The sequence below is a fragment of the Perna viridis genome, chromosome 15 (genome assembly GCF_037379345.1).
Source record: "Perna viridis isolate PV_CMFRI_1.1 ecotype Kerala chromosome 15, ASM3737934v1, whole genome shotgun sequence".
Lineage (NCBI taxonomy): Eukaryota > Metazoa > Mollusca > Bivalvia > Mytilida > Mytilidae > Perna > Perna viridis.
This window is the reverse complement of record NC_142459.1, coordinates 7,474,259-7,546,347: the sequence shown is the minus strand read 5'-3', so window position 1 is coordinate 7,546,347 and position 72,089 is coordinate 7,474,259. Positions and strand designations below refer to the sequence as shown.

Genomic DNA, 72,089 nt, shown 5'->3' with positions numbered 1-72,089 from the left:
AAACACTGAAGTAAAGAATATATTCGTCTCTAATAACAATTGTGCATTTTACAGTATACAGTTCATCTTATCTATTGTTTTTCAATGCATTTGATTTTGAACAAAGGGCAACACATGTGATAAATACATTGTAAAAACACTAGTAATATTTATCTTGTTTCTTAAGTTGTAAAATGATATCGTGCACAATTAGCGAAATCATAGATCTTCTTACAGTTCTGAAAATTAATTAATAAGTAGCTATTGAAAACGTGAATTATCATAGACCCTACTTATAACATTACAAAACAACAGAAATTGTCAATGCTTCAAAGATCAAAGGAAACTGCCTATTAATGAAATAATTTATGGTCCTCACTTGATGTACTTTAAGACAAAACAAAATGCAATCCTTTTAAATGATACATACTCGGCTAACAAAAACGGGGTTAGTCTTAGGTGCAACTCTTGCACTGGCTGCTTTGTCTACGTCCTGTTCATGAATTCTGGGTTTGGCCCTGGTTTCCATAATCTCGCCATCTTAAACATGTGTCTGTGAATATTTTAATTAGAGGATCTGAAGGACATTACCACTCTTGGATTATGCGTTCGAACGTACGCGTCGCATATTTTGCAAAATATATGTGTACCAAAATAAACACAAGGCTTAGGCAAACATTATCGTTGATGTGAACGAATATATGTTTTAAAATTTCTTTTTGTGACAGCATGGACAATTTATTTTTACTTTCTATATTTGTAATGTTTGAAGGCTAACAGAAAAAGGATTTTCGTATAAAGTATAAAGTAGATATTTTAATATTGACTAATTAATTATTTCATTGCATGTATATACCTTGTCTCCTTTCTTAGTCAGGAAATGGAATTAAGATCAAAGGAGAAATGGATTTCTAGAACGACATTAGGAAATTATTATATAGAGGACAGCAATTTCTCAAAGGTGGAGTAAAAGTTCCCATTCTGAGGTGTTGATGAACGATAAATACGCACTATTATCTCTATTACACACAACATATGTCCGTCTCATAAAAGATTAAATTAAATACGTTTTCAAGAGTAGCCTCCACAATGCAATGGATTTTTGTGATAGTCATTGAACTGATAGTACTCATGTGTTGTTCTGAATGTGATGCCAGATTTTGTCACCAGAAAGAGGTAATTATTTTTCTGTTGAGATTAGTAATTATGTTTTAATACTTTTTATTTGAGTTGGTTGGTTGCTTATAAATTTTCAAATAGTTTTTCTATCAAAGTAAAATGTAAGCAGATAGCAGATATTCAGATATTCTATCAGTCAGAACAAAGTATCTGTCAATAGAGACATTAAGTAGCTGTCTTTGTAAGAACCATGCAAAATCAATCTGAAAAATGTGATACACCCCAAAAAAATGCTACATATTTTTATTTTCGTTATAAGTTGTTTTATGGGTCTATACCATGAAATGAGTAATTATTCATTCAAATCTGCCTGCTCTTAGGAGATAATCAACATTGAAAATCCAGTAGATTCTATGGTATTTGAGCGTCATTTACAGAGTTAACTCCCATAATTTTGAAATCTACAGTGCATTCTATATAATTTTTATCTCCTAAGAGCACGGGTAATATGAAAAACCACATGTTATTTTCTGTTTACTATGACATTTCAAACACAATATCAAAAATTAAAATATGTAGGCCTTTTACCCATGAATCATATTTTGCATGATCCTTACCTGGAGTGCTACTTAAATTGCAAATGTCAACAACCTAAACACATAATGGATTTTACGAAAAAAAATCCAGTGAAAATACTATAGTTATTTTCCAATGCGCGATATTTAATTCATTCAATACCATATCATAAGAGTAATCATGGGAACCAAGGTTATAGTGGAAATCAAAAGAATGCAATCCAGGGACAAAGACCAGATATGGAAAACAGACATACACAACAAAGTACATAAAGTAACTAAAATCATACATACAAAGTAACAAAAAGCAAATGAGCAACTCGGACTTCACTAAAAACTGGGAGCATGGACCAGGTGCACCGCTAGGGTAAGCGTGCTCTGTTTTTCTAGAAACACCCGTTGAGTTGCTCATAAAATGTCAAGTGCGAGGTAGACAAACGAGGAAAGGAAAACTATGGCCCGTTGAAAAAATCAGTTTTCAGGATGCAGATAGATTCACCATAACGATCCACTAAAGAGTCTTTTCTAATACCCTTTTGATAAAGTGCTTTACATCGGCAAATTTAAATTGATTGAGATGACTACTAAACTCTTTAAAATAGATTGCTGATGTACATAGCTCGATACAGTATGAACTACAGATGATAGAAGTAGAAAGATTGAAATGTTTGCAAAGCAGCAATATATCACAAACATTAAACAGTAAGTAAATGCTGATTGCCTGTTTATGTTCATTCTAAATATTTATGTTCTGGATATAAGGCACCATATCTGTATCGATGAATCATTTGGGTTTATGAACTTCATAGAAATATATCATATACAGTACTTGATTGGGGAAAACTTCCCATTCTATGGTATACGGGGATGGGGAACGGAGAATGGAGAATGGGAGGGGGCCGGAAATGTGAATTGGGTATAGGGATATTGTATAAGGGATGGGGATTTTGAATAGGGTGGATGGGGAAATAACTGTTTAAGTATTCATTGATACAGAAAATGTATTAAATTGAATAATTAAAAAAGTTTAAATGTTGAAGAATTTAAAACTATAAAATTCAATTAGTTACAACGAGGAAGGGGTATCTTCAAATGTTAGTCTTTGTAAGAATCTGACGGAGGGTGCAACATGGAAGGAAAAAATACACCATTTTGAAAGTATAATTTGACTACTTGCACCAAGGAAAACGGCAAGATTTTCCATACTACGTTGGTTCATTGAGTTATAATTTCATTGAAATGCACTGATAATGAACATTTCAAGGGCAGATAACTTAATTGGAAGCCTCATTTTTAAAACATTGTATTATTCAATTTTAAGGAATTCTCGTGATGCAAAAATTAAATAATGATCTTTTCAAATAGAGAAAACACCTTTGACTGAAATTATATAGTCTCAAATAGATTCGTGGGTTTTTGTCATGCATGTTTCTGACTTCTCCCATATTGTCCAACTCCCGAAAATATACACTAGCCATGCCAACAACTATACCAGGAAAACAAACTTTTAACACTATAAAGAATATAAATGAACTATATAAATCCCACCCCCGAAAATAAAGATTAAAAAAGCAATCCAAATTCCACTAATAAATTGAATTGTAGACCAAGTGCCCCAGTAGAGTAAGAATCACCCGCAGATTTGAACATAAGGTGTAAAACTCTGGGGTAAAATTAAAGGACAAATATCATTATTGTCTTTTTCTTTGACGTTTTTGTGTTGCCAGTAATAAATTGTCTCACGGTACACTTCAACATTATATACCTTTGAAAATTACAATATGCTTTATTTATCCGTGCATTAACTATGGTTTTTGGTTCAGAGAATATTTTTGAAGTCATTCGAAAATAAGGTTGCAATATGAGATACTGACTTATCAAAATTATATAACCTATTGTCATCGTAGATGTCCACCATTTTCCTTTTTTTTTTGTTGAATTTGATTTGTATTTTTATGTCGAGATATACAAACAAGCAAACCAACAAAAAAGCTGGAATATCCCTAAGTACTGAACCCTTTAGTTTATTTTAATGAGTACAGCACATTTTGTAAGCCCGATGAGCAAAATGTCCATACTCACAAGTAACTCCAGGTTATAAGAGAGTAATATGAAATAAATCTTGATATTTACAGTATTCCATCAAGATGGAAAGAAACCCATTTCTATATAAGAATTAAACAGACTTAATATTTCATCCAGTAACTACGTGTATGATTATCAACAAGTAATAATTCCATTCAGGAACTACATGTGAGATTAACACCAGGTAATATTATTTTTAGATTCCTCATGTAGACAGGTGTTTGATGGAATAATGTGTTGGCCACCAGTAAAGTCTGGGACAATCAGTGTCCAGAAATGTCCGAACTACATGACAAATCTTCTTCCGAATGGTGAGTAAAAAAATGTAGTCATTTTCAGATAATACATGCATGTTTTACCGTTGTCCGTCGGTCCGCACGTCATGTAATAAACCTACAAGTCTGTAGAGATTGAAGCATGTCTTATTTTCTGGAATCAAGAAGCTCTCAGTAGCTTTGTGTATATAAATACCATAGAAACATCAATTACCCAAGTGTTCAATGAGGTAGAGTTCATAATCAATATAATAAATTACTGATAAGGATAAACTAGACCCGCAAGAATTTTTTGTTGTGGCGTTTTGATATTGCAAAGTTAAAGGACACTATAAATCTTGGGCAGTTAGTAGCTTTATTTGATAAGACTATTTTTGTGCACTGTTTTTGACGGGACATCTTTGTGTCTCGTGTCGGTGAGAGACATTATTGTTTCTACTTAATAAGTGGGTCCGTGCAGGTCCGGGTTTCAAAAGAATAGGCCTGCAGCAGCGCTAAACTTGTCGTAAAAGGCGACTAAATAGTGCCCAGAAACCTAGCCGGGGGCTAGGCGCTCTACCCATAGAGCAACTGGGATGTTTGCCAGAGGTGATGGAATGGGATACTCCTGGCGTGTTATATGCTGGGGTTGTCAGGCTATAATACGGCAAACCTGACCGCAAACTATAGTGGTGCACCGTGTTGGGAAGGATGCCACGTTCCTCGCACGTTAAATAACCCTGCTGTGGTATTCGATAGGAGTAGGAACCTTTTCGCCCCGCCACAGGAGCCAGGCTGAATTGCCCGACCCTACCCATCCCTCTCTTTTCTCTTGTGGCAATCAAAATTTATCGACCCTATTATCCTTGTGTCCCATCTCATTTTTCATTTCATCATCATTTCATGTTCATGTTCATCGCCTGAAATATTGCTGCTCGGGCGTTAAACCCCAGCAATCAATCAATCTTTGCAGGAAAGGCTTCCAAAATGTGCATGTCTAACGGAAAATGGTTTGTTCATCCGCTTTTCAATACCACGTGGACAAATCTATCTGGCTGTTATGATCCTAACACAAAGTATAGCCCATCAGTGCCACCGATTATACAGGTATATCATTATTTCAGCTATTGAATTGTATTTTTAACCTTTATTGTATACCATATCCTAACTTTTTATTATCCTATTTTTATTGTTCTTGTCAAAATTCCATGTACAACGTATTTTGCATTTCCCATTTAATATCCTTTACATTTTCAATTATTAAACTATGGCGTAATGCGATATAATAATCATTTTTTAATTTTTCAATATTACAACAATTATTTTGATAATTTGATACAGTAAAATATTCTAAACCGAACCCCCTTCGAATATTTAAGTGTAAGTCTTTGAAAGAATCAGGCAAAATGTGAAAAAATCAGAAACATGCATGTCAAAACCCCACCGACCTGACAGTGCAATATCACTCAAGAATACTTTTCCTATTTGAAAAGACCATTATTCGATTTCTGCATAACAGACTTTGAGCAGAAATTTTCCAATAAAATCTTTTAAAAAATGAGGTTTTTGACAGTTATCTACCCTTGTAATGTTCAGGTTCAATTGTCAAGCATGATATTGAAAATCATATCCTGTTTTCCTTGACTGTGATGGTGCAAATAGTTAAATTGAACTATCAAAATGATGTTTTTTTTTTCATAACATGTTTCACTCACTGCTTGATTCTAACAGATACTGACACTTACAATTGGCGGTTTAAACAGATGATCATTTCAATCAAGTTCAATATACATTAAAACCAAGCTGGAATAAAAAAAATAACATTTCTAGTTTAGAAAAGTATGTGGATTATTTAGATTTTACTGTAAAGTTGATAAAAAATAAACCTTGAAAACAATATCCACATTTTCAATCCCATTTGCCGAAACAATACGAACACACTAGACAAGGAATGTAATTTTTTAAACTGAAATATAAAAAAAAACTATACTGTATGCATTTGTTTGCTGTTTTGAAATAGATTCTGTTGCAGTTATACATACATTCAGAAGAACAAAGAAAGCAGCGTCAGTTAAACGTATTTCTAAGGAAACACGGTGAATCCGTGCCAAACTAGTATTATCACCAAAAAAAAAAAAAATAATTTTTAGATAAATATTGTTAAAGGTAAAAAACTTTTTTTTAAATTTTGTATCTTATTCCTAAATATGCTATAACTTACTTATATGTAATTGACATATTACAATTTTAGGAGCATGTCAACAAAATAAAGACTTTATATGATATTGGCTATAGTTTATCATTAGTCTCACTAGTCGTTGCTGTTTCTATAATGGTTTATTTTAGGTGAGTTTCTTTATCTCAGTTAAAGCCTTGGAATGCAATTGACACCTGTAACGGCGAAGCATAGAAAATACGATCATTAAAATAATTTAATTTGGGGTTATTAATCCAAACAAACAATACATGGTTTGACCGATTTATTGTAAAAAATCTGCCTTCATCCCAAAGTTAATCAACTCAATACGACATGACATTGACACTAATAATTAATATAGATTACAATGAGACGAGAGAACATTGTGACAATGCGTGTCATAAAGATTACATACGACAAAAAGTAACATAGGCTATAACATTTGTTTAAAACAAAGTTTAATGACATAGTTTCGAACTCGTTAGTAATCTTATCATAATTTTGAAATGTGATTTCAATTTTAGAAACCTTCGATGCCAGAGAAATACTATACATGTCAACATGTTTGTCTCCTTTATATTCCGATCTGTGATTTGTTTTATGAAAGATGTTTATCTGATACCGGAAGTAGATGATAAATTTAGCAAGACCGGAACTAACAGCAGTGTCTCCTTTGGGCAGGTATCACACAACTTTTTCATTGTGGCAACATGGTTTAGTGTTATTTTACGCTAAGATACATTCACCACTTCAATTTGTGTGTTTTAGAACATTATATGGCAATACATTTCTAACACTAAATTGCTTCTTGAAAAGCGATACTTTGAATCCATTTTCAAATTATAAGTATCGACAATTTAGCTCATTTGCAATAATTGTATTTAAATTCTTTCGACTTCACTTATATGTTTGGTTATATCTGTGTTCGTTTTCTTCAAATCAGAATATAGACGTGTCTTGTCGCGTGAGTTTATTTAGCACTTTAAAGTAACAAGCGACAATTAATTCCTGAAACAAATTTACTACACAAAGATGAAAAAAATTAATTTAAAACTAAGTTAATTATGTATCTTCATTGACGTACATATAAGTTTTATCGAGGCGGCCATCACTAGGTCTCAGTTTTGTAAAGATAACGATGTATATATCATTCCAATATTTTAACACTATTACATCAGCCCTATATTCTTTTTTATGTTTCAGTCCACTGGATGTAGGATTGTATACACTCTATTTTACTACATACTATCATCGAACTGTATGTGGATATTTGTGGAAGGAATTTACATGCATTCTTTTGTGCAATCCACAAAATATAATGTTTCCGTTAAGCTCTATAGAACTCTTCTTGTATTTGGATGGGGTAAGTTTTTGCAACTCATATTTACAAGTTGATATTTTGAAAGTTTTACTAATAGTATCTCATGTATACAATTACCTTTTGGATTAAGATCTTCCCATATAATTGATTATAAAGCTGTGGATAAAATGTATAAATTGCAATGTTTTTACATCTCAACTTCGAAACTACACATAAACTTGGCTGAGTGGCTTATACGCCTCACCCATACTCAAAAACTACACGTGAACTTGGCTGAGTGGCCTTTACACCTCACTCATATTCTGAAACTAGACGTAACCCTGGCCGAGTGACTTTTACACCTCATCCATACACTGACACTACACATAACCATTACCGAGTGACACGTAATTATAGAGAAGGTGCTATTATATCCCCCAACTCTTAGGTCTGCGAAATTTAATGAACTGTTGCAAATATATTTAAAGTCTACTAATAATTTTCCTACTCCATTTTCAACTGACAAATCTTAAAATCATTCCGAAAAGTCTTAAAAGTGTACGCTAAAATCATTCCAAAAAGTCTTACGACAAGTCTTAACAGTATACGCTAAAATCATTCCGAAAAATCTTAACACGGCGGGGAATATGATATATTCAAATCTATTAAAATTAATTGAGGATTTTATGTAGATTCCTTTTTGTTTTGCAGGTTTTCCATGTTTGTTTGTTGTTCCATGGGTACTAGTCAGAATATATTTTGAAAATACTCTGTAAGTAATAGTATTGACTATTGTTAATTTCACCAAGAAGAGAATGTAAAAGGAAAGCGATTTTATCATTTCAAAAGAGTACATAAGGAAACTGCAAAATCTAGCGGAAATAAAAAAAATGTAATCTAGGAACTAAAAGACTAAGCCACAGCACCATAAAATTTGAAAAATTACTTGTCTGAGAAAATTCTATACTCTTTGTGACGTCATTAATTTGAAAGTTTATCTTTACTGGAAGACACAATTTGATAACTGTCGTATGTGTTTATTTTTAAGATGTTGGAATACTCATGATGTAGAAAACAGTTACATATGGATCATTAAAGGGCCTATCACTGCGACAGTTGTAGTAAGTATACAATAAATCGTAGCCCTTCCGTGAATGACATACAAGTCTAATACCAAGACTTATGATAAAAATGTATGTTGCATTTAAATATTTAAAGTTGTGTATGTTTATATTGGCTGGTGCTTCTAGAAAAAGCATAATAGGCTTACTCTACCGGTGCACCTGTTCTGTACTCCTAGCTTTAAAAAAAAATCTAACATTATATTTTGTGGATTGATATTAACATCGTTATCTTTACAAAACTGAGACCTAGTGATGGCAGAAATGTATTGCCATATAATGTTCTAAAACACAAATTGAAGTGGTGAATGTATCTTAGCGTAAAATAGCACTAAACCATGTTGCCAAATGAAAAAGTTGTGTGATACTTGCCCGGTCTTTGTTTGGTCTTGAACGATCAAATGTTCAAACAAAAGAAATATGCATTTAAAAAGTGAGTACGATATTTGATTTAGCCTAAACTTATATTTACATCCATTAGTTATGTAAAAGGGGAGAATTACATACTTCAATGTCTATTATAACAACACATATCAACCTTTTAACATTAATATTTTATTTCTTTTCAGATAAATTTCGTCTTCTTCGTAAATATCATACGGGTACTTTACACAAAGCTTTCAGCGGTCAACAGGAAAAATCCCAGAAGATACAGGTAAATTGAACACATGAACTCTCATGTAGTTAAACAATTGCTTCAATTTTCACATATCCTTTCATACTCTTTCAAGGACCAGTTGCCTTTCAGAGTTACCTTATGTATATGTTCGAATATTTCCAATTGTTTATGTAACGTTTAATTTCATTGATCAACGCCACGAAAATCAAAATATTCACTTTTGTATAAACGCATATAGAGTATTAATTCAGTTAACACTGACGCCAAAGAAGGTGACTACGTAGTTGTCGTTGCATAAAAAAAATGGAATTATAGGTAATAAAAGAGAATTTATTGATCAGCAAACATTACATATGTCCATCGGACTTTATTTAGCTGGTGAGTGATTCGGTCGCGTTTATACATCAGTAAACTCTCAAAATACTTTTATTATTATTATAAATTCAGTTTTATCACTATATTTACTTTATCTAACTTAAATATTTTCATTAATACAAGTACATAGTAACCTGTCTAAACCGAACCTCTTTTGGAATGAAATATTTGTTCGCTCAAGGCACACGTTCAGATTACACAGGTTATGAAAAAGTTGAAACTAATACGTGGGACTAATGATGTTTGGTTAAAACGATTAACCAGTTAATCCAGGGGTTTGTTTAGACAGATTTTACTATTATAAATGTTTTAACAAATACATTATTAGCACATTATAAATAAATGATAGGACCATTAAGCTGTGACATGATTTATTTTCAGAAAGTTAGCTAAGTCAACATTGATATTAATTCCACTGTTTGGTGTTTATCACATGGCATTTATAGCTGTACCGTCGTGTATGGATCCAGTCTTAGAAGTAGTGTGGATGTACACTGAAATGTTCTTTAATTCTTTCCAGGTAAAACTATTTACCTTCCCTTTGAACGGCTTGTTTAAAATTGTGCCATTGATGATCACGGAATTGTTTTCCCTGTATTGGTTTGTCCAAGGATTCCACTCAGTTGTTTCCTGTCATTGTTTTTTTATTGTATTAAACATTACTTGATTTGACAGGAAATACATATGTTCATAATTTTAATATATATCCCATTTCTTACACTCTAAGCCGGTGATTTAAAATGCATGTGACTTCCTGGAGTGGAGAAATCTTGTAATCGTCTTGAGACTGAAGAAAAAATATATTTATCACAATTTACTCTTACATGATTTCACGAATTTTACAATGTACCCAAATCAATTGAGCGAATAAATATTGTGATAATTATTTTAATTTCACATCGTAAATCGTGCTTTCGTGTGAATTCTACATATAAATTATGTGCTAACCACACTATACTTTTTAAAGTTGTTTATTTCCTGCTCTATGCAGTGTTCATGTATTTTTCTTTTCTGTTCTAGTCATCATTATAATTGTTTTTATATTCTTTTGATTACCGTTCAAATCCTGGTTCCCATGATTGTCCATTCATGCATATTTCAAATAAAGCTTGAAATAAAATCCACATGAAGTTTTTTCGGTCGTCTATTACATAACTATGATTGACATGGACAGCTTTGTTTTTAATAAATAATAATAATAAATAAATATCATGTAATTGTTTTTTTTTAATAAATATTATCGTTTGAATATTTTCAGGGCTCTGCTGTCAGTATTTTATTTTGTTATATGAATGAAGAGGTATGTCAAAACAGCTTTAAGGGTATGAAGGAAATCGTATTGGTGAATTTTAAGATTTCTTAAGATTTCTTAAGAAAACAGCTGAATAAAAAGTCAATTTTAAACAATGGAGACAAAACAGATTCAACATTTCAAATACAGAGGTTACTTATTTCAAGTACTTTTTTCCATTTACATTTTTTTCCACGACATCGACAACACGTTTCCCTTTGCTACCATTTTCTTAAAAATCTGATTGGTCGGATGCAATGTTGTGACGTTTATAACATTGTTCTCTCGATAACTTTGGTGTCAAAAACTCAAGTTTTTTTTTTTTATAATTTCAACATCATGACAAAATAGCCTCGGGTTCATTATAAAGTTGAAATTAAATAATTTGAGTTGTTATTTTGCTATATTCAACTTTCATTCATATGAATTCTATAAATATCGCACAGATAACACAGAGAGTATTGATTTCTGTCTTTAGGTAAAGAGAGAATTCAGAAAAATACACAGGAGACGATCACTTCGCCGGAACAGTTATATGTCTAACAAATCAGTCAGTAGATCAGTCTGTCACAGTGAGCACGAAATACGTATACACGAATCTCCATCTGGACACTTTAAAGTAGAACAATCAGAACCGGAATGTAACGGACACAGGGACACAGAACACATGAATGGCACACATAGTAATGGGCATTCATACAAAGACAAGTACTCGAACGGTTGTGTCAGCTTTGAAGAAAATATTAAAATGTTGAATTCTTAAATGAATTGATTATTTATTTATAATGATATGTGCTATTAGAAATTTCGCTTTCATGTTCATAGTGTCTTATATATGTTCAACATTGCAAATTTTGTAGTTTTTATTTCAATTACTTGATCTGGGAATATCATGTTACTTGCGTGGAACAGCTTTTCTGTAATATTTAAACATATTCGCTGAAAGGACTCAATTTTGAACTAAGTGAGAAAAAAAAACTAAAAACAATTCCTTGTCTCAAGAGGTATATAAAGTAATCAATGTAACATGAAATGTAAAACCAACTGTTCTATCTTTTCTGCATATATATTCGAATTTTTATCAAGTTGTTCATCGTCTGAATATAGCTGAAATATTGCTGTTCGGACGTTAAACCCCAACAATCAATCAATCAACTAACTTATCAAGTTGTTATGTGCACACCTAACATCCTGTATACTACGTATATAGATATTTTGATAGTAATTGTAAACTGATTGTCGTCGTTCACTACTACGTGCAGAGTAGATTGTTTAAATTATCATGAATTGTTTTAAGTATCAGTCTTTCTAAAAGTCAGACAGTACGTGAATCATGCATATCAAAAACCCAGTTTTATTTCTTGTCTTGTTCAGAAACAGTTACTGATCACATAACCAGTCGTAGTTTTTCATTTGGTTGCTGCGTTTTTGAGATACAAATTATATAGATTGTACATGAAATTGGTACTTTGCAAGAGTTATCGTTTTTGATTTGGTTTCATTTGGTTGATTTGTATGTATGATTTTCTAAAAAGTGCAGATCTGAATGAAAAAATGATTATCATCATGTGAAAGTATAGCATATGTAGACTGAAAAAGCATCGTTTGTTTAGTGAGTTTTCTCTACCATTAATCACTTTACCATTGGCAGTGTCTGAATTTTATATGGACTGGTACTAAATGTCGTAATAAGGTTATTAAATATCAATACATTGTTAATTAACATTCTTGCGTTTCAGATTTCGACTACACCATAAACATACACACTCAGTTTATTTAAGGCACTGAAGAAGGTCATCTGTTGACCGAAAATGTTGCCCATTATATACTTTATTATAGTGTGTTAACATCGTTATCGGTATCGTTGTACAATCCTTTAGACTTATATAATTATTTTTGTTTGTGCTGCATCGTCATGACTGGACGATCCGATACCCATTAAGTTTGCTGGTTGGCAGATTCCTTTAGACTTTATATATTTACACCTAGCCCAGCGCCCCAGACCACTTGCGAGGAGGAGTGACTCGGCCAGCGAAGGCTATATTTTTATATCGTTGGGACTTTTTCAGACCTTTCTATACGTTTATGTATCTTCCCTGTATCAATTTGATCCGATGGAGCAGTGTAGCGAATAGAGTCGTCACATTCTGAGACGTTTGTATAATATTGATTTGTTGTGACATGCATCATTAATTTGATCCTCTGTCCTACATGGTGACATCTAAAATGAGCTGTCCCGTGCAGCCATGCATCGTGTGCTGAGTTGCAGCCCTGGATTAATCTTGCGAGGTAGAATGACCCGGGCAGCGAAAGCTATATATATCTATAGCCTAGCTGGCCGGGTGGTCTAGGGCGCTGGACTTTGTGCAGGCGGTATTGCCATAGATGTCACAGCGGTACGAGTTCGAGTCCCGCGGATGGAACGACCAAAAATTTGCATCGCCAATTTGAAAGTTTTAACATCGTTGGGAATTTTCAGACCTTTCTATACGTTTACATATCTTCCCTATATCAATTTGATCCGATGGAGCAGTGTAGCGAATAGAGTCGTCACATTCTGAGATGTTTGTATAATATTGATTTGTTGTGACATGCATCATCAATTTGATCCTCTGTCCTACATAATAACATCTAAATGAACTGTCCCGTACTACCATACATCGTGTACTAAGTTACAGCCTTAGGTTAATCCTACGAGGATGAATGACTCGGCCAGCGAAAGCTATATTTATATATAGCCTAGCTGGCCGAGTGGTTTAGGGCAGGCGGTGTTTACATTTCACAGTATCTCCATTGCCAAATCTAAATTGATAAACAAAGCATCAAATCAGAATGAATGTTAATAGACTTCAGAATCTAAAGATATGGTCCAAACTAGAAAAAGGATAACAGAGACGATCCACTTATACAATATAAACAGAATAAAATGTGAATATATGGAAACACTGCAGATCAGGAAAAAACGAAACAACACATTTCTCTATGTGATAGATTTTTCATATCGGTTAGACATGGATTATAAATCATAATTAGGAATGAATATAATCTAAATTAATCGGTAATTTGAGAATATTTCCTTTGATATATACTTTATGATAATGCTTGAACCGGCAAGCTGACTTAATTCAAGAAATTATCAGGTCATTTTGCAATAAGCATGCGCCAATTACCCACATAGGGACCACTTTTTGGGGAAGCCAATAGAATAACGTTTTACTATGACGTTGCTACGGCAAATGTGTACTTGAAACCATTACTGTAAACAATATGTTTTAAATAATTTAAAACAAAAGAGGTACGGTACATGTACAACAATAGCAAACACAAACATTTATCCTGAAAAATCAATACGGTATACTTTTCTAAAGCCACAATTAAGATTTTCTGCACTTTATATGTACAAATGTACATGTACATCGTCTGCCCTCGTGCTAAAGCAAAATTATTTGGAAAAAAAACAATGATGCCCTTACGAGTTTCGGGGCTGATGTTTATCTTGTCCCGTAAACTAGTTACTACAATGTGCTTCTTTAAAATAAAACAAAGCACATGGATAGTAACCAGATAACTGACAATGTTTTTGGACGAGCAATTCTTACAACATTCACGGGAGTGTTCTTTTTTTCAGGAGAACTAGTAAATTTGTAACTCACCATTGTAGAATTTACATAATTCTGATAATAATTCTGATAACAATCCACAACAGATGTTACCAAATTAAGTTTGTGATATGCCAACTTTCCTCTGTTTCATAGCTTCATCAACTGACGCACGTGCTAAATGTTGACTGCACCGTAAAACAAATCATGACGATTAGTGGTCATCCAATAAAAAAGTCACCATTTAAGTAATGCTTTTGGGTAATATATTGAACATATTTTCCGTGACGCATGCTTAATGACTTTCCGTTTCAGCTGAACCTGGGTGACGACAAAATTGATATTACAACAGCGAAGACACATTTAGGGGTAACTCTGACGTCACAGCTGAAGCCTAATGAAGCTATTGGTGTAGCGTGTGAGAAAGAACGTCAAGCTTTTCACGGACTCTTCGGAATACGTGGTTTACAAATGGACACTAACCCATTACCGAGCCTCCATCTTTTCAAAGCCGTAGTGTTAACGTCAGTATTTTATGGATGTGAACAATGGACCTCTTTAACAGTCCGTGATGAGCAGAAGTTGCAAGATATGCAACACTACTGTCTGAAAAGCATACAGCATTTCCGCAAAAGCACCAGATCGGAAATGATGGAAACACTACTGGTAATCATTGATATATTTCACGAAATTAAATATAAAGAAACTGATGTTTTTCACTTGCTTCTCTTCAAAAAGTGCATAGACTACATACTTTCCTCAGTAACATTAAGACTACGAATGGTTATATACCGGATATTCATGTGATTTTCGTGAAATATGAACTAGATGAATACTTTGTTAACTCTGTTAGTCTCAAAGTTTTCCCCTATAAACATGAATGGAAGAGAATAGTGCGGAACAGTGTTTGGAACTATGCCACCGATGAACGAACAATACGAATGAAAAACAGTCATGGCTTTAAACGTTTTGTCGAGGTGTGTTAACCAGAACATGCTTCCGAGGCTGGAAGATGGCAAAAAGTGTCCCAGAGCTACATAACGGTTTCTTCTTAGCCAAAATTGTAACATGCATACCACAAACAGACTCTAAAGTTTGTGAAAAATGCAACTCTGAATACAAGAACACAATAGAACACTTCACGCTTTTCTGTGAATGAAATTAAGAATTACAGGATCACTTTTGGACGACAATACTTGACAATTTCAGAATTCAGACCTTCCTCTTTCCTGATGGACTGTACAACGGAACTCCTGATGAACTTCTCCATTTTATGATGGGACTACTGGTATACTTGAAAATTGTCAAAGTAATTGAACAATCCTCAAAAGAGTTCTCTAACCTGTGTTCCAATTTTATCAGTAATGTTTAAAAAACTTTTTTGAGCCGATTTAATTAACAAGTAATGCTTCAAACGTTTTCATGTTTATTTTTCTTCTCTATTTCCCATAGCTGTTTAATTTTGTCATGTAGTGTATTTTGCTTTTCTATTGTTGAATGTATATCTCTGTAAAAGAGGAATTAAAGTATGATGATGATGAAATGTTTTAGATGGTGACTTCATCACGTGACTCGTCCTAACATGAACCGTGATAAAGTCACTATGAAAAAAATTGCCATTTTTCCTTACCCCGGACTTGACTTTTTATGATCAACTCGGCGGGTGTTTCTAGAAAAGCTGAGGACGCTTACCCTACCGGTGCACTTGGTCCATGCTGCCAGTTTTTAGTGGAGTCCGAGTTGCTCATTTGCTTTTGTTACTTTGTATGTATTGTTTTAGTTACTTTATGTTCTTTGTTGTGTATGTCTGTTTCCCATATCTGGTCTTTGTCCTTGGATCATATTCGTTTGATTACCGCGCCCCGTACAAGTCCGGGTGTTAAAAGAATAGGCCTGCAGCAGCACTAAGCTTGTAAAAGGCGACTAAATAGTGCTCAGAACCCTAGCCAGGGGCTTTGCCTACAGAGCAACTGGGATGTGTGCCCCAGGTGGTGGAATATGGTACCCATGGCGTGTTACATGCTGGGGTTGTCAGGCTATAATACGGAAAACCTTACCGCAAACCATAGTGATGCACCGTGTTGGGAAAGATGCCACGTTCCTCGCATGTTAAAGAACCCTACTGTGGTATTCGATAGGAGTAGGAACCATAGGGCTCCGCCACAGGAGGCTAAATTGCCCGACCCTATCCACCTCTCCCTATTTCCAGTGGCAATCAAAATTTGTCGACCCCATTGTCCTTGTGTCTCATCCCTTTTTCATTTCATCATTATTTCATGTTCATTTTATCATCAATTTCATGTTCATCGTCTGAATATAGCTGAAATATTGCTGCTCGGACGTTAAACCCCAACAAACAAACATTTTTATTACCGCTATAACCTTGGTTCCCTTGATTACTCTTTCCTATAATACAATATTGAATGAAGTGCATTATTTCACTTGTAGTTAAAGACTGCAAACCTTTCTTTTAAACAGTTCTTTCCGTCTAACTTAAAGGTGTATTAACATTTGATGATACATTATGTTGACCTCTAAAAGATATTGCTGTTTTGGATTTCTGTTATACGATTATGCATCTTTTTTTGCAGTTCACCATTTCTATTCATTGTTTCCATTGTAAACATTTAAAGAGATTGGCAACCCACTAGTTTACTGTGACACATGCAAATACGGCATACAACAATCTTGGTTTTTACACACCTTTTATAAAACGACAATATAAAGCAAAATATGTCAAACCAGAACCCTGAATAATCCGATAACCTGAATAAACTGGACACTTCCGGTCCATTTAAATCAATTGAAATTTATTCTAATTTACAAAGGAAATTGTGCCACATATGATGGTCATATTTTAATGTTAATTTTGGCTTGAAAACATATGACTATCATGTTTGCGAAAAACATGATTATCATATGATAATCATGCGATTATCAAATGTAAACCGAAACATATGATTTTCATATGATGCAAACGATATGGTTCTCATATGTGGCACATTTGCCTGTGTAGACTACCTGTCTAAATCAACATTTGGTTTGGTTGAGACAGATTTCACTGTGGACACGTAAGAAGGTAAGGAAAATAAATCTTGAAATCAGTGATATGTGTGTATCATATTTAATTTTACCGAAGCCTTTGAAGCCTTCACTTGAAACAGAATGAAATCAGTCCAAGTTACTTTGATGCTTACATAAGACTGATGTACGAATTGTGTCCGTACCATAGGTTAACCTCCTTAATATGTACACATGCATTCATTTATTCATTGAGACAAACAATCTGATACTGTGAGGTAAGACCAGAAAATGTTTGAAAATAAATGAAAGCAAACTAGCACCTTCTATTTTGCGAAAAACATATGTATTACAGTAATAAGCTTTTTTTCGATAACAACAGTAAAACTTCATAGAATATGCAATCTTAATGAAGATGATAAGGATCTTTTATTGGGCGTATCTGACGTAGCTATTGCAGATGTAAAATATCATCGTATGTTTATAAGCTTAGTGTTGATGTTAATTGAAACCAATCATATTTAATGCATTAAAAAGATAATGCTTAAACACCTGAAGTTTTATCATCTTTGTCTTCTCAATCTACTCATACATTTTTTCACGCCATATAAAAACTAATAGCTAATAGCTGAAATTTACACTTTAACCCACGCGTCATACATTAGTTGATATAAGTTACGTTTATTACATTCTGCAAAAGTTTGGAGTACTTTGATCGTTAGTAAAAACAAAAATTGGTAAGAAAAATCAAAACAAATTTTGACTTTCAATTACCAATTGAGACTTTTTGGCTACAAAATGACTAAAAATGACAAAATTTAGTCAAACATTTCCTTGGTAATATAGTCAATTTTAAGCTAAAAAAATGGCGAAAAAAAACAGATTTTGGCTAAAAAAACGACCAATTTTGCCTGAAAAATGACTAACAATGACAAAGATTAGGATTTTTTTGATAATTTGCCAGTTTAATTTCTTGTTTAATTGTAAAATTTGTAAGTCTCGTTCTAGTTTCAGTTTTTCTTCCGGAATGTTAGATGTAGAACGTATCCAAAGACCGGTCTGCAATTTATTGTTCACTTCCTGGAAATTAAAACGCTGTATCACTATGCAAAATCTTCTATTTCTACGCTTTTCTTAACATTTTTATGCCGGAAAATTAAATATTTGTCATTTTTTATCGGTATATTTCACCAAACGATATTTTGCATTTAACATCGAACTCAATGCTATGTTAAAGACGAATCTCTATGCATTTGAATTGGAGATGAGGAACCATCCTCATGAATTCACGGAATCACGTGACGAGACTTACTTACCCTATTGGTATAAAATATACAATTTTCAATTTTAAGTTTTCTTGTTTCTTCCCACTGTATGCAAACAAAAAGAAAGTTTACTTCATACAATTATGTCATATTATTGCCCAAAAATGTTTGATATAAGACAGGATTCAGTGTAATAATTTAATCCAAATTTTAATCAAATGATTTAACATCAAGTTACAAAGAGATCAATATATTATCTTTTTCATTGCAAAATAGTTCAGATAGTTCATGCATTGTTAACATTTAATAGAGTGTTAGGGTTAATAATGGGAACGTACTAAGTTTTAGAAATCGACACGGGACTACAGATATTTGTAAATATTGCTAAATAATCCAGGTCATTAAGACCATAGCGCTTCGCTTATGAACTTGATGACATTATGATATTGATATTACTGTAAATTAGTATTTTTCTAAACTTTATAATTCTTGCATTTTTATGAGGTCACATGCATACTAGATTTCGAGTATAACTTAGTTTACAATTTGTTTAAAGTAAGCAACTTAAAAAATTCACATGCTAATCTACGTTTTGTAACTTTTAGTATTCCTTTGTCATGTTTGGATCATTTAGGCACCATTTGGAAATCTACGAGTGAATCAGCAACATATGTGCTTCAAACACGAACCAAATACAGTTTCTTTGTTGGATGAACAAATCAAATAGTAATATCAAAATAGCGGAAATTAAACAAAATATGTAATCCATGGACCAGACACGGAAAAGAGACACGAAAAACACAGAACAAAAAATACCCAACATAATACATAAGTAAATGGGCAACTCTGACTCCACTTATAAATTGGAGAATGGACTAGGTGCACCGGCCGGATCATAGGAACTAGAAAGATTATTTTTCCAATTTAAGAATGAATAAATAAACACAGAACTTGATGTTAAGCAAATTTTGTTTTATATGACCGAAGTCACCATCGAATTGTTATTTTAGGAACCATTTCTTTTGTTTTTAAATGTATTGTTATTTTATGAATAGTTTCTTTCGTTTCACATTGATCGTAATACAAACCATACATATTGACATTTAAAGGCAAAACGTGAATGAAAAAAAAGAACAAGTTTACTAACAAACAAATAAACAAAACAAAAACAGCGTAGCACTAAAACGTTCAATCGAACCAATTTGACACATATATACAAAGACGACCGTTAATTCCGAATAAACCTTTAACATATAAATCAATACTCGATAGTTCAAACAACCAAAGATTTGTTTTCTTAACAATATTGCAGCTTCCTTTTCTGATATCGATTCTACGTTTGTTATCTTCTAATAATTATGTAACAAGAAAACGCCCAGACTCGATTTCCGATTTCTTGACCTTTATTATCTGAAATAGTAAAAGTTCGAATTGCCGTTTTTACGTAAATAAACGTAATTATCTAGGTTATATTTGTTTGCTGAAAAGGTGCATAAATTAAATATCCAGGTAAGACATATTTTGATTATATTTAAAAGTAATTTTATCAATTGGTTAAAATATGTGTAGTTTGAACCATCTTTTACATGTTTTCATTTAGAAAGATTTTTTGTTTTTTTTGATTTACAGAAATATGTCATTAAAGCCTTTAAATCAATGTCAAAGTCTTTACTAATAAGATTTACTCATGATACATGTATTTCATAGCGCTTTTGAATATACAAAGACGTATTTTTGACCTTATGATTAATGCTACAGATTTAAATCAGATCAGTGCTCGAAAGATCAGTTTTATAACCTTCATTTTCTATGGTAAATTTCGAAAGATTAAATTTTGCAATAACTTTGAGATTTTAAGGACTAGATCTACCAAGCGGGAAATAACAGAATAGTTTATGATTCACGTTTTGGTTGCTTGGAATACCTAAACTTAATTAATCATTACAACTTGAAACACGGCAAATTTGATGCATGCATTTAAATTCATTATCTTATCTGTCGATGCAGTTAGAACGCTATTAATTTGAAAAAGGTCGTTCTTTTCTGAGTCGACTTGTTGTTTAAGGAAAGAAGATCTGGATATAAATAGTTAAAATTCAAAAGGAGTAAATATGCACTGTGTGATGAATCAGTTAAAACTGAATGGATATTACCTATTTATTTGAATTAAGAGGTAAGACTTCATTCATAATTACGGGAATGCTAAACAGAAAAGGGGTTTAAAGAGAAAGAATCAGTTTATCACCGTATTTGTCTTGATATTAACCTATTTCACTGCTTTCATATTATTTAATAGATTGTGGAACATTTTGCTTTATGTATACTTTTTTCATTTGGGTCGGGAATCACTGCTCTCGAAAAAGTTAATGTTTCGTGAAAAGCTCTACCTGAGATTACTCATTTTTTATTTCTAAAATTTTAGAAATTTTCGGTTATATCTTTACCACAAATGATGACACAGGAAAATAAAAAAATCACTACGTAGGCAAATATGGAAATATTCTTGACCAGAAATAATTATTAATCTGCATTGAGTGTCTTGAAATGGATGTATTCCAAACCAAATTCTTATCTGACCGATTTCGTTTAAAAAAGTCTGTCGATACTCCTTACATTCCACTTAGAACAGCTAAATATCAGTCTTTATGAATATAAGGCGGAAGTTGATTCATATAAGTAGTGTATTTACACTTTTATTACTTATTCAGAAAACGTGACTCAAACCAAAAAAATCAGTCTTTGTTTTTCATTTGTTTATTACATCTTGAAATATTATTTATATATATTATACATCAAATGGACACAGATTTATCGTTTCTCCTCCTGTTGATTTAACAGAGAGATGAAATATTTTCCCTCCAAAATGCAGATCAGTATGCAATATAATTATGTAAAATTATGACGTATTTATTCCGAAAAAGTGTCTATTAAGCCATGCTTCCGTCACCTTAAATCACCTCTACCATTAGCTGTGCCGGAATTATACGTGAATTGGTACTTCAACATTAAATAGGATTATGTAACATTTTTATCTTTTAATGCTGATATGTACAGTTGAAACTAACCGTGCATTGTTTCCATACTTGTGTTAAATGTTGCAGAAAAAGTTGCATTTAGCATCTGACAACAGTTATTATGTATATCGAAATTAGGGAAGAATGTAGAAAAACAAACATTGTTTCCACAACATGAACTTCAGTCCAAGTAATTCTACACATAAAATATTATTTTAAATACATGTGAAACTATGTAGTTAAAATTCAGTCAGTTTTGGAAACAATTTTAGCTTACTACAATCAATACTGCTATGTTTTGTATCAAGGGCAGTGCGTGGCATTATGCTCTTTAAGTTTTATAAGCTTCTCTTATTATAAACCCACAGATTAATGAATAGATACATACTTGTAAACAAAACAATTTACGCAGTGAACTCTAGAACAAGGCCGCGTTTTGTTGGTTTCGGATTAGCCGCTAGGTGGTACATCTGGAAAATGACTGATATCGCCTCGCCATCTTTTCAATAAATAATAAAACTGTTTAACGCATATTTTATAAAGCCTATGATTATCAATTGTTTGACCGAACACCTTTGAACAATAGCAAACATCCTACCCTGCTCAACTGCCAAATTTTTAATTGTGTTCTTTTTCTTTTATGATAATTTACACGAAGGAATGACGGTAGCTATGCTTCAAAGTCATTATCTGATTTCGTCTAAATCATATGCGAACAATACAAAATGTCATTTGTTTTCACAAATAGCAATACATAAATTTTAAAATTGTAACATTCATATGGTCAAGTTCATTATGCTCCATTCAACGACAAGCGAAATATAAAATAATAAGGAAATAAAGCTTAATTTGTAATTGCTTTTGTTAGGTAGCACTCCTACTAAGAATCATGCAAAATGTAATTCATGGCTGGAAAGCCTTCTTATTGTTATATTTGATATTTTGTTTAAAATGCTTAAGTAAAGAGACGGCAACATGGGGTTTTTCATATAACCCGCGTTCATAAGAGATATAAGTTATACAGAATGTAGTGTAGACTTCAAAATTTAGAGAGAAAACTTTGTACATGACACTAGAATACAATAGAAACGTTTGGATTTTCAGAGCGAATTATCTCCCTGGAGCAGATGGAATGAATAATAATACCTTTAATCATATAGACTTATTAAGCAACTTATTAACACAAATGAAAATGTGAAGCCTTTTTTGAGGTGTTTCTCAGAAAATTACGGAATTTGCATGATTCTTACAATGACTGATACTTAAGTTGTTAAGGTAATAGAGGCTAAACGTCGGTAAAAAAAGTAATTATGAGGGAATCAAGATTCTAGCGGAAATGAAAAGAATGTAATCTGGGGACAAAGACACGACATGAAAAATAGACACGGAAAACAAAGAATATAAAATAACCAAAAATATACAAAACAAAAGCAAACGAGTAACTGGGACTCTACTTAAACAAATTAGACCAAATATAAATATACTTCAAACGATTCATCATGTTTAACAATGGTATTTGTGATAATTTATGTACCTAGAAATTATTTCGAATACTGGTCTATTCGATGTATATTTATATAATCTCCGCATCTATTTTTCTACAATCAAGGGAACCAAAGTTATAGCGGTAATCATAAGAATGTAATCCAGGGACAAAGACCAGACATGGAAAACAGACATACACAACAAAGAACATAAAGTAACATGAAAAAAGTCAACATGCCGGTAATCCATGTGTCATCTGCAGTATATTAAGTTTAGCATTATTGGGATTTGTAATGTTGAGCCAAAGTTACTAAGAAATACGTATAATCCATATTTATCACAAATCATAGCAAATTACAAATACAAATATCAAATTATCCACCGAAATATTAATTTCGTCAAACTTCAAAGGTATGTAAAAGAGTAATCAACGGAACCAAAGTTATAGCGGTAATCAAAAGAATGTAACACAGGGACAAAGACCAGACATAGAAAACAGACATACACTACAAAGAACACAAAGTAACCAAAATCATACATACAATGCAACAAAAGCAAATGAGCAACTCGGACTCCACTAAAAACATTAAATGATTTAATACAAGATACTAAGTCATAAATAAAACAAATACTATCTTTGAAAAACAAAATAGCCGACACAGTAAAATTTGCTATTTATTACTTATAATTTTCCACATTTCATTAAGGAAATAACCATGGCACGCAATTTCAATTTCCGAAACAGTTTTGTTTTTGAACACCACTAAGTTTTCAATATTTGGCCAATTGGGAAACAGAATCGCGATCAGGTGACTTGTGTTTCCATGAAAGAGCGTCTTCAAGCTCAAAGGGTAAAAAGCGAAACTATACCGAAAAAAAAGATTTATACTATACCATTTGGACGCATAGGTATTTAATGACAATATTTCAGTAATACAAACTGATCTATAGAAAAGGTTGGGTCAATAGAACCGTAATCATATTTCGCGGGTTTTTATCTTTCGATCTTCATTGGTTTATCAATGTTAAGATGTTCTCGGTTGTAATCCTTAAACAACATTCAATTTCGATGGTCGCAAACTTTGCTCACGGAAGGTGACCATGAAGGTATCGTTATGAATCAGTCATGAAATAACAAATACAGCGAAACTTTTTTACTTTTCTCTGAGGATATTTCGATTTGTTTATGTGCTCAAGAAAACGATTGTGGTGAAATGAAAACTGAGTTTAATTACAATAAATTTGGTCGGAGGGGAAGAGGGGAAGATTAAGAACAATCATTAAGAAGCATGTTCAAAATATAATGTTCTAATAGTTAAATTACGATCATATGCGCTTCCATATAAACAAAGATCTTGATAGCAATACACAAGATACGTTATTATAAAATTACATAGAAGAGTTCCAGATTGTCAAACAGAATCGCATATATGTAACTGGAAATATGTTATTGAGAGTAAAGAAGTTTTGATTCTCTGTAAATACGCATGTATCTCAATCAATTGTATTTATTAAATTTACGAAAATAAGGTGGTAATAAAACTCATACTTCAATCGATTTTCATTAATGTTAAGTTGGAAATAATACTAATCTGATATTAATATGTTTTTTTTATATACATCATTTCTGACAAATAGTTTTCAAATGTGCTTTTTGAGCAAGGTTATGTTACATCATAATTACAGAATAAATCATAAAATTCTGTTGCCACTATCATAATTTTCTCGACCAATATATAATGTGATGTCCTTCTACACAACATGGAAACGTATCGCATCTCCTGACAAAACATGGGAGTTCGACAGGTAATCGAAATCTTGTCAAACGGACGCAATGATTTTTTAACAAACTTTTGCAAAGTCAGTTCAATTTGCTTTCCTTTCTTTCCTTTTTCCCGATCCTTAGTATTTAGAATATGTATAAATAACGGTAAGTCGAAATTATTAAAACAAATACATTACCTTAATAATAAAAAACCTTAATCAATCAATGATTTAAAAGAGTAGTCAAGGGAACCCAATATTCTAGCGGAAATTAAATGAATGTAATCCAAACACGAAGACCAGACAGGGAAACAGACAAAAGAACCAAAATAATACGTACAATTAAGGTAAATGACAATTCGGACTCTAGTAAGAACTGGGAGCATTGAACAGGTGCACCGGTAGGGTAAGCGTCCTCTGCATTTCTCGAAACACCCGCCGAGTTGCTCATAAAAGTCAAGTCCGGGGTAGACGAAAGAGGGAATAAAAACTATGACACGTTGAACAGATCCATGCGAATTTTGCACGACTCATTGAAGGGCAATACACGAAGAAGTCACATAAAACAAAATACAAAACTGTCATATATGTGGACCCTCCAATATTTCACTAAAAACTTCTTTTTTTTTAATGTAGTTCCTACTCTGAGTACTGCATACTTATTAAAAGATTTATCACGCATTTTATACCCCAATCAAAAATAGGAATATGGTGAAACATTAGTGAGCAGTAGGATTCCAACATTCTAATATTACGTTTTCATATCGTCAAACAGTATATGTCGGTATAACCCCACCTTTATGCGCACTGTCTTTTCTTTCGCCGTCGTTTGGTGACAAAACACTTATTTAAAAACGTTTACGCGATAATTTAACGACTGAGAGGTTATCTAATTGAAATAAATTGTATAAATACACACACTTAACCCATACGATGACATAAATATACAAATTCAATCCAACTTCCATACGAATTATTTCCTTAACAACCGACCGTGAACACGGGGAGTGTCCGTTTCACGTCATGCCAGTACCAATTTTAACGGAAAGAAGTATATAATTGTTATAATAGATTGAAAATAATATTGTTTTTTGGGTTATCGGCCATAAGTGTATCTACTATGTACCTTGTAGACCTCAGAGTACTTTGTAGAAAGTAGAACGTCAGTATAATGACCGCAAATTATGCTGTAGTATTTTGGTAAGTCGTGAAATACACATTTCATACACTAAAGCAACATAAATATTACTTTTGTCAAATATGATTGTTTATATATTGGTAACAAAGTAAAGTTCTAAATATTTTAAACACGTTTTATACATTTCCTCGCTGGCTTTGTCAACATTTTAGACCAACTAGTTCTTCAGGTGTGTTCGTGCAACTCAAAATTGTACGAACTGTTAATCTTGCCTGTTCATCAAAAATCGTTTTATTAAAGTTTTACACTATTTTGGAGATCTAGATAGGCGTTTTCAGCGTTTTTGACCCGCTAATCTTTTAGGTGTGTTCGAAAAACTCAAAGAGTACAATCTGTATTCATGTGAACTTTATTGACGTCAGGACTATATTTTGTATAGAAACAGTAAAACAGGTTAATTATATAAGGGTTTTGGTCTTTTGTATGAAATATGTAGGCTTTTCACACATATATCACATTTTGCATGATTCTTTGCTACTTAACACCTTAAAACAATAATTGACATTTTTATCTGTTGAAGTGCCAAAACTGCATTCTTCTTTGACGATCGTCTTTAAATTTTAGTTGTCTAATAAATAACCCCTTCATCACTCAATCTCCCATGTGTTTATCCTTTTTGAATTGTTATTATCAAAAGGTGTCGATATAGAAGTTGAGGTAAGGTAGGTATTTTTTTCCTATACTTATATAGGGCCTAAACAAAAAATGACAGAAAATCATAAAGCTTTTCTATATCACATTCCAAACTATAATTCAATATCGGCACCGGCACTGCAACGCCAGAGTGAAGAAATAATTATGAATAAAAATGACACACGCTTATAACATTTTGTTATCATCTGAACACTTTGGAGAATTACTTTCGTTACTCGTAACATGGGTAAAGATACATGACTATATTATTATCCAACCATGATATCTTTCCAAACAGATAACATGCTAGTTCTTGAAGAAGCAAAAACCGCTTTATTTTCATCAAAACTTTTGACACAAATTATTTCATTATTTTCTCTTTAAGGGGGCAGCGTGCAAACGAAGAATATTCGACATGAAATTGTATCATGATCATCTTTTTACACGTTTCTTCCTTTATAGAACAATTATAATCGTATGACATGTTACATATAGGTACCATTGTAAGAATCAGGCGGTGGGGGCATATCATTATTCTCAACTTGTTTTTTCTGCTCCAAATATATTCAAGACATCCAAAAAACAAACGAAAGGCTATTTAAATTTATCCTGCAGCATCCTTGAGATATTTGTTGACTGCTTATGCAAGGAAATAGTGTTGGAAAAGTTTCCAGTCATTTTTCCGTAGTACATTTCAACTAAATTTAATATATCAATAAATTGAAAAGGCAAATATTACTTTGATGGTAATTTCTGGAGGTAATCAAGTATAAATATTTGGATAATACAATGAAATCCTTGCGTTTTTTTTCAGTCATGTGCTACACCTTATATACATTTTACGCGATTCTTAGACGGGTAAGTACTTAATAGTTTTTTGCAAACACAAACGCCGTTGGTACTCACCGAGACCATACAAACGCATCTTGCATGAGCTATTTTTTAGATGTTTTACAAGGAAATCGTTATTAAAGAGCCATCTTATTATGTGTTAAAAGCAATAATATTTTAGCATCGAACGTATTTGACTTTGTGACCTCCAAATTAACTAATGCCTTTCAAAACACTTCAGTTTGAAGACCCCCCTTTGCGTAATGAGATGATGTTATGAGAACACATTGTGCCAGCATTACAACTTACAATGATTTCAATTAAAATCCACATCTGGTCTACGGTAATTATTGTGCCAAGAGTCTGCAGGTGTACGTATTAAAACATGTCATAACTTAAATATTATTGTATCAATTAAAAGTTAAAATATGATAAGTTTCTTTAAAATGCTTTTTATGCTTAAAGTTGATGCAGTTTATTTATAAGCATCACTATCATAATTCAATTGTTATAAGCAAACTGGAGACTTTTAATATTATCAAAAACATTTTAAGAATAAACTTAATTGAAATTTATTTCTTGTTTCTGTTTTCTTATTTATCAATCTAGGTGCGTTTTTTTAAAGTGCGGGTCGTTATATTGTCAAAACATTAACCAAATCAATATATACATCGGTTCGTTGTACCCACGTACAAAAGTTGCAAGGATAAAATGTTTGTGTTCCGTCTATCTATCCTTCCGTCTGTCCGTCCGTTGCAGCTTATGTTCGCCTTGATACCGCCCAATTTGTTTATTTAACTGATTTCCCTCAAACATACTGTGAATGGTTATTAATTTGAATCTGACAACATTTTATCCCAGAAGATTTTGTAGGCCTTATAATAAGGATCATTTCAGCATTTGAAAGAATTGGCTAAACCTAACGGTTTTGGAGATATTTGCGAAAGACTACTGTCCAACTCCTATGTTCTATTTTTAGTAAAAAATGCTGAAAAAGAGCATAAACTGATGAATGCTGCAAATGAATCGAAGATATCTAAGTCTAAATTAAGTCATGCAAAATTTGAATTTGACAACATTTTATATTTTTTTAATGTCTTTTATAATTTTATTGAATACACACGGATCATGATATTTGATAATTCAGGTAAAAATCATTATGGCTTAATTACCCACCTTTAAGGGAAATGCTATAACATTTCATTACATTGTATCCCGTCACTTGAATGCAGACATTTTTATACAAATTTTTGTATAATCATATTATACACTAAGAATTTAAGCAGTAGCCTTTGTAAGAATCATGCAAATTCTGTATGTGATACACTCCATAAAGGCTACACATTTAATTTTTTGTTATTAAGTTACTTTATAGGTCTATACGATGAAATGTATAATTATCCATTCCCATCTGTCAGCCCTTAGAAGTAAATTCAAATTGAGAATCAAACAGTTTCTATTGTATTTTAGTGTCATTTATAGAGTTATCTCCCTTACTTTTTAATTTTACAGTTCATTCTATATGATTTTTATAAGAACAAGATTTATATGAAAAATTACATATCCATTTGTGCTTACTAAAACATTTTAAACAAAATATAAAAAATAAAAATATGTAGGCTTTCCAACCATGAATCCCGTTTGCATGACTCTTATATGGAGTGCTACTTAATTAGTAACACTGAAAGTGTGGCTTGAAATGAACTGAATAACTTCAATACCGATTTTGTACTGTTTGCTTTTGTGGAATTTTATCACTTTGAAATTAATAGCATCAATTTAAAGCTGCATACGGTTGTTTTGCTGAGTTTTTCAAGTTTATCATACTTGATTGTAACATATTTTGCATCCTTCAAAAAGAATACTAGCGTTGTTCATGTATACTGGTTAAATCACTATATCCTTTTCGAATGAATTACTATCATTAAAAGTTTAAACTAATTAATATTAAAATTGCGTTTCTCGATACTTAGGTTGTAACCCAATTTTCGTCATCCAGATTTCAGATGCATTGTCTTCCAAAAGTAGAAATAAACAACAATCGACATTAAAAATGAGGTTAACTACTTTTTGTTGATAGTGTCATCCAGTTAAAAAGATTGCAAAGGGTAGCGTTATGGTTATTCCCCTTGTACTTTTTATAAGATCGCGGGTTGTGTAGTACATAAACCTCACATTTAAACATTTAAGTACTTCTCTGTCTAAGAATCAGGCAAAATGTGTATAAGATATGGCATTTAAAAAAAATAATTGTGGCAGATGCTTTAGGATAAATTAAAATAGCTTTTCAGTTGTTTTATAGATGTATTGAATATGTTTGAGTCAAAAAAGACCAAATTCAAAAATATGATGTGCCACCAATTGCCTGACTATTACGTAGAATTGTATTGAAATAAATTAAACCAGATATTATCTAGTCATTTTAAACGTTTAAAAAGTGGATTTCTCCAGGCTTCTTTGCGAAGAGATGGAACAACTCGCCTTCCGTCATTGATAGAATAATAATAAATTAATACAAACAAGGCAGCATCCATTTAGCGATGATTTCACGAAAAGCATGCGACGCCTACCCTACCGATGCACCCGGCCCATGGTCCCAGTTTTTAGTGAAGTCTGTTTGCTCTTTGTACATGTTATTTTGTTTGTTTGTTTGTTTGTTTGTTTTTTTTTTTCATGTCCTTTGTCGTGTGTGTCTGATTTCCCTGTCTTTTATCCTTAGAAGAAAATTCTTTATGCAAAAACCATCAATTCAAAAGGAGTATATTGAAATTGCCTGAAAGTTGTGCCTCATTAGTCTATACTGGTCTATATATTTATAGATAGGTATTTGTTGTAGGCTTTTAGAAAAATTATTACCTATGAAATCGATACATGGAAAAATCTCCTGTGACGAATTTCGTGACACCGTGCATATCACGGATTTCATGTTCATTTTATCATCCGCTTCATGTTCATGTTCGCCTGAATACAGCTGAAATATTGTTGTTCGGGCGTTAAAGCCCAACACACAAAAACAAGCATATCATGGTGCGCAAACAATTATATACTACTAAAAATAATTGTATATAAATACCTCTAATAGTTTCTTTTATTTCGACAAAAGTTACAAAAATATTTATTAGCAACTGCAAATTAACATATCATATCTCAACCCTTCAAACTAATTAACATTATCTAATATTTCATCAATAATAATGAAATACACGAACATAAGTCACAATGCCCTTAACCCGTTAGAACAGCTAGAGATGTCAACGGGGTCAGGATCAAAGAGATGTAACTAATTACCATTTAATTTATGGTTCCCACATAAAGTGGCGTCGTCAGTCATAACAAAGGCATTTCGTATGGGATTTTTATACAAAATATAGACTATGTTCTGTCCTCATACGATTACAACGTTTTGTGTTTTTCGTTTTATTTAGAAAAGTCACGTGCATACGAGTATGACATACAATGTCCCCTTTTCAACATGTTGTATGCATTCAACCTTAATAGAAGCCTCCGCTACTGTAAAATATGTTCAAAAACAGTCTTCCACAAATGACGGGAATTCTTGACACACAGCAATTGTCTTAAGCAAACGTACATATAACTGGCACAACTGATAACTTTGCTTAAATTCCTAAAATAATTATCTTTTCTATTTCCCAAAAACTAAGCTTTGACTTGAGCCCAAAAGTGCTATTTCGTGGAACTTGGTTTGGAAGTTTTAGACTATGAGTAGCGTTAACTTATTTACATACTTGAAAGTCAATAAATCATAATAATTCAATAACAATTTTATCAAACAGATCAAATTTAGTTAGCAGAAAGAATGTAATTCGCGCATATCGCAATATAACTTAATTTTATTTTTACTCAGACATATTTACATACCATATAACCAGTCTTAAGACGTAATTTTGCTGCTGTACTTTTGAGAAAAAACTATACACATTGTGTATGAAATTGACACTTCTTTGCAAAAGTTATCGTTCCTGATGTAGTTTGTTTCTTTGTTGATTTAGTTGGAGATGACTGTTTAGACAGGAAAGACTAAAGTTGCGTACCAATGTAGCATACTGATGGCCTTGGACTGGTATTTTTATCCCGATGGGTTGGTTGTCTCTGACATATTCACCATACCTATTCTCGCTTACCCTACCGGTGCACCTGGTCCATGCTCCCAGTTTTTAGTGGAGTCTGAGTTGCTCATTTTATTTTGTCACTTTGTATGTATGATTTTAGTTACTTTATGTTCTTTGTTGTGTCTGTTTTCCATGTCCTGGATTACATTCTTTTGATTACCGCTATAACCTTTGTTCCCTTGATTACTCGTTATATATTGTAGTATGTAGACAACAAAGGCATCGTTTTTTATGGGTTTTCAATATAACAATAATTTCATTTTTATTTAATGTTTTCACATGATTGAAATATAAAACTATTCGACTTTACTATCAACGTTTACACTGAACCAAACCAAGGCTATAGATAAATAAAACAAGTAGAATTATCGTAGTCCTGTTAACCTTCAAATTATTTCTACGCCCATTTAACAAATGGACCTTTGAAATGACAAAATTTGATTAAACAGTTTACCATTAGACGTGTCTGAATTTTATATTATCAATTCATTCTGTTTGTGATTGTTTTAGTTGCTTTTGTATATTTATTTAATGCTGTATACTTATTAGTTCAAGGTGACGAATGTTTAACAGAAGATGTAATTATGCTGGCCTTGGTGATAAATTACAAATATAAATACTTAATTACAACAAACAACCTTTGTCTTCCAAACATTCCAGTGCTCAACAATCTGCACAATAAGCGAATTCGAATATCAGGCGATTGTTCAAAGTCTATTTATAAACACTATCTTATTCCTCGTGTTGCAAAAAAATATTGTGCACAAAACTGCATATACATTACCTAGAACTGCAAATTAATTAATATAATCTCGTGTTTCTATTGAAAAGTTAGATTATCTATGACACCACCTTTTACATGACAAAACAACAGAAATTGTCAATGCTCAAAAGATCAAAGGAAAATGACTATTTATGATCTAATTTATGAGCCTTACTTGATGTAACACTAGACAAAACACAGAATAATACCTTTAAATGCTACATACCAAAGAAACATTTTAGGGGATTAATATTAGGTGCAAGAAGTTTCGATATTGTTCTTAAAGAAAATTTTGAACTCTTAATTACGTAAAATTTATATCAGTACGGATTCACGGAAGATCATGGTAGATTTATTTTGTGCACAGTAACACAGCAGTTGTGTTTTGAATTATGTTAATTTAGGTTGATTTTATTGATTTATCTATACGGAAATGAAGAGATATGAAAATAAGCTGGAAATAAAAATATGCAGTGCAAAAGGTAAAAAAAAAACACAGAAATAGTATCAAACAAAATATAATACGTTTTGTTATTAGATTATGTATTTGTTAGATATCATCATATCCGCTATTTTTCTACTGCACTGAGTTGTCCGTGTCGTGTACAGTGTTTTCTATTCAGAAACAGTAGGTACAAAATAGGTCTATTTAGTGAAGAAAGTGGGCGTATTTTTTTAATCACAAATTACTAATGTACAAACATGTTTTTTTTTCGTGTGAGTGATTTATACCTTCGAATATTGATAAGAATATATATTTTTTTTACCTTTTTATGTATATAAGGGTCTGATAAATTCCCAACGATGTTAGAACTGTCAAATTTGCGAAGCAAATTTCTGGTCGTTCCCTCCGCGGGACTCGAACTCGTACCGCTGTGACACCGCTGCGAACTCGTACCGCTAAAGCTATATTTTATTATATAGCCTAGCTGGCCGAGTGGTCTAGGGCGCTGGACTTAGTGCAGGCGGTGTTGCCATAGATGTCACAGCGGTACGAGTTCGAGCCCCGCGGAGGGAACGACAAAAATTTGCTTCGCAAATTTGACAGTTCTAACATCGTTGGGAATTTTTCAGGCCCTTCTATAAGTTTACGTTATCTTCCCTGTATCAATTTGATCCGATGGAGCAGTGTAGAGAATAGAGTCGTCACATTCTGAGACGTTGTATAATATTGATTTGTTGTGACATGCATCATTAATTTGATCCTCTATCCTACAAAATAACACCTAGATGAACTGTCTCGTACTACCATACATCGTGTCCTAAGTTACAGCCCTAGATTAATCCTACGAGGAGGAATCATCCGGCCAGAGAAAGCTATATTTTATTATATAGCCTAGCTGGCCGAGTGGTCTAGGGCGCTGGACTTAGTACGGGCGGTGTCACAGCGGTACGAGTTCGAGTCCCGCGGAAGGAACGACAAAAATTTGCTGCGCAAATTTGACAGTTCTAACATCGTTGGGAATTTTTCAGACCCTTATATATATATATATATATATATATATATATATATATATATATATATATACATATATATATATGTATGTATTATATATGGGTGAATCATGGAAAATGAGAAATTCGTTAAACAATCTTTTATTGGTGCTTTAAAAGGCACCATCAATATTCATTTACTTTGGACATAAAGCGCTATTACGTTATAAATCTACGAGTTTGTTCTACAGTTACTTTAAAGATTTGAATAGTTTGAGCGAAGATTATTTCTTTTTCTTTCAGCTTTAAAGAAAGCTGTCATAGCGGGAGTTAATGTTCTACTGGTATGATAGCTGATGCTATATTTCAATACAGTTTTTCAGGATTTTTCAGAGAGAGAGATATGAATTAACTATGATTAAGTTAACATAAGAAATTTCAGTGATGTCATGCATATTGTCATGTTCTCCGAATGAATATTTATGGAACTTTTACACGGAATCCCGTCATCTTTTGGTGATGGGATTAGAAGCCATAACACAAACTATTTCAAAAAATCAATGGTAGAAAGGTAGTCTTTATTATCAATTCCGCATATTCCAAAAACGATTGTTTAGGCAACAGGCATGATGCAATGGATTCATTTAACAATTCTGATCGTATTATTCTGTTTGTGTTTTAATACATCTAATGCTGGAATCTGTCACCAAAAAGAGGTAAGAGTTAAGCAGAATAATGCAGTATTATCAAACACAGTTGTGTTGATATGTATTGTAATTTTGATATTTTGGACCAAACAAATAAAACAAAAAGATTCAACATGTTTTAAATATGTAGGACACTTCCGCTGAACAGCATTGCAAAAAATATGTATATAAAATCAATAACACAAATTTAACTTATTGAGATAACAGACCATCCACGATTTTTGCAAGAAAAATAGAATAAAAAAATAAATGAAAGTATGATATAATTTACAAATTAACATATTATTGGCAATTATGATGAAAGGACAATTTTTGCATTGCCTTTTGTGTATTTCACCGTTTATCGGTTTTTTTAGATTTCCCGTTCTTGGTTTCCATATACATGCATTAATTTGTTTTTACATATTCAAATATGTTCGTTTCTGAATTTAAAGTGCTCGGGAGAAATAGACCCCTACATGCAATTCCAGGAAGTAATAAAATATCTCTCTAAAATATATTGCTGCTATACACAAAACCGATGTGAATAAAATTGTAATTTCAAACAGTAATACAGTATTGATGAAATTTATGTGTCAGTCTCTTTAAGAATCAGGCAGTGGGTAAATTATGGTTAAACAAACAAACATTTTGAAAGTGTAATTTGCCTCAGTGCACCATCAGAATGATGGGATGAAAAACAAGCAACTCATGAAATCAGTGATATGTTTGTATCATATTCAATTTCATCAAAACTTTTCAAGCTTTTCTCTGATACAGAATGAAATCAGTCCAAGTGACTTTGATGCTTAAATGAAATTGATGTAAAATAATGAATACAAACGTTCCAATGATTTCTAAGAATTGTTTTCTTACCCTTAAGTTATTATTTCATTGCATTGCTGAAAATTAAACATTTCAATGGCAGATTACTTGTCAAAAACCTGATTGTTCTAATACACTATTAAAAAACTTGATGCAAAGATCAATAGTAGTATTTTTAAATAGGAAAAGTATTCTTCAGTAAAATTGTAATGGCAGATCGGTAGATTTTTTTACGTGCATGTTTCCGATTTTTACCAGTTTGCCTGATTCTTATAAAGACTTGCATTTATGTAGAAACATTTATTGTGATACCTTTAAATTCCTTACTAATGATATCTGTAGAGAGAAATAAAATGGTGATCGTAAAATACGTAATGCACGACGGAAAAGTAACCCTAAGGGTAACCACCGTTTTATGAACGGTAAAAGAATGGACTTTTAAAGTGCAAGAAAGTTATTTTACAGAAATTTGTGGGTAATTTTTCAGAATCCAAATCTTCAAAATATTGAGATACATTAAATTGTTTGTATTAACCTTAAACAAATCGTTTAATGATGCAAATTACGTCATTTATTTATTTCATTTACTTTATGACTTTTTTTTATGCTAAATCTACGATTCGGTAGTTGTTAAAAGGCAGAAAGTTTTGATTAATGTTTTACAAATATCTTATTTCCAAAAATATTTTGATTGGAAATCTTTCTGTAGGCCTCATAGCAACTGTATTTGACAATAAAAATACACATTAAAGGTGTTCAATGGACAAAACTGACACTTAAAGTTTGGTTATGTTCTACTATAAAAAAAGAACGGGAATTTTAACGCTATAATCAGTAAAAAAATATATAAATCATTTCCAAGGAAGAGGACATAACAATTACTTGTTTAAAGCATGAAAACATTTGGCGTTCAATGAAATGTTAAACTCGTTGTTGTTATTACATTTACAAAGAAACATATGGTAGACTCATTCTTCTATTAATGTCGCCTTGATTGGTTATTAAACAGTGCGTAGAGAAAATAATGCTGCCATAAACTTTAAATACCTGTACTGTAATAAATATCAATTAATTTTAACTACCACTTGACTAACTTTAGTATGTTTATGATAGATTTCAGATGTACACAGCTCGCTTCAGTATGAATTACAGATGATTGAAATAGAAAGAAAGAGATGTTTACAATCCATCAATACTTCTTTAGCATCTAGCAGTAAGTGATTTTGATGTTTGTTTACGTTTTCCTGAAGTGTTTTGCATTAAATATTTACAATGAACTCGTTTGTCAGAATGAGCGATTCGAACATAGGACGTTCTATAATGCCTGGGTTAACTTGCACAATGGAGACTATTTTGTTACAAAACATTAAAAGCCATAATGATGTTGTTCTAATGATAAAATATCTACGCTTTTAAAATTATTAAATTCTAGTACTTTAGGACTCAACGATGTTCGTTTTAGAAGGGTATTCATTTAACACCGGTACAAGTTGTAATGAAATTGATATAAAGGGACTTCAGACGAAATTTGGTTCTAAAAAGTCATCAGTTTATTCAGGGTTTGGTTTATACAGGTTTCAAAGTAAACCAAGACGTATATGGGTTGTAATTAAATGAATCAAAACCCCGGGTAGCGAAGAAAATAAACGAAGTCACAGAGGTACGAGTTCGAGTCCCGCGGAGGGAACAACCAAATATTTGCTTCGTAATTTGACAGTTCTAAAATCGTTGGGAATTTTTCCAGACCTTTCTATATCTCTCTATATATATACCCCGATCTGCCAATGGAGAAGAAAACAGACTGCTAGGCACTTACACATGTCATTTAAAGACGAGGCTTTTGATGTTTTCTCAATGTAAGTTGAAGATATTATTCAAAGTGTTAATATAAACAAGCCTTCTGCTGGTGTCAGTCCAAGGTTGTAAAAATAGCTATGTTGTACCATCATGATATTAGTTAGTCTGTAATGTATATTTTTGGTATATATGTTTCCTATCCTATTTAAAACCAACCCTCCCGGGCATTTAGAACGTCTTTTATAAAATGCTTTATCTACCTTTATGTTCTTATATCAATAGTTTGGGTTTTAAGTATGTCTTGTATGCAATAAATTTTTGAATTTAGACTTCCCTATATATTAGGTTCTAATGCTGCTGATGAAAAGTTACCGTTGAAACACATGTACCTAAGGCATATCGAAAATTGCAATAAATATGATTGGTATTCTTGTATTAATTAAACACTCGCAGGTTATATTTAATAAGCTTAGTATAGTCATAACATAATTGTATTCAGATAATCAATTGGAAAGAGTGAATAACTGAAATATGATCACGAGTGCCGACAAACGCCTTGAAATTACGAGTGTGTGGCTTGTTATTGGCACCAGTGATCATATTTCGGTTGTTCATGATGATTAATTGATTATCCTATTTATTATATACATTTCCCCCATTATTCGTTGCTATTTCCAACATTAATTTTGTAAACGGCGGATTGATATTCATATACAACGTCTCAGAATAAAACGATTCTATTCACTACACTGCTCCATCGGATCAAATTGATACAGGGAAGATAACGTAAACTTATAGAAGGGTCTGAAAAATTCCCAACGATGTTAGAACTGTCAAATTTACGAAGCAAATTTTTGTCGTTCCCTCCGCGGGTCTCGAACTCGTACCGCTGTGACATCTATGGCAACACCGCCACTTAGTGTTCCCGCGGAGGGAACGACAAAAATTTGCTTCGTTAATTTGACAGTTCTAACATCGTTGGGAATATTTCAGACCCTTCTATATATATATATATAATGATATTACTTCTTCAAATGTCAACAGGTTGTATTTACAAAATAAAGCTCGTCTCATTTACCATGTACCTCAGCATAGAAATCTCAATTATATGCTTATTTTCCGGATATAACTTAATATACAGACATTTGAGACTAAAAAGATGTATGTCAGGAACAAAGTTAATTTTATATTCTAGCCAGCTTGTGTAACCAGGTTTTTGACGGAATGATGTGCTGGCCACCAGCAATAGCAGGAACAGTCAGTGTTCAGAGATGTCCTAATTACATGACAACTCATCTGCCTGATAGTAAGTCAAGATCCATTTTGACAAGTATTTCACACTAAAATCGAAATATATTCTTGTCGATCATTTTGTATCGATATGTTCATATTAAAGTGTGTTCTTGACATTTGATTTAACGGCCGATCATTTCAATAATCCTTTTAATATTACCGACTTCGATTTCTCTTTATTAAATGTAGCGATTGGGAAGAACTTTCCAACCCGTCGAACTGACTTACTATACCATTGGAAAATGAATACAGTATTTCAAACATTCAATTTATTGGAGCTACGATAAGTACCTGAATGGTTATATATAACTTATTTCAAAATTGTCATTGTTTCCTTTTCTCTATCGTCTACCCCGGACTTGACTTTTAAATAGGCTTCAGGAACAGGGTTATCTTGCTACAAGATTGAATTTATCACTACAGAAGTTTTATGATCGTCATCATGAACTCGTGGATCGTTATGGTGTATCCATCTGAAAACTGATTTATTCAACGGGTTATAGTATTCCTTTCCTCGTTTGTCTACCCCGGACTTGACTTTTTATGATCACCTCGGCGTGTGTTAATAGAAAAGCAAAGGACGGCTACCCTTCCGGTGGACCTGATCTATGCTTCCAGTTTTGTTACTTTGTATGTGTTTTTTCAGTTACTTTATGTTCTTTGTTGTGTTTGTCTGTTTTCCATGTCTTGTCGTTTTTCTACTGTACATGGTCAGTTCTCCTGGTTTTCCCTTTTCCATCATCAGTTAATTAAATATTTCTCATCTGATGTTAATTCTGTGTTCGTTTTCGCGGTTTGGTTTTTATTGTTCTTAAAAATCTGCTTTAGACCACTATTTCGCTTCGAAATGTCGGTACAAAGCGAAGAAAGTAATGGTTATTTTTTTTTCTTTTGGTTTATTCTTGATTTCCAGTTAAGGTACCATTTAATATCTCCCTCGCTAATGTATGGTTATGAATTTGATAATTTTAAGGGTAAGGGACACAGCTCCTACAAATCATTAGCACGTTTGTATACAGCATTTTACATCAATCTCATGTAAGCGTCAAAGAAACTTGGACTGATTTCATTCTGTTTGAATGAAAGCTTGATAGGCTTTGGTGAAATTGAATATAATACAAGCATATCACTGATAACAAGAGTTATGTCCCTTACCCTAGGTCTACCTCCTTAAGGTTTAAAATGATGTTGCCCTTAATATTGTGTGCTTCACTCTCATGTTGTGTATAGAAATTGTTACAAGGAGACATAATACTATAACGCAGAAATGTCATTGCTCATAATTAAACGAAGGCAAAATGAATTATGACTTGGTTACGTTCAATTAATCATCTCCATAATTCAATCTTTTTTTTTGCAATGAAGTCTTCCTAATCTAATTACGTATAAATAATTACCTCTATAATGCAATAATTCATTATTACAATTAATTCTTTTTAAGCTTCCTTCTAGAAAAATATGATTAAGACAGACGCAACAGTGTAGATATTAATGCATTGTATTTCAAAATAAGACAGAAGATAATTTTACTCTGTTTATCAGAATTTTAAATATGTTGTTAATATTCAAAACACTATAAAGGGTTACAGTATTTATTTACGAAGAACAAAAATTCTGGTTTAAAAAAAGCATTACTCCAACTTCCCAAAACCCTTCCTCAACTCAAATCGCCACCAATTAGGCACTTAAATTTGAACTTGGAGAAAATTTCATCTTATGATTTTTTTAATCATATTGGTTCAGTTATATTATTTGTCACTTTCAGATGCTACATTTTCTTCATCTACTTGTTAAATTTCGTAGATAAAGACCTTTATAATGAATACTTGGAAATAAACTATTTAGACACTTCTAACCTGCCTAAACCAAACTCTGGATAAACCGGTAACCTGTCTAGACCAAACCGTAAATGAGCCTGTAACCTGTGTAAACTATATATAAGCTGAAGTCCTTTCATTAAAGCTTTAAGTAGCAGTCATTGTAAAAAATCAGACAGAAGGTGATTCATGCATGTTAAAAACCTGCCGAATTCAGTTTTACTTCTTGTTCAGAAACAGTTACTGATCACATAACCAGTCTTAGTTTTTCTTTTGGTTGTTGCGACGCGTTTGAGCTAAAAATTATTTAGATTGTACATGAAATTTGCACTTTGAAAGAGATATCGTTCTTGATTTAGCTTTATTTGGTTGATTTTAGTAGGAGATGAATGTATGAATTTCTAAAAAGTGCAGATCTAAATGCAGAAAAGATTGTTGTTATGTGAAAGTATAGCATATGTAGACTGAAAAAGCATCGTTTGTTTGGTGGGTTTTTCTTCAACATGAATCGCTTTGCCATTGGCAGTGTCTGAATTTTATATGGACTAGTACTCAAAGTATATGCTGCAATCTTTTTTATTAATTTAAAGACAAAAGTTTGCCTCATTTCAAACACTATTTTGCTCAGTGAAAATACATTCTTCCATATGATTTTGCAAGATGACAGAAAAGATATCTACGTGTAATCCTTTCGATCTTCCTAAATTAAACAAGTTTTACAATATATTAATTCAACAACGTCTTTTTTAATATCTACATAACTTAATCAATAAAAGTTTCCTTACAAAAGATGCGTTATAATTATACAAAGGTCACGTGACGATATGTTTATTCATACAATATCTGCGTTAAAATAGGTTTATACATACAAGTTAATTATTGCAACATTAACATTGTACTTTACGTTACGCTTATCCTACCGCTGCACCTGGTCCATGCTCCAAGTTTTTAATGGAGTCCGAGTTGCTATTTACTTTTGTTACTTTGTATGTATTATTTTAGTTACTTTATGTTCTTTGTTGTGTTTGTCTGTTTTTCATTCTGGTCTTTGTCCCCGGATTACATTATTTTGATTTCCGCTAGAATTTTGGGGTTCCGCTGATTACTCTTTCGCTGTGAATTTCCAGGACAAATGACATCTTAAAGTCGTGAAGGAAAGTAAGTCTTTTGATGATAGTTTTTCACAAAATTTACTTGAATAAGTTCTACCGAAATCTACATTTTTACCTGTTCTGCTTACTGAGAGACAGATTAATCACACATATGCATTTTGTAATAAATTACAAATATCAATTTAAGCTTTATTTTGACAACTTTTGATCAGCATGTACACATAACAAGTACTTACAATGGTTAGATCTAGGTTTAGGGTGTTAATGGTACTAAGTATAGAATTGTTCATTTGACCCGTAGGTGGAACGCGAGACCTGTATTTTTACGTTGCGTTTACGATTAATCCAGATAGATTGTACATACGTAATGCATTGAAAAATATTAAAAAGTGTTGTATTGTAATGGCGTTAAATGTGGTGGTTGCATGATAACATGTAACCATTCGTTCACAACAAATGATTTTTTTAATGATGATATGCAGGAAGTTTATCATGCCGATGATTATCATCAGGAAATCTGTTTTCTTCTTATTTACTATTTTAGTCAAACTTGTAGGTCATTGAAAAAAGTCAGGTTCAAAATTTAGATTTACTAAGAAGTCATTTAACGATTTTTTTAAAAATATTTTGAGCATTTGATAAAAAAAATACAAATATTTCGAATTTTCTTAATACGTATCTCCTTATATCGGCAATTAGTTTTTATCTTGCGAGCCTTAGGCGAAATTTTGACATTTCACGTCAGCTAAATCATCACAGTAAAGATATGTAGAACATAATTGATATCCTAATTTTATACTCGTCATGAAAAATATTATCGATTGGGATAATATGGTATTTGTTTTCTATAAAGAAAACCTTTTACGTCCGACTCATAAGTACGAGACGAATGTCACAAGGTTTTCTAATTATATTTACAATTATAGAAAGCGTAACGGAGTACATAAAGCTGTCTGGACATTATCCATTCTTAAACAAGCAGATAATTATCTGTCTGTACTCACATGTACAGTGGTATTTTTGTAAAGAGAATTTTGATCCCTGCCGTTCAAACCTGATTCTTGCATTCAAATATTATATTTATGATTGAATTAAGTATGACAAGTTAATTGATTATTATGTTTTAAGAGTTGTTGATATACATATATCAGCGATAGGCACATTGATTCACAAGGGATTCTAGATTATTCATGACTAATTGAAAACAATATATAATTGCAGTATTATATGATCTGAGAATTTGTCTATAAGGGGTCAGCTAAACATTTGTATTTGATAGTGCACGACTATTTTGTCTCGACCAACGCTACCTCCTTTGTCACACGTTTTACATCTGTGTTTTAAAAAGTTCAAACAATGACTAATTTCATAGGTCATTTAAAAAATTCGTCACTTCCTGCAAAACGATGTTGTGTCATTCACGATTCAGCAAATCTACGTATATATGATGTCACTGACGCATGGCCCTACGATAAGAACGTTACGTTAGAATATTCTGCTATTTTTGTTTTGTAGGAAACGCTTCCAAAATATGTTTACCTAATGGTAATTGGTACGTACATCCAGTCTTCAACAAAACCTGGACTAACCTGTCGGCGTGTTATGACCAGAACACTAATTACGGTCCATTCGTGCCAGCTGTAATAAAGGTATATTTTGAAACTCGAAAAACATTCAGCTTTCGGAACCTACTAAATGCTGCATACAGTCCTCTAAGAAAATACAAAATCAGGAAAAAGGGAATGATTAAACGCGACATTACTTGATTTTCAAACAACGTTTGCTTTGAATATTGTCCAAAAATTCTGAAAGGCCTTTCGTCGGCGGTTAGTAAGATAGAAAACGAACATTTTCCGCTGCCCGGAGTTTATATGATCTAGTTTAAATTAAGAACGGTATCATGCTTAGGGTTCGTATAGGTCTCTAATTTTGAATGTTTTAGCTGATTTAAGATTTTGTTATTGTTTTGGTATAAATTGGACCTTTGTGCATAAACACCGTTAACAAAGTAACTTTTATCATTTAAAACGTAAACAAATTAGTCACTTTTATAACATATGTATCAATGTAAATCATGATAATAAATAGAGATTTTTAAGATGGTTACTTTAATATCTACAACAAAATATTAACAGAGGGTGTTCATGAAAGACCAAGTAGTGGATGGGTCACGTGCCAAATTTTGTTAAAAATTAAAGTTAATCATTACATATCACAACCAGGAATTTTCTGACAACAAAAATAGTTTAAAGGGAGAGACCTAGATTATGGGACATAACTCTTGAAATCAGTAATATGTTTGTATCATATTGAAATTCAGAAAACATATCAAGCTTTCATTTTAAACAGATTGAAATCGGTCCAAGTTACTTTGACGCTTACATGAGATTGATGTAACATGCTGAATACAAATGTTCCAATGATTTGTAAGAGTTGTGTCCCTTTACCCTAGGTGTGCCTCCTTAAGTTTGTAATGTACTGAAATGGTAGGAATGAAATGAATAACATAGAAAGCATTAGAATCTTCTTAATATAGGGAAAGAACGTGTTCTTTACAAGATTTAGTTGATATAATATGGAACTTAGAAAATATGTTTGAATTCATCTTTAAATACAACCTGTTCTCTCTGTGATTAACGTTACATTGGTATAAACAGATGATATATAGCCATATCTTAAAATCTTATGTTGACATTGACAATTTCTTAATGTCTCATTACTAATGAAGAGTCATTTTATCCTTAGTCTTTCAACCCTCAAGTACGTATTGTTGCATGTAAAAAGAAAAAAGATACATACAAAAGAAACCAGAATTTATAACCCTAAACCTCTAGCTTCTATTACTGTAAATTATTTTCGATATATTTCAACAAGAAAAAAAAATGCATCATGAATTGTGCAATAAATAAAAAAAACATGGTTTTAAACCTATATTGCACATTGATATATCCTTGAAATATGCATACATAAGTTAGGAAATAGTCATGTCAAACAATACAAGTAACAAAAACATTTTGAAATGTTCTATACTGCATCATTTGACATAAGTAAGGACACTTCACTATCTTACTTACGGAGTCTCTGATTGTATATTTTATATATTTATATTACAATCAATTTTTTTTATGTATATGCATTATATAAAGCCTATATCATTTACCAAATGTCATATTTCCTACACCACCGTATACATGTATTGCCATAGTTTACCCCGAATCTATATCTCATACCCGTTATTGTGCCCTTTCTCGGAACACACTTGAAATTTGGTTTAGTTTTGTGGTGTTATAAACATGATACGTCAAAATTCGTATTACATGAAGCATCAACCCATGACCTTTATCACCTAGGTTGCCCTAGTGCAACCTATGACCTTTATCACCTATTTGGCAGGTGGCCCTTATGGTAGTATGGTGTCATCCCCGAACGGTGATAAAGGTAAAGGGTTGAAATGGCATATTATACAAAGGTTAAAGGTTGGAACGGCATATGATACAAAGGTTAAGTGTTGAAACAACATATGATACGGATTTTGGTATGTCCTAAATTCTACAGTGTAAAGAAACCTAATAAATAAAGTGGGTTCAATTGTAAACTAATTATCTTGTACAACGTTCCAGGACCATGTCAAGAAAATCAAGAATTTATATGATATAGGTTATAGTATTTCTCTGGTGTCCCTAGTTATAGCTGTCAGCATCATGATCTACTTCAGGTAAGTCTTGACAATGTATGAAAGTACATTTTTAGCATGTTGCCATCAATTGGCGTCCGTTGTTGTCCGTCGTCGTGGTTAACAATTTTCGAAACTGTTCTCCTCTTGCAATGCTGGACCTATTGGAACCAACTTTGGTAGGAATGTTCCTCAGCATATTCTACCGAGAACTGATGTACGTGGGGATTTTTCATCTGTCGCATATATCAACAAACATAGCAGCTGTTACTTAAAATAGACCAAAGAGTTCTGTCCCCAATGTTTTGCATTTATGTTCCAAAAACCGTTAGGTAACAAACAAAAAAAAACTTAGACTTCTTAATCTTTGCACTATAATGAGACCTTTCTTTGTAAATTTCAAGAAATTTAAATCTTACGAACCTTTTTAGAGTTTTTCCCTTTTATACCATTTTTACCATTTTGTTATTATTTTTTTGTCATTTTTTTTTCTGTTATTAATCTGAAAGGTATACAGTTGGCAGAAGGAAGTTAATTTTCCATTATAAAGAAGACATGGCCTTTCATCAATCAGAATTTAAGAAAAATCGAATGGTATTATATAGAGTTATGGTCCTCAAAGTAGCATTTTTATATGTTTGATATTATTTTCAGAAGTCTCCTCCTCAAACACAACCAGACCAATAGGAACCAAACTTGATAGGCTTATTCCCTAGGGTATCTCGCCTAGAACTGCAGTGCGGATTTGTTATCTATTCACAAACAAGGCCACTGTAACTAAAAATAAACTGAATGTGTCGGAAAACATTAATTATTAGGTTCGGGCAAATTCTGACTCAATAAAAATGATCAAGAAGATGAAATCCATCCATAGTGAAGTTTTGTGAAATTTGATTAACCCATGTTGGAGTCGTTGAGCTACTTGACGTTGTTCGCCATTCGTGTGTTATTATTTCTGAATATACTTCTCTTAAACTATAAAACACATTCATTCCAAACTTTGTTAACATTGTTCTTGGGTATTGTGTATAGTGATGTAGTGCAGATTTTTTTATCCGTTGACAAATAAGACTGCCATTTCTAACAGCAGATTTTGCATTTTTTTTTCAAAAAATCCTTGTGGTTTGGATAAATTCTGACTTGGATTAAATCATTCAACAAATTATATCCAAAAATAGAAAAGTTTCTTCTTGAACCTTGTGGGAGTTAATGTCCCGTTTGACATTTCTTTTTGCTTTTTTAATTCTTGAACCACCCTAGCCATTCACAAATTAAAGTAAATAAACACAATTTTTCCTTTTTATCCTTAATAGTACCAAATGTACTTACCAGAATATGTGGACCTTTCTTTCTTGTTCTGTATTAAAGAAAAAAATATTTTTAGTATTTTCATAAAACTGCATGAATTGAGTCATTTCACATATTTTTAAATTTGAAATACATTTGGCTTCTGGAACAGGGTTATGTCGCTACAAGATTGAGACATCATTACTGTTGGAGTTGATGTCCCGTTTGACATTTCTTTTTGCTTTTTTAATGTTGTCATTTCATAAGGTCAACTCCTCTGCCACTTTAAGTCCCACTATTTTAAAACTTTAAGCAATGTTGACCTCACTGCTCTTTACAAATTATACAGTTTTTGTGTTACTTAAAATGGCTCAGCAGCTAACAGGGATAGAAAAAAATAATTGCAATTCTCGAGGTGAGCGATTCAGACTCTTTAGAGCCTATAATTGTTGTTGTTTTCTCATAAGCTCATTGACCGCAAATATCGCTTTATGGTTCACGGAAATCTCTAAGGAAGTGACAGTTTGAATGGTATTAAAAGATACAGAAGGTAGAATCGTATTTGAAATATGAAGTCCGGACATACATGTACAATAAAAAGAAGTCCAGGTCAAGTAGTTAGAAAAGTACAAAACTACCAGTCATGTTAATATATGTTTGTAAGTCTCGTTCTAGGTATTTTCCTTCCGTAATTTCCGATGTAGAACGTATTGAAATCCGCAGACCGATCTGCATTTCATTGTTTACTTCCGGGAATCGAAACCTTGCATCACAACGCAAAACTTCTAATTTATGCATTTTTATCCTGTAGAACTAGACGATTGTCATTTTTTATCAGTATTTTTACACAAAAAGATATTTTGTTTTTAAAATTGAACCCAATGATATGTTAATGACGAATCTCCATCTGCATTTGAATGGTTGACGTGGACCTATTCTCATGAAACCAAGGAGTCACAGGTCGAAACTTACATAGCCTAACAACTTTGAAATCAAATATTATATAAGAAGACTTACATCCAAAAATTTATTGTATACGAGTAGTTCTCAAAATCAAAATTATAAGGAAAGGAATCCCAATACATCACCATGAGGTTCTTGCATGTGCAGTACTATAAGTGAAGCCTCGGTGTTTTTGTCATTTTGAAATTTGTAATATTTCGAATATTATGTATAAGTTTTTGTAGGAATCAGGCAAAATGGGAAAAATCGGATATTTGTATGTCAAAACCCCACAAATATGATAATGAAATATCACTCAGGGATGCTTTCTTTATTTGGACAGACATTTATTTGATCTCTTCATCATTGGATTTTTGCTAAGAAATTTTCAATAGAATCTTAGAAAAATGAGGTTTTTGACAGAAGTATGTGCCCTTGAAATATTCATTTTCATTGTATTTCAATTATATTGTAACTCAATGGTCCAGCATGATATGGAAAATCTTGTTTGTTTTCCTTGATTCGTCAAATTACACTATCAAAATGGTGGTTTTTCCCCCCATACCATGTTTCATCCACTGCCTGATTCTTACAGGGACTGACACTTCATAAATAAAATACATGTATTTAATCTATATAATTCGGAGTCTGGCATCGGTTTCACAAAAAGTCGTAAATGTAAAGTTGATCGTAAGTAATGACGTCATAAACTAAAATAGCATTGTGACGTCATGATTTACTACTACAGTTGACTACTGGGTTTGTGAATATCATCTAGGTCCTCTGGTGCAACAGCAGTGGCATCGCTGCGGTTTTTTTTTAAAGTACTAAGTACCAATCATATCTAATACATACTGAAGATAAAATCATATATAAGACAAAATATACCTCGTAAAAAAACAATTGAAAGTATTCCTAAATCTACCATTTTGTCATTGAAAACTATTGTTTGCTTCTTGACAAAAAAATTAAGGACTCCATCATTAGAACGAGACACGCATCTCTTAAACATATTTTTTCCCGTGAAAGTTTGTCGTATTTGATCATTTATATTTCTTTTACTTTTGTCAGAAATCTTCGTTGTCAGAGGAACACAATCCATGTCAATATGTTCGTTTCCTTCATTTTCCGTTCAGTCATCTGTTTTATGAAGGATGCATATCTAATACCGGAAGTGGACAGTAAATATAGCCAATCTAGTACAAACAACGGTCTAACCACTGGGCAGGTATCAAATTAGAGGTCATTTAGTGTCCTTGAATATGTATAAAATAAATGTCGTACTGGGTCATGGTTGGCCACCACCATCCACGATCACATTCTTACACAGCGCAAACGTCAAACTTCAAAACCTGTGTTCTGTCTATAAGCTTCAGCTCTACATATAGTGCAGTGCGAAGAAAAAGTTTTGTAAATTAAGTGTAAGTATTTGTAAGAATCGGGCAAAATGGGAAAATCAGAAACATGCATGTGAAAACCTGACATTTACAATTCACATAAGGATGATTTCTCTATTTGTAAAGGCCAATATTTGATTTCTGCATCGCTGGTTTTGTACAGAATTTTTTCAATTGAATGTTAGAAAAATTAGAGTTTTAAAAGAGTTGTCTGCCGTTGAATGCTTATTTTGTAGTGAATTTTATGGTATTATAAATCAATTTACCAACATGATATGGAAAATCATGTTTTCACCATCTACCTAATTCTTACAGAGACTGACGCTTAATAATGAAAAGTGTCTACGTGAAAACTGCCACATCCGGTTATAGTCAAGGGCAATGTCGATCACGCAGGACCTTTCTACGCCCATGCAGCCTCAAGTAGAGCTACGGAACAGATCAATTTTTTTTCAAATATGAGTTCGTACTTTGTGGGAATTTCATATGTAATTCATGCCTTCTTATAAATATAAATACAGTACATATTTATTGCCGGAAGAATAATAAATATACTGATATCTTCGGGAATTTTATGTATTTTTTTTTATCCTGCAACCGCATTTTCTAAATAAAACATGTGACATTTGTCCAAAATAGTTTTAAGCGCAGCGGTCTGCGATGGCACCTTTACAAATTATACTTGTTTCCTGTATTGCCGGTGCTCGTTACTGAAAAGGTAACCAGGAGACGTTATTATACAGTGACGGAATCAAACTTTGCGTTGTTCAATACCCTTTATTTGTATTGTAGAAAGTCTAGTTGCAGGATAAAACTAACTTTTAACACGGGTGCAAATTCGCTATAAGAAACAAAAACCGTTACAAGTAACAACTGTAGCGTACAGGTTATTACTGTTATACTCAATGTGTTGATAATTGAATTATATTTAAACAGTAGCAGTTACCCGACCTGTGTCCGGTTTCACAAAACATCTCACATTGAGAATTTCCCCAAATCCTTCGTCAACTCAAAATTTTGACCAATCAGATCACTTGAAATTGAAGATTTGAGTAGAAACACATGACTTTAGGAAATTCTCAACCTGAGATTTTTTTATGACCCAAACCTGTGGTCCTTTTTCACAAAAAATCGTAAGAGTAAAACTAATTGTAAGTTATGACACCACAATACTTTCATTTACTATGACGTCATATCTTACGACAGGTGTAAATGGACTGATGCCTCTGTTTTCATCGTATACGTACTCCTATTAGCACTATTCATTACATATCTGTTAGTTGATGGTTCAAAATTCATCTCATTCATTCCAGTTTTCCTTCTTTTTACAGTCAACTGGATGTAAGATTGTGTACACACTGTTTTATTACATACTCTCAACAAACTGTATGTGGATCTTTGTAGAAGGAATTTACATGCATTCTTTTGTGCAATCAACAAAATATAACGTATCTATAAAACTGTACAAAACACTTTTAGTTTTTGGATGGGGTAAGTTTTCTTCAATTTAGCAGCAAGTCATTTATCACCCAACTATTTATATTGTAAATCTGTTTTGTTTTACGTAAATAGCAGTCTTTCTAAAAACCAGAAAGGAGGTGATTCATGCATGTCAAAAACTCACCGAACCCAGTTTTATTTATTGTTCATAAACAGTAACTGATCACGTAACCAGTCTTTGATTTTCATTTGGTTGTTGTGCTTTTGAGATAAAAAATATATACAAATTGTACATTGAATTGACGCTAAACAAGAGTTGTTATTCTTGATTTGGTTTCGTTCGGTTAAATTTAGTGGGAGATGAATGTATAATTTTCTAAAAAGTGTAGATCTGAATGCAGAAATGGTTATTGTTATATGAGTGTATAGCATATGTATACTAAAAAAGCATCATTTGTTGGGTGGTTTTTCTTCACCATGAATCACTTTACCATCGGCAATGTCTAAATTTTATATGGACTGGTACTTAAAACGTTGAGAAGTACAGTGTAAAATGCTGGTAACCACACTACATAACTTGTCCGGTGTAAGAATGATTTATGCTATTAACTGACCATGACTGATAAGTTTCCAAAATTCTTTTGGTGGTGCCTTTTCAAGCCACTGCAGTAGGTGTTTGTTCTATCAGGTATGATTTTTGCCTGTGTCTTGAATAATCGGAAACTGATTCCTTATATTATAAAAGAGACAATGAATATTTTCACAGGATTTCCAAGTATGTTTGTATTCCCATGGGTGCTAGTCCGAATGAGCTTCGAAAATACTCTGTAAGTATTTTATGATTTAATTCCCTTTTATTGCTAACATAAAAACTAAAAGAATAAAATAGTTCTGCTTGTATGAAATAAATACGACTCCTTTTTTTTTACGACGATTTCTTTAATAGACAGATCTGGACTTCATTTGCTATACCGTTCTAGTCGTGCCAATTCCGCGCTATACATTGTGCGCAGTGCAGTCTTCAGTTCAGTTAGCATATTGATTCAGTCTTGCCAGAATTATTGCTCTACAGCTAAAGTAAATGATAACACGAATATCATTTTGGTCTGCATGTATTGCGTTTATTACCCTCATTCATGCAATCTCCTGCGCAGAGGGTATATTTGCTATTTCAGACCTTTAAACCTCTGTCACACTCCGTGCTAAACTATGCCCCTTATGGAAATAAGTATAGTTCATATACACCGAAAAAAGTATGGATCAACGGAAATAACTTCGCCAATGTGTAATGAGTAGTGATTATGCCTTATGATAGCAAACCATAGAAGCTATCGAATATATATAGTGAATCAGAAAGCGGTTATAGGCCGTCGGAGAAGATTGCTTCAGCTATATTGTATGTTGACATAAATCTCATTTTGTTCTGCATGCAATAGACCCTTTTGCTAACTGTGGGATAGTCGATGAGCATGTGTGGAGCATGCTCAATATACACTTCCGCGAGGAAAATTCTTTTGTTCTAACCAAGCCCTACCTCGCGGAAGTGTATATTTAGCATGCTCATCAACTTACCACAAAAGGGTCTATTGTGTTTATAGCCCTCATTCTTGTAGCTTTTGTTGCAGATGTTGGAATATTCATGACGTAGATAATGGATATATTTGGATGATTAAAGGACCAATTACTGTTACGGTTGTTGTAAGTTTTTAGAATTTCAGATACAGTGCAATCTGTCTAAACCAAACCCCTACTGTACTTTGCAGTGGTTTGGTTAAAACAGGTGTTCCGTTTACCAAAGTTCAAAATGCGTGTAGATTAAAACTGATTTAAAAATGACATAAAAAGTGTCTGGTTTAGACAGGTCTTGGATTATTCAGTGTTCGGTTAAGATAGGTTTGATGTATATAGAGTTTGGTTTAGACAGGTTTCACTGTATTTGTAATGTCTTACTTATTTAGGTGGTCTGGATTATTCGCTCATTTTTTTCGCTGTTTTTTCATGTCTGGTCTTTGACCCTGGATTACACTCTTTTGATTTCCGCTAGAATCTCGGTTCCCTTACTCTTAAAAACAATGTGGCTTTCTGAGATATTCAAGGTTGTTTAGAAAATCGACAATTGATCGCAATTTTTATGTATGCATGATTCTTATGTAAATCTTTACTTAAGAAACGTAAGAAATAATTGAACAAAGATAGCGCAAATCGCAATTATAACATTGCGTTAGACGTCTGTCCAGTTCTTGAATATACTAGTGACCAAAACCACAAGAGTTACAAAACCATTTTCGTAATTCATTATATGTTGGTATATAAAAAAATAAAAATGAGAGTCTGAGGAGGTAAACCTAGGGTAAGGGACACAACTAAAACAAATCATTGGAAAGTTTGTATTCAGCATTTACATCAATCTCATGCAAGCATCTAAGTAACTTGGCCCTATTTCATTCTATTTCAAGTGAAAGCTTGATAGACTTTCAGTGATATCACTAATGTCAAGATTTATGCCCCTTACCCTAGGTCTACCTCCTTAAGGTTTGAAGGTCCGTTCTTCTTTGAATAACTATACCATTAAGGGTCAACTACTGTCATTGGAAAATAGGTATATTTTTTTTTACCTGCTTGCTTACCAATCTCATATCGCTGGCTTATATAAAATATCCTTTTTTCTCTTTTAGATAAATTTTGTCTTCTTTATAAATATCATTCGGGTTCTGTATACAAAATTGACCGCAGCGAACAAGAAAAATCCAAAAAGATACAGGTATGATGAAACGCTATCAATTAGTCAACCTAAAACAATATTTTCTATCATAATTTATTTCTAAGCATGATAAAGTGCTTAATCGATAAAAAAAGGATAGTTTGCATGTGTTTCGATTTTGAGGAAACATAACCTGCAATGTATGGCACTATCAAGGAAATTGTATTTCTAGATGGTACTGTTTTCTGAATTTGTCAATAAATTACATTTTGTAATAATGCGGTAGGGTAGGTAGTTCAGGAAAAAATGAATCAAATATATAGGAAGATCAAAATCCAAAAGTAAAGTGCATACAAGAAATACTCAAAACCATAACTATCGAAATATGAAGAAAATTTCAACCTTCAAGAGGCTGAAACAATGTGCAAAACAAGGAATACATCGTCAGTGTTTTAAGTATTTTGACAAATAAGATAAATAAAATCTAAGATAATTCGATGATGAAAGAATATGAATTTCTTTTAATTTTCATTCAGAAAATTAGCAAAGTCAACATTGACATTAATTCCACTGTTTGGCGTTTACCACATGGCATTTATAGCTGTACCGTCGTGTATGAATCCAGTCTTAGAAGTAGTGTGGATGTACACTGAAATGTTCTTCAATTCTTTCCAGGTACTTATAGTAAACCTAGCTGCCATAACAGACAGCCGAGTACTCTAGAATCCTTTATGAACTAACATACTTTCTTTCTTTTGTTCTAAAATTTATACTGTGCAAATGTACGAACCGAACTGCATGTTTTGGGTTACACAGGTTCAATATACATTCAAGTGTAAGAATCAGGCAGTGATTTAAACATGGTATAAAAAAAACAAACACCATTATGATTGTGTAATTTGACTATTTGCACCATGAGAATATAAAAATAACAAACAAGATTTTCTATATCATAATGGACCATTGAGTTATAATTTCATTGAAATGCACTGAAAATGAACATTTCAAGGGCAGATTACTCTATGAAAAACCGCATTTTTCTGAGATTCCATGGAAAAATTATGCGCGAAGCCAGTGATGCAGAGATCATATAATTTTCTTTTCAAATAGAGAAAGTATCCTTGAGTAATATTAAATTGTCAGATCGGTGGGGTTTTGACATGCATGTATCTGATTTTTTCCCATTTTGCCTGATTTTTACAAACATGTACACTTAAAATTGCGCACATGGACATAAAATTTGTTCGGGAGTCGGTTCAGACAAGTTTCTCTGTACTTTCGCTTTCGAAATTCAAATCCGCAAACCCCTTTCTTATCAATTTGCTAAAATATGTATAAAGATAGCGTATTTTTGTGAGTAAATGCATGCATTAAATCTGTTTATCAAGGAGAGTATCATGGATTTTATGAAGGGATCGGTAATTATGAGAATCAGTATAAAATAAACCAGATTATGACATGTTTAATGAATGAATATGGTAAATTGCCAAATTCAATACAATATTTAGCAGATTACGATATTTTTTTGGTTTTTTTTCGTTGAAAAGGGGGGCGTACGCCCATTACGCCCTCGCCCAAATCCGCCTCTGTTGTTGGCTCCCTAGCGCCCATCTCTCCTTTGATGATTCTCCGGATCTTCCACTTAATTTCCTAGTAGATATGTTATATAAAAATTTGAATTTAAGAATTCAAATGTTATAATTATATTTGAGTTTTTAAATTATTATTTTTATAACAGATGGTTTTTGCTGATACTGGTACCAGGATGTTCACTATTAGATAGGGGTCACTGTTTTGAATATTATGATCAAAGGTACATGTACATTTGCATTTTGACAGTAACTGATCGACTGATTTGTCGACTCAGGCCCGCTGTTTCATTCAAAGAAAGGTTACTTGCAGGTAAAGAACCATATCTTATCACATGTTAATTTTAAGGCGCATCATCCATACAAAATGTTTTATCTCCCCTAGAGATGTATGGTCTCTCAGAAACTTGAGCAAAGAAGTCCATCATGTTTTAACCTAACCTCCTAACCTCTTAACCCTACCGTTGTACCTGGTCCAGGCTCCCAGTTTTTAGTGGAGTTCGAGTTGCTTATTTACTTTTGTTACTTTGTATGTTCTTTGTATGCATTATTTTAGTTACTTAGTTACTTTATGTTCTTTGTTGCGTTTGTCTGTTTTCCAAGTCTGGTCTTTGTCCCTAGATTACATTCTTTTGATATCTGCTAGAATCTTGGTTCCCTTGGTCACTCTTTCTACCAACCATTGTTCTTGTATATTTTCAGGGCTTTGCAGTTAGTGTTTTGTTTTGTTACATGAATGAGGAGGTACGTATTGGAGATTTAAGTAGCAGTCTTCATAAAAATCAGACAGAAGCTGATGCATGTCAAAATCCCACCGAGTTTTATTTCATGTTCAGAAACAGTTACAGACCATATAACCAGTCTTAGTTTTTTTCATTTGGTTGTTGCGCTTTTGAGAGAAAAATTATATAGATTGTACATGAAATTGGTATTTTGCAAGAGTTATTGATTCTTGATTTGGTTTGATTTAGTTGATTTTAGTGGGAGATAAATGTATGATTTTCGAAAAAGTGCAGAAATGATTATCGTTATATGAAAGTATAGCATTTGTAGACTGAAAAAGCATCGTTTGTTTTGTGGGTGTTTCTTCACCATGAATCACTTTATCTTTGGTAGTGCCTGCATTTTATGTGGAGCGGTACTTTAGAGGAACATATTCAAAATTTCAAACTGTTTGAATATAAATGTACAACTGTCTACACGCATCACTATTGTTGAGCAACCATTTAATATTTTCGGGGCTATGATAAAATTTCCCATCTTGCCCCTTTCATATTTAGAAAATATAGTTCCCAGTAGCGGATGTAGGGGTGCGCAGGGATTTGGCACCCTTCCTTTTCATTGGAAAATTTGTCATATCATGTGTAAAATTGGCAAAAAAAATGGTAAATAAATCATAGTACCCCCTTTTCTGAAGAACATTGGCTGGCACCCCCCTCCTTTAAAGTGCCTGAATCCACCCCCTGGGTCCTGTCTATTTTTCTTATCATTCTTTTTAATATATAAAAATAATAATAGATCCTGCCATTTTATTTGTTTTATGGACTGTCCTGTCGGTTTATTTCTACGAAATTTCAATCCTGCCTTTTATTTCAAATTTGATCCTAGCAGCCTCCCAATCCATAAAAATCAAACGACGATCCTAATCAAGCATGCTGAAAATGTTTGGTAATGCACACATTTGTAAGGTAGATGAGAAAAAAGCGGAAAACGTTGTGACTTTTGATTTTTTTTAAATACACAAGCAACTATGATAGAGACTACTTTTTTTATGATCGAATTTAGTTCAAGTAAAATGAATTTTATATTGCAATCGTACTATTTGCACTGTCAGTATATAAACACCTTTCTAGTCCGAATTTCCTCTGACCCTGCAACCCTCCTCTTTTTTATTTGGATATTTATATGTCGGGTTGGGGTCAGAACAATGTGCTATACAAAAAGTTGGAGATTTGCGGTACCGCGGAGTATCGCCTTTCAACCGCTTGTAACGACTTTCAAGTTGAAATTGTGCATGTCACACCTACCTAGTTCGATTCCGGAATCGTTTTCCTGTATGCTGATACCAAATTTGCTACAAAAATTACATTTATTATTGAAGTTTCGATAATTTTCCACGAGAGACCCTGTTTTGTTGACATTTTGAACCGAAATTCGGACTAACACCTTTCCTACCCTTGAATGAACTGTCTTTTACGGTAGTGTAACTATCGCGGTCACTAGTGGGGAAAAAATGTAATGAAAAAATGATTAGCATTGTAGTATAAAGACAAAAACAAAATAAACAAAAACAAACAAAACAAAACAAACAAACAAGAAACAAACAGGAAAAAAACAAAACAAAAACAAAACAAAACAAAAACAAACAAACAAATACATAAACAGTATGTTGACTTTAAAGCCTCGCGTTTTACCCTTAATCTAATTATGCCTCTTTATTTCAAATCTACAACTTGAACCGGTTTTAATTTTTTAAATATTACAATACTTTAGTATTCAATCAGGTTTTGATAGAAATGGTATGGAAACCAATTTAATTTAAATGTTTTTAAGTACTTAAAAAGTGCTCCTTATTGTTAGCTAATATTAAAAACTGAAAAAGTCTTCTTCTGCATGAAAATTTACACACCATGCATATCTAATCTGTTTGCATAAACGCTTCGCTACAAACAAAAACACCAATTCATTTGAATTAAAATATGTTCATTTTAGGTTAAAAGAGAGATAATGAAGGTACAAAGAAAAAGAACATTACGTCGTCGGAATAGTCGGATATCTAACAAATCAGTGAGCAAGTCAGGTGAACATGAACTACGAATACACGAGTCACCTTCCGGGAACTTTCATATAGAATTGACAGAGTCAAACTGTAAAGATCATGGCAATGAAATTGAACACCAAATAGAACTTACAGAGACGAAAGTTCACAACCAAAAGGAATTCACAAATGGAAATTGTAACGGGGATAGTCAATTAGGCAAAGCAGAAAAGTCGAAAGGACGTCATGCTAAAATTAGCTCGGTCAAATTTTCGAATAGTTGTGTTTGTTTTGAGGAAGAAAGCGTTCACATGCTTGACACTTGAAAGACGGGGAGTGTTCTAGCTAAAACGTCTCTCGGATAATACCGGTCAAGCACTGAGCATGATAAAGTTAGAAAAGCTACACAAGACATAACTTTGTTCAGCTTTATGGTTGATATCAGAAAGAGAACTTGTCAAAAGAAACCTTCATGAACATGGTATGAAACATTTTTGTGAGGATATATTTGTTTAGGAATGTAACTTTGCATCTCTTCATCCTCTTTTGGTCTCTCTACCAAGGACGATGATTGTGAATTACCGTCTATATACTGGATTCCTAAACTTCACAAGAATCCATACAAACAACGTTTCATAGCTGGATCTGCAAAATGTACCACCAAACCTCTTTCAATACTTTTAACTTCTATACTCACAACTGTCAAAGAGGGTCTGCAGTCCTACCACAACACTTGTTACTCCCGTAGTGGTATTAATTCAATGTGGATCCTGAAAAATTCGAAAGATCTTTTGGAGACAATCAGTTCAAGACTATTATCTGAATATAATAGCATTAAAACCTATGATTTTTCAACACTGTATACTTCTATTCCCCATACTCAGTTAAAATCCCGACTTAAAAACATTATACATTGTTGTTTTTCCAAAAAAGATGGTACTCCTAGATACAAATATATAGTTCTTGGTAGAGATTCCTCATACTTTGTAAGAAATAATTCCAAATCATCTTCCAAATATACAGAGGAAGATGTTTACAAAATGCTGGAATTGTTAATAGACAACATATTTGTCCAGTGTGGCGGACGTGTTTTTCAACAAACGGTCGGCATTCCAATGGGAACAAATTGTGCTCCTTTACTTGCTGACCTATTTCTTCACTCTTATGAGGCTGACTTAATAGCTGATTTGATCAGAAAGAAAGAATATAGTTTGGCTAGATCCTTCAATCTCAGTTTCCGCTATGTAGATGGCGTATTATCTTTAAAACAATCCTAATTTCGGGGATTTGATACATCGCATCTACCCAAAAGAACTTAAGATGAATGATACTACAGACACTGTGAAGTCGGCCTCATATCTTGACCTACACTTAGAAATCGATGGTAAATGAAAACTATTGACCAAACTTTACGACAAACGTGATGACTTTTCATTCAAAATTGTCAACTTTCCTTTCATCTGTGGCAACATCCCTTCGGCTCCTGCGTATGGAGTGTTCATATCACAACTCATACGTTATGCCAGAGCTTGTCGAAACCACGCAAACTTTTTGTATCGCGCTAGAACTCTAACCAATAGGCTTCTGGAACAGGGTTATGTTGCTACAAGATTGAAGTCATCACTACAGAAGTTTTATGGTCGTCATCACGAACTCGTGGATCGTTATGATGTATCCATCAGCATAATGAAAACTGAGTTATTCAACGGGTCATAGTTTACCTTTCCTCGTTTGTCTACCCCGGACTGGACTTTTTTTATGAGCAACTCGGCGGGTTTTCTAGAAAAGCAGAGGACGCTTACCCTACCGGTGCAGCTGGTCCATGCTCCCAGTTTTTAATGGAGTCCGAGTTGCTCATTTACTTTTGTTACTTTTTATGTATGATTTTAGTTACTATATCTTCTTTGTTGTGTGTGTCTGTTTTCCATGTCTGGTCTTTGTCCCTGGATTGTATTCTTTTGATTACCGCTATAACCTTGGTTCCCTTGATTACTCTTTCAGCAATAGTCAAGTTATTTATTGTTTTTAAATAGTAGCTAGCATTCTTGAATACTCATACCTTCAAATTGTAATATCTAAAATCATTTGTTTTGTTATATATTTCAAATTTTTCATCCATACTTTGTATCATAAGTTTTTATTATTGTTTCAATATTGATCATATCAAATAAAACGAAGAATTTTATAATTGTGAGCAAACAAGTTGTCTTCTATGCCTACTATGTTTCAGAATGACTGAATATATCATCCTGACTGTCTAAAAGCCATACAAAAAGAGGTTCATTGATATAGTCAATCTTAAGTAGCCTGTACATACATGTACCTTGATACGACGTAGGTGGAACATATGAGTGGATGAATGTGAATACACTGATATTTTCATGCCTTTTACGGTTTTACATAAACTCGTATTTTTTCCCATAATTTGAAACAATTTTATATTTCTATAAGTTTTACAGTTTACATTTACAACTAGTATTTTTTTTTCATAGTTTGAAAACATTTCAAGATTTGAGCCAGTGGAGGATTCGGGGGGAGGTCCGCCCCCTTTAGAAAAAAATTTGTGTGTGTGTTAAATCATGAAAAACACTAACTTCATGATCCCAAACCGGTGATTCTGTCAAGAAATTTTTCCTAATCCTCTGGACCCACCATTAGAGCTAAGACTTTGATTATTTCTTAAAGATACAGAACCGGACTAAGTAAAGATCCTAAATGTGTGGCAGGTAAACTTCCAGTCAGAATGAAATCAGGCTCTCAGTGCTCCTAAGGTCGCTGGTTAAATTAATGTAGGTTACCGTCAATATGTGGACTTTATCCCCTACTATGTTTAATTACTTCCGGAATCAGACGAGATACATGTGTAACTGTTTTATAACTTCTACCTCAGCGGGTAAAATATGGTGTGTAATTCGGTAAACAACATCATAATGTTCACATAGGCTCGAAAAATCACATACAACCTCCCTCCCCAACAACTTACATGTGTCACTTCTTTAAATCTGTAATTTGTTCCCTTTGGGTATAATGCAAACTGAGTTTTTAATTTTAGTTTTAGTTTTTAGTTACTCAGTTCCATCTCATCTGATTCCTCAAGTAATTTTATGACAACATAGAATAACGAGAATAATTCTTGTTTAATTAAGGAATTATTGACAATTTAAGCTATCCCTGTATGTTTTATATTTGTAGTGCATTATGAGGTAAAACTAATGTACATGTACAATGGTGTGCAAATCTTGGTGTGAAATTTTCCGTACACTTTTTCATAGCAAAACTCAGCTAACATGAATTTGCATGCATCATTGTGCTAGGTAAAATGTATAACCCCAGTTGTACAGGGAATTGATCAGGGCATCCAAAATCGCTTACAGTATGCCCCTAGTGTTCAACAGAGTGGTACAAGGGCCCCTTTGGTAAGAAATTTAGGGGTCATTTTCGAAAAACAGGGGGTCATGAAAATATGTATGAGCCAAACTCCATTTTTTTAATTGGGAGCAGAGATGATTGTGAAAAAGTTTGGTTGGATATACAGGTGAACAGAATGACTGACACTCGTTGAGGGTATAAAATTTAAATATCTGCCAATAACTGCTTAACTTTTACTTTTACACAAAGACATTGTCAATTAAGATTTGAAGGTCTGGTCAAAATATGTTAGTGCAAAAAATAAGCTTGAATCACTTCTATTCTGGTGTAATTTGGCATGATCCATAAGCGGAACTGTACTCAAGTTTACATATCATATTTTTAAGCACCTCGTCCTGTGCACAGCATATTATAAAACTACAAAAAAAACCGTGAGCAATGCTATTTAACACGATACACCTCACAATCCAATTTGATAGCATGCATAATGAGTCAGATCAAAATATACGATAAGAGTTGCACAGTGTGAACAAATCATCATGATTCTGTGAAAGTTTCATCATTCAATTCCATTCGGTGGTATTGGAGCAGTAACTGATAAGAGATGGGTTCCCTAAGTCCCCATATTTGCAAATGACAAAGTCTATGATTCGTTTTGTGAAATTTCACAAATTGAATCAGATCAAAATCTTAGATAGGAGATGCACAATGAAAAATGTAATAAGATTCAGTGAAAGTTTCATTCAATTCCGTTCAGTAGTGTTGGAGGAGTACTGTAAACATAATAATTTTTTCCGTTGCTAATTATTCGCGGATTTTGTCACGTGGCCATTTTCACTGGTTTCAATTTTCGCGGATTTTGTCACGTGGCTATATTAACTGGTTTCAATTTTCGCGGGTTTTGTCACGTGGCTATATCCACAGGTTTCAATTTTCGCGGTTACGAAAAATTATATTAGCGTAATATAGTGTTGAAAATCAATTTCATAGGTACTATTTTTCGTGCTTTTCTGTCCATTGAGAAAATCATGAAAAATAGTGCACCATGAGAACACATTTACAGTAACAGATGAGATGGGTTACAGAAGGAAGTATAACAAAGTACAGACACCCCTATCACAATATACCCCCACCCCCTCCCCCGTACTTGGCAGGTGTTTCTAGAAAAGCAGAGGACGCTTACCCTACCAGTGCACCTGGCCATGCTCCCAGTTTTTAGTGGAGTATGAATTGCTCATTTACTTTTGTTACTTTGTATGTATTATTTTAGTTACTTTGTAGTGTATGTCTGTTTTCCATGTCTTTGTCCCTGGGTTACATTCTGTTGATCACCACTATAACCTTGGTTCCCTTGATTACTCTTGCGAGTAGAGTGTATAAAGAGGAATTCAGTCATCACAAGTAACAAATAACCAACAATTTGAGTATACTAAAATATGTATTGAATGTACTTAATTTATTATAGTACAAAGATAAATATTGCACATACATAATTACATGTTAGGTCAGGAATTTTTTTTACAATTGTATTTTAATCTGTGGCAGTCCTCCAGGCAAATCTGAAAACATACGCATCAAGTCACTTTAACTTAATAGCTTTTTGAGTAATTTGCAATGTTTTGACATAAAAATTACATTTTAAAACAAATTTCAGTTTGATAAGGGATGCCACCTGGAGCACCCCCTGGTTCAGCCAATGCTCTTCAGACTTTTTAATATCACACAACTACAATGAAAAAGCATGTAAAACTTGCAATAAACTTGAATGGCAGGGGTAAATTGCCTTTTGAAAGAGGGAAACAATGTGGTACTTAAGTACTTCGTAAAATTAAGGTCAAATACAAAGACCAACAGTATGTAGGCTTACTAAAAGGAACCCCCTACTGTTTTATATTGGACTCTATATATACACTTAAGTACCATTCTGTGTAAGAATCAGGCAATTGGCGCCACATCATTTTTCCCAATTTAGTCATTTTTGCCTAAAATATATATAGGGACAGAGCGCGGGAAAATATTCCCGCCATTTTTTCTTAGTGCATTTGAACTAAATTCAACCTACTAATATCCTAAAAAGGTAAATTTTACACTTTGATGGTTATTTCTGGTGGTTATCGGGTATAATTAATTGGATAATGCAATAAAATCTCTGCATTTTTTCCTTCATGTGCCACACCTTATACACATTTTGCCCGATTCTTAGTGGAGGAAGTACTTAAAACATATTATCTACCTTGCTAGCATTCAACATTAACCATTTCCATTCACTCATATCAATATATGATAGCCAATTTTATATTTTATTCCATAAAACAGTTTAAGGGCAGTTCTACTTTTGGTGGGTTGGTAAAAATTCATTTTCTTATATAAAACTTAATTGTAACAGAGTCAGAGTTAACAAGGGAAAAGACCTATTTTAGAAATTTATATTTTTTTTAATTAATCTGATCAAAGTTAGAACTATCAAACACTACTTACAGTCACTATACACAGAATGTAACAACACTTCAGATTACCTTTAAAAAATCCTCAGGTTTTTCCCTTTGAATAATGCTTTCTAAATCATGAAAGATTAAATTTGATTGGCTGAATAGAAAGGTCATCTGAACAGAAAATAGAATGGAGTATTGTTTGATCCTACATGCAGCAACTGAATGGAATAATTGATAGGTCTATCTTGATAAATAAATTTCATGGGTACTATTTTTTGTGCTTTTCTGTCCACTTTGAAAATCACAAAAATTAGTGCACCACAAGAATTAGTACATTTACAGAAATAGATGAGAGATGGGTGGCCCTTTGTATTACAGAAGGAAGTATACCAAAGTACAGACACCCCTATCATGATATACCACCAACCCCCTTCCCCGTACTCGGCAGAGGATGCTTACCCTACCGGTGCACCTGGTCCATGCTCCCAGTTTTCAGTGGAGTCCGAGTTGCTCATTTGCTTTTGTTACTTTGTATGTAATATTTTAGTTACTTCATTTTCTTTGGTGTGTATGTCTGTTTTCCATGTCTGGTCTTTGTCCCTTGATTACATTCTTTCGATTCCCACTACAACCTTTGTTCCCTTTATTACTCTTGGAAGTGGGGTGTATAAAGAGGATTTCAGTCATCACAAGTAACAATTAACCAACCATTTGAGTGCTGTAGGGATGTTGCCACAGATGAAAGGAAAGTTGACAATTTTGAATGAAAGGTCATCACGTGTGTCGGAAAGTTTGGTCAATAAAATATGTATTGAACATACACAATTTATTATAGTGCAAAGATAAATATTGCACATACATAATTACATGTTAGGTCAGAAGTTTTTTTACAATTGTATTTTAGTCAGTGGCAGTCCTCCAGGCAAATCTGAAAATATATGCATCAAGTCGCTTGGACTTTCTGAGTATTTTGTAATGTTCTGACATTAAAATTACATATTAAAACAAATTTCAGTTTGATAAGGGATGCCACCTGGAGCACCTCCTGGTTCAGCCAATGCTCTTCAGACTTTTTAATATCACACAACTACAATGAAAAAGCATGTAAAACTTGCAATAAACTCGAATGGGAGGGGGTAAATTGCCTTTTGAAAGAGGGAAACTGTGTAGAATTTAAGTACTTTGTAAAAATTTAGGTCAAATACAAAGACCAACGGTAAGTAGGCTCACTAAAAGGAACCCCCTACTGTTTTATATTGGACTCCATATATACACTTAAGTACTATTCTGTGTAAGAATCAGGCAATGGGTGCCACATTATTTTCCCCAATTTAGTCAATTTTGCCTAAAATATATTCAGTACATCAGGAAATGCTATTTAAGTTGTTTAAGTTCATCCTGAAGCATCTGTTATGTAGATATTTTTTTACTGTTTATATAGGGAAAAAGTGTGGGAAAGTTTTCCCGCCATTTTCCCATAAAGCATTTCAACTAAATTTGATCTATCAATATCTTAAAAAAGCAAATTTTACGAACACTTTGATGGTTATTTCTGGTGGACATCAGGTATAATTAATTGGTTAATGCAATAAAATCTTTGTGTTTTTTCCTTCTTGTGCCACACCTTTGATATATTTTGCCCGATTCTTAGTGGAAAAAGTACTTAAAACATATTATCTCCCTTACTAGCATTCAACATTAAATATTTCCACTCACTCATATCAACATATGATATATTTTATTCCATAAAACAGTTTAGGGGCAGTTCTACTTTTGGTGGGTAGGTAAAAATTCATTTTCTTATATAAACTTAACTGTAACAGAGTCGGAGTAAACAAGGGAAAGACCTATTTGAGAAATTTATATTTTATTTTAAATTAATGAAATCAAAGTTAGAACTATCAAACACTACTTTCGGTCACTATACACCAAATGTAACAACACTTCAGATTACAATTTAAAACTCCTCAGGGTTGTCCCTTTGAATAATGCTTTCAAAATCATGAAAGATTAAATCTGATCGGCTGAATAGAAAGGTCATTTGAACAGAAAGTAGAATGGAGTATTGTTTGATCCTACACGCAGCAACTGAATGGAATAATTGATAGGTCTAACTTTAATTAGGTTGTTTAGAAATAAGATAATGCATAACAGATTATTTTAGCACTAACATTTCAACAATTTTACATCTTTTAAATTAAAACAAACCTCATTCAGAGTTACTCAATACGAATGGCAGATTTCGTGACTTTTCACACAATTTACAAACATGAACATCTTGATAATTGCTTCACTGAGGCATTGTAAAAGTAATATCTTTTCTTTTTAGATTGTTGATTTTATACAAGAATTTGAAGCCTAGCAACAAATACAATACTCTATGAAAACTCCGCCTTTAAAGACCCATGTCTACAAACTTCAATAATCTGTCATTTAAAGTCAATGTCTATATGTCTGTTCACCATAACAAGTCCTTCTCCAGATCATTGGCAGAGCTTTCTAGCTGTTTCTGTTGTAACATTCTGATCTGTATTTTCACCGCCAGACAGATCATTCTCTCGCCATGTATCTTGTTACATAGGTCAGCATTCTTCTTCTGTTAAAATTAAATAAAACAAATTTACATGAGAGAACTTAAGTAGCAGTCTTTTAAAAAATCAGACAGGTGATTCATGCATGTCAAAACCCTATCGACCTCAGTTTTATTTCTTGTTCACAGACCATTATAGATAACATGACCAGTCATAGTTTTTTTCATTTCGGGGTAGCACTTATGAGATAAAACTTATATAGACTGCACCTGAAATTAGCATTTTGCAAGATTTATCATTCTTGATTTGGTTGATTTTAGTGGGAAGTTAAAGTGTAGTTTTCTCAAACGTACAGATCTAAATGCAGAAAGGACTATTACCACACAAAAAAAGGGCATATGTAGACCAAAAAAATATCATCTGATCAATGGGTTTTTCTACACCATGAATCACCTTACCATAGGCAATAAATGAATTTTATATGGACTGGTACTTAAGATAAATGTAGAAAGGGTCACCACCTTGCCTGATTTAATATGACCCCTGCCCTTACCCATTGACTTTTGACCTATAACACTCAAGATTCTGTATGAAATATTTCTATGTTCTTAGTCTCAATAAAATCAACTGTCAGATAATGGCTTAAGTTCATCTTTCCAGAATTTGCTGGTGACTGTTAAGAACATCTTAAAGTGATACAATTTTCACATTGATCTTTATGAGTTAATAATTTTGTTCTCTTTTGTAATTTTAAACTTTTTTTAAATTTTTGTTCATAAAACCAAACAAAATTTAAATTATTGGCTGATCAATTGAAAATCTATCAAACCTAATCACAGGCATGATTTCAGGAAGTAAACCAAAAGACGGAAGTTATTGAAATCGGAATTTACATATGACAAAGGACGGTAATGGCAAAAGCCAACAAAAAAAAAAAAAGGAAAAAATTGCTGAAATTGCCAAATTTGGAAAAAAAATAAAATTTCACTTTAAAGCCAAAGAAAATTTTTTTCTGTTACCAAAAATTGTATTCCCTTTTCATTTTTTTTTTTTTTAACATTTTCTAATCAGGGGTTTTATTAGATGAATAATTGTATAGTTTTGAATAATCATTTTTTTTTATTATGGCAAATGTTCCACAAACACTCTTCTTAAATGTACGAAAATCTAAGAATAGCACAATAATTTGTAAAATATGAGAAAAAAGTTACTATCAAATACCACTTTCAAAATTAACATTGGCCATACCACTTTTCAGAAATGAAATTAGTAATGTTTAAACAAGTTTTCAATTTTTCTAACATTTTTCAAATACCTCTAGAGATTCATTTTTCTCGAGAAGGTCATTGAGTATTTCCTGTAGATCCTCCTCATCCTCGCTATCTGAGCTGGAGTCAGAAGAGGAGCTGTACTCCTCGAGGTCAGAGTCCTGTCTAAGGTACTGTAACTCCGTGATCTCCTGTTGTAGCCTCTCTATCTCATTCTTCTCCGTCTCAATCTTAGTTCTCAGCTCACTCTCTATAAAATGATAAATACAAAAAAAAAATAAATAAATAAAAATGGTCAGGTTCGTTATTAACATGCACTATATTGCTAGTGTGAATAGAGTTAGACGAAGGGAGCTGCATTACTGTTGCTAGATTATTACCACATTATACTCACATGCAATATGATGGGTTCCATGGGTGGAGCAGGTCATGTTTACCCTTCCCATCCACTAGATGTCACTGTCACTCCCAGTTTTCAAAAGTGGATATTGCTAGTGCTTTACTTTTTTCCTTATCTTCAATGGTACCCTACCGGTGTACTTGGTCCACGCTCCAAATTTTTAGTGGAGTCCGAGTTGCTCATTTGCTTTTGTTACTTTGTATGTATGATTTTAGTTACTTTATGTTCTTTGTTGTATATGTCTGTTTTCCATGTCTGGTCTTTGTCCCTGGATTACATTCTTTTGATTACTCTTCTTCAATGGGTAATCTATTTGCTTTGTTACATTGAATATGTAGATTGTCCTTGTTTTCTGTGTTCACATTCAGTTCATGATTTGATTACAAGTGGTCGCTAAGGCAACATGAATTGTTTTTTGGTCATATTGTTGAGTTTTCTCTTGGCGTAAACAATAATATTTTCTGCGCATATCATTAAAACATGCTCATCTCAATATATAATTGGATTAACACATGATGGATAGCATTTCTATATTTTTAAATAAGCCATGCCTGCAATAACCAGACTACATTCATTGATAACTGTGTATTACATTTCTATAACCAGACTACATTTATTGATAACTGTGTATTACATTTCTATAACCAGACTACATTTATTGATTACTGTGTATTACATTTCTATAACCAGACTACATTACTGATTACTGTGTATTACATTTCTATAACCAGACTACATTTATTGATTACTGTGTATTACATTTCTATAACCAGACTACATTTACATAAATCTCTTATCTTATTCCATCTGTATCCAAGTGTTTTACTTTAATACAGATGAAATGAAATAAGAGAGACATCAGAACTGAATGTTTGATTTTTGATGTTTCATTTACGTGTAGAAGCATTGACTGGTTACACTTCCTAATGAAGTGCACATCATTGAAAATGTGCTACGATCAACGCTTTTACAAGCAGATGAAGCATAAATAATGAAAAATTCAAATTTTAATTGCACAGTGGAAATCCCCAAAACCATTTTTCTTAGGATTATATTTAGATAAACAAATTTAAATGCAAAGACCATTTTACTTTTCTAAACAATTCTTATAATACCTAAAGCAATGAGTTCCTCCTCCTGACTCTATAATCCTCCTCCTTGTAACTGTATCAACTCTTCATCTTCTTCTACAAATACAGCTGTAATAGAAAATTGTATCATTTTCTGTCAAAATTATGACATCCACGAAAACAAGATCAATAGTTCATTACTTGAATAAAAACACTGCAGGATGCAACTGCAACTAGTCGAAATCTGTTCACGTTGAGCAAAAGAGGACACAATATAATACACTAAAAGAGGATTAGAATAATTTAAATTTGAAAGATATTTATAGTGGAATCAGTTAGGAATGTCGATGCTTACATTGCATAAAAAAGTAGTCCCTGCAGGGGCATGGTCTAAATAAGAAACCAGGCTTTAATTCACAGACTACTATTACATTGCTCAGCACCAGTTAGACAATGAAATAATGTATATTAGTTCAAATTAAATTATTCAAAATTGGACCAGAAATAGTATATTTAGGATGTGACCTTTTTTTCTTGGCAAGAACAGCTGGGGCCAAATTTTAATCAGCATTCTTCTTTTGATAGCAAGTAACTATATATACAAATTTAATGACATTTGCTTAATTAAAATGGAAGTTATCGCAAAGAAACAAAAACAAATTTTATTGCTGAAGCTAACAATGAGGACAAACATAATACAACCACAATTTTTTGTGGTATTATAAAAAAAAACTCTAGCAGATTTTTAACTGGTTTTATGGATGTCTGAAAAGATTTTCTCTTATAGGAAAGCAAAGGTAACTGAAAATACTGTGAGCAAACTCACAAAGACAATACCCTCCACTTCAAATGAACTTAATGCAAAATGCTTATTGGATTATCTCCCTTTGGTGTCATCCAACAGTAAAAATATTTCTTCTTGCACATCTACATATGATACCCAACCTTCCTATATATCTTCATCAAAATATTTGGATTGGTTTGGGGGGATTTGTACTTACAAGGTTTAACCATGTAAAACACTTAATTTGGATTATCTCCCTTTGGAGTCCTCTGACAATAATCATATTCCTTCATTCACATCTACCTATGATACCCAACCTTACTATAAAATTTCATCATAATCCCTTGAGAGGTTTAGAAGTATTTGCACTTACAAGAAATGTTGACAGACAGACAGACAAACAGACATGGTAAAATAAACAACTGAGCAAAAGCATCTTATTTTACTATCCTTCTCTTTTTTAGCTGTTGAGTCCATTGACTTTTGGTCAATAAATTCTGATCTTACAGTGGCCTCCTAAATTTCAATTTTACAAATGCACATTTGATAAAAAAAAATCTGAATTAATCTAAATTTGCTTGAAAATACCTTTTCATCATATAAATATACAGCTGTAAATGGCACATGTAACATACAATTTTTACGGGACGCGTATTCAAAATCAGTAGCGGATGTTTCATGTGTGATGATTTTTAGATGCAAAACTTTGCATGATAACACAAACATTAATAATAATAAACTGCTAATATGCCTCCGTGGTTACATGGATGCCATCTGCCTACACTAAAGGTTTGTGAAATATCTCACTTTTTGTCTAGTAAGAAAATGTTGAATCAATGTTGGAACTTGTTAACAGCAAAACCGATCATCATCTGAAATGTAAGCAGATTGCTTCTATGGTTTATAAGCTTTTCATTTTGAAACGGTAGTTAAGGTGAACTACTAAGGTTTTAAGTGAACATGCCTTTTTATTTATTGGTGTCATAAAGGAGTTAGTAACACGGGTGTATAGAGGTTAAAGATATCTTTTCTTACAGAGTATAGTTCTTGACCTTTAATAATTTAAAAGGGACTTCGTGTATATACATGTACATGTATCTGTGTAATGAATTGTCAACGTAACGCTGATGCACATTTTTATTAAACTGCGTTTCTATATATAAGTCTTTATCATATTACAGGTATGTTTTATTTCTAAATTTAAGGCGATCATTTAAAGATTGTCAACATATTATTATCAAAGTACTCATGTACTGAGTAATTTATATCGATCGTTTCAATTTTTACACCTCAAATAATATTGGATAAAAGCAGGGATAAAAGGAAAAATCAGGAATCGAATTCTAACGTTTAACTAAACACAAGCCTATGTTGTAAATAGTTAATATTGAACTCTTTGAGTTATTTTTCAATTCACAATTCTGATTACATGTACGAAGGACTTTTAATGAACACTCAATTCGTGATGCATCATAGCCAGTTTGTGAAATATTAAGGTTTGATGATGGTTGACACTTTTATCTTTCTTAACTAGCTACATGTCTCAGTTGATAAGCTATATGTAAACGTAAGGAAAGTATATCTTAATCACGATCATCGGTCGACCTAGTCTCAGACCGATGAAGTGTAGGACAGGTGGGGGCTGGGATTAGGTCAACGGCAATATTACGGGAATCATACTCTTTGGTACATATACAAGAATGCACTACATACGAATCCCAGCGCGCTAATAAATTATGCATGTGAACAATACATGTGATCTACCTCTGTAGCCAGTTGTTTCAAAAGCTGGGTTCCGCCACCAACATCCGTTAGGTATCTACTAACAGCCAAGATATACCCCCTAAAACAGGTAAATGGCGAACGTGAGAGATCCTAAAAGTCGTTCAAGACCAATATGTTCTTATATGAGTATTTGTTAAAGATCTTAGATCTCTTCCGCGACTGTGAACAATTCTAAAATGACGTCCTGAACAGACTTTGAGACTGTAACTGTGATTGATTTTCGATTGCCAAATGAGCAGCACGCGACTTACTAGGGTGGCTTGTGTGTTTGTAAATTACTGTCCAATTTAATCATGTAAACAAACATGTATCATTCCGATGTGTATCAGCTGTTTTCATTCCTTTCAGTAGCGTGAATGAACATCAAATTTATATTTAATATTTAATATAGATATTAAACATTATGTTTTAGAAAAAAACAATAATAAACAATCATTAATGAATGGAACAGTGTACATGTCCATGTGTGAATACTGTGACCGGTACTATTTATTTCCCATAGGCGACAATAGTGAAATGTTTGAAAAATTTACACCTTTAAAAGAATGACGGAGCTATAAACTGAAAACTGACTTTTTTCCAGTATTATCTTTATTTCTCTAACTAAAATTGCGATCAAAGTCATAGCAAAACCGTCTCGATTCTTTGGTAATTTAAGCAGATGATGTTTGGGGTCAAAGTTTCCTCCTTTTTCTGCGAATGGCACATAAATTTTAAAAATTCATAGGATTTATATAAAATGGTTTTCAAGAAATAAAATGTAAGTGTAATAATGTTAGAGCATGGAATTAATAAAACATTTTGGGTATCAGCACAATTTGTCCAATCACAGTGTCCGGAAGTATTTACCTGAGTAGAGTACATGAAAGGCCAACCTAAATTAAAGAGAAATAGTTGGTTGATTGATTGTTGAGGTTTAACGACCGAACAGCAATATTTCAGCTATATTCAGTCGATGAACATGAAATGGATGATAAAATGAACATGAAATGATGATGAAATGAAAAAAGGATGGGACACAAGGATAATGGAGTTGACAAATTTTGATCGCCATATGAAAAAGGGAGGGATTGGTAGGGTC

The 72,089-nt window shown here is 32.8% G+C and overlaps 2 protein-coding genes and 1 pseudogene across 8 annotated transcripts in view; 2 read left to right on the top strand and 1 right to left on the bottom strand.

The window, feature by feature from the left end:
- Positions 1-11,679, top strand: part of LOC148596766 (parathyroid hormone/parathyroid hormone-related peptide receptor-like) — a 16,873-nt gene extending 5,194 nt beyond the window's left edge. For both annotated transcript variants that reach the window (XM_088563531.1, XM_088563530.1), the window contains 13 exons: positions 853-1,155; positions 2,276-2,375; positions 3,959-4,069; positions 4,986-5,119; positions 6,264-6,358; positions 6,734-6,890; positions 7,413-7,572; positions 8,221-8,281; positions 8,558-8,630; positions 9,200-9,285; positions 10,006-10,144; positions 10,883-10,924; positions 11,394-11,679. In XM_088563531.1, coding sequence (XP_088419657.1) covers positions 1,069-1,155; positions 2,276-2,375; positions 3,959-4,069; positions 4,986-5,119; positions 6,264-6,358; positions 6,734-6,890; positions 7,413-7,572; positions 8,221-8,281; positions 8,558-8,630; positions 9,200-9,285; positions 10,006-10,144; positions 10,883-10,924; positions 11,394-11,678 — 1,530 coding nt within the window. In that variant the 5' untranslated portion in view covers positions 853-1,068 and the 3' untranslated portion in view covers position 11,679. The remainder of the gene's footprint in view (positions 1-852; positions 1,156-2,275; positions 2,376-3,958; positions 4,070-4,985; positions 5,120-6,263; positions 6,359-6,733; positions 6,891-7,412; positions 7,573-8,220; positions 8,282-8,557; positions 8,631-9,199; positions 9,286-10,005; positions 10,145-10,882; positions 10,925-11,393) is intronic.
- An 8,532-nt stretch (positions 11,680-20,211) lies between these two features.
- LOC148596765 (vasoactive intestinal polypeptide receptor 2-like) lies at positions 20,212-59,556 on the top strand. 5 transcript variants are annotated; one of them, XR_015919081.1, is made up of 15 exons: positions 20,579-20,973; positions 34,356-34,768; positions 36,677-36,776; positions 38,556-38,666; positions 43,098-43,231; positions 45,203-45,297; positions 48,556-48,712; positions 50,213-50,372; positions 51,088-51,148; positions 51,947-52,019; positions 52,997-53,082; positions 53,559-53,697; positions 54,761-54,835; positions 55,314-55,355; positions 57,324-57,354. XR_015919081.1 is itself a non-coding variant. In XM_088563520.1 (15 exons), the coding sequence occupies exons 3-15, from the start codon at positions 34,679-34,681 to the stop codon at positions 57,693-57,695; spliced, it is 1,620 nt and encodes a 539-aa protein (XP_088419646.1). In that variant the 5' UTR covers positions 20,583-20,973; positions 27,709-27,752; positions 34,356-34,678; the 3' UTR covers positions 57,696-59,556. The 5 variants fall into 5 exon arrangements, 4 of the variants coding, with proteins under 4 accessions (XP_088419647.1, XP_088419646.1, XP_088419645.1 ...); XM_088563520.1 differs by lacking the exon at positions 54,761-54,835 and adding an exon at positions 27,709-27,752 and having other exon boundaries at positions 20,583-20,973; positions 57,324-59,556; XM_088563521.1 differs by lacking the exons at positions 20,579-20,973; positions 54,761-54,835 and adding an exon at positions 20,212-20,309 and having other exon boundaries at positions 57,324-59,556.
- Positions 59,557-62,163: 2,607 nt separating this feature from the next.
- Positions 62,164-72,089, bottom strand: part of LOC148596764 (ralA-binding protein 1-like) — a 19,526-nt pseudogene continuing 9,600 nt past the window's right edge. The window contains exons 9-13 of the transcript XR_015919224.1: positions 70,988-71,098; positions 69,670-69,739; positions 68,485-68,568; positions 67,017-67,219; positions 62,164-65,766 (exon numbers count right to left, since the gene is read on the bottom strand). The product of XR_015919224.1 is annotated as a ralA-binding protein 1-like (transcript). The remainder of the gene's footprint in view (positions 65,767-67,016; positions 67,220-68,484; positions 68,569-69,669; positions 69,740-70,987; positions 71,099-72,089) is intronic.

What these genes read in the sequence shown, in the direction of transcription:
- LOC148596765 (XM_088563521.1), top strand. Translation starts at nt 34,679, where the DNA reads ATGATGCAATGGATTCATTTAACAATTCTGATCGTATTATTCTGTTTG. An exon ending in AGCATCATGATCTACTTCAG is followed by an intron (nt 45,298 to 48,555) that starts GTAAGTCTTGAC and finishes TACTTTTGTCAG; the next exon opens with AAATCTTCGTTGTCAGAGGA. An exon ending in ATGAGCTTCGAAAATACTCT is followed by an intron (nt 51,149 to 51,946) that starts GTAAGTATTTTA and finishes CTTTTGTTGCAG; the next exon opens with ATGTTGGAATATTCATGACG.